Below are 68,965 nucleotides of genomic sequence, written 5' to 3'. Positions count from 1 at the left end.
GACAGAGCGTGGTGCTTTTCTGTGCTAAGCCACTGAACCACAGCCCCAGCCCTCTGCGTGCGTTCAAAATTACTCTGGAATTTTAAAATTTATTCTTTGGTAATTTAATACATGTAGCTGGGCCGTGGTGGTGCATGCCTTTAATCTCAGCACTCGGGAGGCAGAGGCAGTCAAATCTCTGTGAGTTCAAGACTGGTTGGTCTACATAGCGAGTTCGAGGACAGCCAGGAGAGAGAGAGAAAGAGAGAGAGAAAGAGAGAGAGAGAGAGAGAGAGAGGGAGAGAGAGAGAGGACACACAGAGAGAAGACAGAGAGAGAAGACAGAGAGAGAAGACAGAGAGAGAGAGAAGACAGAAAGACAGAGAAGACAGAAAGACAGAGAAGACAGAGAGAGAGAGAAGACAGAAAGACAGAGAAGACAGAGAGACAGAGACAGACAGACAGAGAGAGAGAGAGAGAGAGAGAGAGAGAGAGAGAGAGAGAGAGAGAGAGAATTTCCACCTCCTCACACCCATCTCCAACTTGTCCCAGGACTTCCCTACAAATGTCCTCCTCTCCACTTCACGTCTCTTCCTCCTGCTTCTTCTCAACCCACTGAGTACAGTTAGCTCTTATCTGTGCACGGATGTGGGGTTGTCGGTACCCTACCAGGGGCCACATCCCTGAAGAAAACAGACTCCTCTCAGCAGAGCTGCGGGACCCAGCTTCTCCCCAAAGGAAAGGTTTGCCCATACCCCAGGGCCTGTGGATAAGGGATGGGGTTTATAGCTTGCCAAAACCTCTTCAGCTAGGACTGGGGCCTCGGAAGCCCCTTCTCTAACCATTCCCAGCTATTCAACAAGATATCGCACATCCTTTCTTAGTTCTCGGTTACCACCAGCTGCCTCCACTATCCCTGCGGGATCATCATGGTCACGTCCTCAGTGTTTTCTCCGGGGCCACGAGAGGGCGCAAGGGAGCACCTGCCTCTTTCTTGTACCCCACACAGGTCCTCCCGAGCTCGCACCCACCCAGAGCCTGTCTCCGCCCACCACCTTCCACTCCCGTCCGTCCCCGACGTGATCGCGATCTTACCGAGGTCAGGGTACCCAGTTCTACCGCTGCCCTTGCGGCAGCTGCCAGCCTGGCAGGTAGCTGTGAGTCCCGTCCATTCTCCAGGGCTAACCTGGCAGTAGCTGCCTCTGTGCCCCTTATGTCCAGAAGCCCTGTCGTTCACGACAGGGGCCATTCCTGCACCCTGAGGACCCGGTCTCTCTGCCTGAATGCCTAGGCCTTTTCTAAGAAAGGGCTGAGGGGCCAGGTTCCTCACAAAGTAAAGGTATGCCCACACCCCAGGGCCTGTGGATAAGGGTCTTGTCAGATAAGTTCATCATCCATCCAATCGTTGTGTTGTGAGTTGGAGGTGTGCGTGTGTGCACATGTGCGTCAAGTCAGAGGACAACCTCAGTGTTAGTCCCCACGCACCGTTTATATTGGGTTTTGGTACAGGGTCTCTCCTGCTGGAATTAGCCTCCTGTTTCCCAGAAGGTGTTGCCTGTCTTTGTGTGTGTTCGTATGCTCATGTGGCATGTGAGTGTAGGCCACGGTTGTACTTGGCTCTGGGGATTCAACTCAGCCCTTACTTTTATATTTTTGGAGATAGCGTCTCAACATTCACTCCGAGCTCACCTTAAGCTCCTGTTTCTTCTGCCTCAGCCTTTGCAGTGCTTGAATCACATTTGTGCACTACTGAACCAGGTCCAAACCTGTTTTAAAAATGATTTATTTTTATTTTTTATTATTTTTTATTTTTTTTATTTTATTTAATTTATTTATTTATTTATTTATTTTTGGTTTTTCGAGACAGGGTTTCCCTGTAGTTTCTAGAGCCTGTCCTGGAACTAGCTCTTGTAGACCAGGCTGGCCTCGAACTCAGAGATCCGCCTGCCTCTGCCTCCCGAGTGCTGGGATTAAAGGCGTGCGCCACCACCGCCCAGCCTTATTTTTATTTTTTATTTTAAAAAGATTTGTGTTTTTTTTTTCCATGTGCATGTTTAAGTGAGTTTGCAGGTCCTCTCGGAGACCAGGGCTGGTGGCTGAGAGCCATCTATCATGCATGCTGGAAGCTGAACTCAGGTCCTCTGCAAAATCAATGCATGCTTTTAATCAAGCCACCCCTCCAGCCCCTGAATTTTTGCTTTTTATACCTGTTTTGTGAGAATTCATTAGGACTCTGGAGACTGATGCTGTAAGATGGGTCAGCAGGCAGAGCACCTGGGGCTCGCACTAAGAACCCGAGTTTGAGCCCTGGAGCCCCATAAAAGTGGAAGGAGAAGCCCTATTCCTCTGACCTCCACACTGTGGTGGGTACTCCGGTACACATATCACACTAAAAATAAGAAATAACTAAACAATTTTTAATCCTCCAAGTCTGCATTCATGAGGCACCGCACAACCATCACCATACTAGATGTGCCTTCCCAGACCTGGCACTGAGCTGCCCTCAGGAGCTGTTCCCTGACCAAACTCACAAACCCCGTAGGGTGAAGGGCTCTCCTGGAGCCAGAGCAATTGTCCACTTCATCCTGAGGACAGGGAGACTCCTCCCAGAGGTGACCACCAGCAGACCCTGGGCTGCTGTCCCCCCTCTGCACTCTCCATGGTGTGGACGATCGTGGGACAGATGTACATGCTCTGGTCTGAACCATTAGGTTATTTGGTCACTCAGCAAATACTCGGGATGCCTCTTAGCCAAGCACCACTGAGCCTGTGGGCATGGCTGGTGACATCAGAGACAGCATGGTCGGTGACATCATTATAGACAGCATGATTGGTAACATCAGAGACAGCATGGTTGGTGACATCATTACAGACAGCATTGTTGGTGACATCAGAGACAGTGTGGTTGGTGACATTAATGGAAACTCAGTTTGCTCCAGGAAGGGGCTCTCTGAATTTCTTTCCTGAGTTCCTCTCTCTGCCCCTTATGTCAAAGAAGCAGGTATTTGCTGGGCAATGGTGGCACACACCTTCAACCCCAGTTCTTGGGAGGCAGAAGCAGGAGGATCTCTGTGAGTTGGAAGCCAACTCAGTCTACAGAGTGAGTTCCAGCACAGCCAGGGTGACACAGAGAAACCCTGTCTCAGAAACAAAACAAAACAAAAACAAAAACAAAATAAGCAAAACCAAGAAAACAATAAACCAAAAATCCTCAAACCAGCCAACCCCCGTCCAGAAGAAAGAGGCAGGTATTTGCTGAACAACTCCAGAGTGTGAGAGCCCATAGAAACTGGACGCCAGTGCCCTGGGGCAAGCATGACTTGGCAGGCTGTGAGCGGGTCCAGGCCTGTCTGAGGTGAGGCCACGAGCTTGAAAGGCTACATTTCCCCACTGGGTGTGTGTCAGTGTGTGCCTGCGGCGGCCAGAGCTGGATCTCGGTGGCTTTCCCCAGCAACTGTTCACTTCAGTCCCCCAGTCCTGGTCCTTCGCTGGGACCAGGCACTTACCAATTTGGCTAACCTGGCTGGCCAGCGAGCCTTGGGACCCTCTCGTCTCTGCCCTCCTGGTGCTGGGATTCTAAGTGTGTGCAACAATGCACAAAAGTCTACATTAAACATTTTTAGATGTAATTTTAATGTAAATTTATACTTTACATACTTTAAAAAAATAAATTTTAACATTTATTCTGTGTTTGTTTTATTTTATTTTTGAGACAGGGTCTCACTGTGTAGTACAGAGTGGCTGGCCAGGAGCTCACTCTGTGGACCGGGTTGGCTTTGAACTCAGAGATCTGCCTGCTTCTGCCTTGAGAGCCAGGCGATTAAGGGTGTTCAACATCATGCCTGGCTTCCTTTTTCTAACTTTTCTTTTTTTATTTGTTTTTTGTGTCTTTAACATCATGTATCCCAATCCCACTCATCACCCATCCCCTCCCATCTGCCCTCTGCCCCTGTAACCACCCCCAAATAAAACAAATAAAATTTAAGATCACAAAAGGAAGAAAGGGAAAACCTCGTCCTGGAAGCTGCAGTGTGGCACGGTGAGTCACACAGTAACCCCTTTATCCATGCATCTTTACATGCAGGCGTTCATCACAAGGAATCATTCATCTGGTGTGAGGCCCTGGTCTCAGCTACACTGTGGACACCGGGCCCTCGCTGGGACTCTTCCTGGACATCCTGTTGTCGCCCTGTGTTGTGGAGCTCCTGTCGTCCTTGGTCTGCAGAATCCCCCACCCCCACCCTCTCCCACCACACGGGTGATCCAGCAGATCATCGATGGAGTGGATGTTGCTGGGTCAACACTTAACCTTGGTTCTGGACTTGGGTAGTTGTGGGGTTGGTCAGCCGCCAGCTCTCCCTTGTCCTCACCACCAGGGTGCGCTCTCCAACACTGCCCTGGCTAGTTCACCCCTTGCAGTGATGAGCAAGGGGTGGGTCACTTCTCCCGCTCCTACACCTTGAGGGCTGGCTCTGCTGTGTTGCCCAGGCGAGGCATAGGGGCCACTCTCCCGAGTGCTGCAGTTGATGAGGGGCAGGGACAGCTCTTCCCCCTGAGGCGGGGGTGAGGGTTGGCGAGGAATCTCTTCCCTGCCCATATGGCCATATGACAGATGAGTACTTGGGAACAGCTCTCCCTCCTGCCTAAGACATTGTGTGTGAGGGTGTGGGGGTGTCTTTCACTTGCCCATGCCACCAGGTGAAAGATTAGTACTGGGGCATGTCTGGCTCTTTAGTAAATTTTTTAAATTACATTTTTTGGGGGGTCACACAAGTCTTAAGGGTCCAGTTTTTCCTACTACCATTTGGGTTCTGGGGTTGAACTCAGGTTGTCAGGCTTGTAAACAAGTTCATCTTTATAAACCGAGCCACTGAGATGGTTTGAGTAAGAGCGGTTCCCAAAGCCGGGGAGTGGTGGTGCGCACCTCTAATCCCAGCACTCAGGAGGCAGGGCAGGCGGATCTCCAGAGTGAGTTCCAGGACAGCCTGGTCTCCAGAGTGAGTTCCAGGACAGTCAAGGCTACCCAGAGAAAACCCCATCTCCAACAAACTAACCCAATGGTTCCCCTAGGCTCATACATTTGATTACTTGGTCCCTGAATTGGTGGAACTGTTTGGGAAGGTTTAGGAGGCACACCTTGTTGGAGGACGTGTGTCACTTGGGGTGGGCTTTGAGGCCTCGAAATCCCACACCAGGCCCAGTTGTTTCTCTCTCTGCCTCCTGCTTCTGTCTCAACATATGAGCTCTCAGCTACTGCTTCAACCTCCTGTTCCCGCCTGCTACCATCCTCCCTGCCATGTTGAACTTTGGCCCTTTGGAACCATAAAGCCCCAAATAAACTTGTTCTTCTGTAACATGACTTGATCAAGGCGTCTCATCACAGCAGGAGAACAGTGACTACGAGCTCTCTAGCCTAGTCGTTGTTGTCTCTATTATTTCATGTGTATGAACATCTTGCCTGCATGTATGCATGTGTATGCATGTATGTATGTATGCATGCATGCATGTATGTATACTGCATGCACGCCTGATGCCTGTGGAAGTCAGATGAGGGCTTTGGATCTCCTGAAACTGGAGTTACAGTTTTGAGTCACCATATAGGTGCCGGGACTCAAAGTCAGGTCCCTCCAGAAGCAACTGCTCTTAACTACTGACCCATCTCTCCACGAAGCATGGAATTGTCATGTAGCCCAGGTGGGTCCAGAACTGCCAATGCTCCTGCTTCAGCCTCAGAAGTGTGGGCCTCAGGCCTGCTTGCTACACCTGGAAGCCTGCCAATTAGGAAAGCAGATGGTACTCACTGTTCCACACTCTGTTTCTGATGACTTCTTCCCAGGACCTGAAGTTAACGCTGCAGTAAAAACGACACCCATTCAGACAGGCAGGATGGCTCAGTGGGTAAGGGCACTTTGGGCCAAGCCTGAAGCCCTGAGACCTACATGGTGGGAGAGTGAGTACTCGTTCCCAGGAGTTGCCCTCTGACCCTCGCATGTGTACGGTGCCATGTGCCCCCGTAGCCCCTGCCACAAGCAGAGGAAACCTAAAACAATCCCTAACCCTAAACCCTGGCGAGCTACCTCCTCACAGGACAAATGTGAAGTTGTGCTGCAGCCCACGAGGACTGTGACAGTGACCTGCAGCCTGCAAGCGTCCCTCTGCTGTGCCTTGCCTGCCACCCGTCTCGGGGCCTTTGCACAACTGCTCCCCCTGCCTGGGTACTCTTTTCTGTATCCCGTTCCTCTGCACATCCTTGGTCTTTGCTTGGTCTTTTGCTTAAATGCCACCTTCTTGGCAAGGGACATGCTGTTATTTAAAAATGTCCCAACACCTCCCACCCACTGCTCCGCCAGCACCGGCTCTGTTGAGAGCTGGCACATTGGATGCTCTATTTGTATGTTCTTCTGCTCATCTACTCCCACCTGACCATCGGCCCCACAAGGGTAGAAAACATACATTTATTTATTGCAGTGCTGGGAGTGGAGCCTAGGGTCCCATGGCTGCTAGGATGAGGTTGTTTCCCTTCCCTCCTCCCTTCCTTCCTCCCTTTATTTGATGGGTCCGGAGCCCAGAGCTTCCTAGGTGTTAGGCAGATACTATTGAATCAGGGCCCAGCCCAGATAGACACTTAAAATTTTTTCTCTTTAAATAGTTATCTTTTTATTTTCTTATTGTGCATGTATGTGCATGCATGGCATTCTAGTGGAGGCCAGGGGACAACTTGAGGGATTGGTTTCCCTCTACCAGTTGGTTCTGGGTGTCAAACTCATGTCGACTTTTACAGGGCTAAACCATCTCACTAGCCCAAAGGCAGGCGTTCCTGACAGTTTTATTCACGCCTGTTCCCAGCAGCAAGCTCAGGACTGGACCACGGTGGGCGCTCCATAATCACTAAGTGGATGAACGCTCGGTATATGACTGTCACACAGCGAGTCTTTAGCAGTAGTGGGAACAGAAAACAGCCTTCTGTTTAACCTTAGGAAATATCTCCTTTTTCCTCTCTCTGTCATGCTGGGGATCATAGCACAACCTCTCGTGTGCTAAGCACGGGGCTCTCATTGACCTTCAACTTGACCTAGGAGTTGCGGTGAGTTTTGTTTGACCTTGGAACAGGCCCTCACCCCCCCCTCCCCGACCTAATATAACTGACTCAAAGATGGAAGTACCTTTCAGGTGTGGAGCCCAGCATGTGGGCAGCGCTTCCTGCCAAAACGAGAACAGAGACCCAATCCATCAGAGTCCATAGTTCTGGGAAAACCCCTGAGTGCACGAACCTTGCTTTCTGGCTTCTCTAGTTCTGCTTCTGGCCAACTGCTCTTGTTCATTGAAATGTGTCAACTTAAAAGCCCACCTTGAGAAAGGCTCGGGGTTGCATCAGGAACCCAAACACTCAGTAGCAGCCAGCTGGCTAATGAAGACTTTCTATGGCCTTGAACCTGTGTCTAAGTAGTTTTCTCTGGTGGATACCTCACAAGATGGTCTCATTACATATTTAAGGGTGCCTTTGAATTCACGTCCTTTGTGCCTCTCAACACTGGGGATTGGAATTCTGGGAGTTTTCCCTGTGGTATGTATGTGGTATAAGTGTTTGGACATGTGGGTGCAGGTAAAGGCCATGACGTCATTTCCTCCACCACTCTCCACCAGGGGCTCTGACTGAACCCACAGCTCCCAGTTTTAGCTAGCATAGCAGCCAGTTTACTCTAGGTATCCGCTGGGATTAGAGGAGACCTGCCATGGCCCCCAACTTGTGAGAGCTGGGGATTAGAACTCTAGTCCTCATGCCTGGTGCCAAGCCCCTTACTGACCAAGCCAACCACCCAGCCCCAGAGTTCAGCTTATTACTTAAAATTGTTTTATTATTTTCTTTCATGTGTAAGGGTGTAAGATGAGTCTTCTCTAACAAAGGCCTAGGAATTACCATCTTTTTTTTTATCTCTTCCTCCTTACAAACCTTTCATGCAAATGTCTGATCCCCCTCAGCTGATAAAACCTTTTATACTTAGGCTGTCTGCTGCATGCGGGGAATTTGATGGCTTGAAGCAATGACTTCTGCCCCTCTTCCTCCTTCATTTTCAGTCAGCTAAGTCTTTTCAGACTAGCTAACAGGATAAAAGTGTGAGGTTGGACCCCAACCAATGGGGAAAGACGCAGTCATGTGAGGTTGGACCCCAACCAATGGGGAAAGACGCAGTTATGTGAGGTTGGAATAAAACCAAAGGCACATTTCCTGTCTCTTCGGAGCTGACCCTCTTGGTCAACAGCAGTCTGTCTTGGCCAGCTGTTGGAGTGGTGGTTTCTGAAGCCCTGAACTTTTGCACATTGGCTGTGTTACTTGCCTGTATGTGTATGGACCATGGGCATGCCTGGTGCCCACTGAGGCTAGGTCATCGGATCCACCAGACCTGTAACTAAGAGTTACACCAGTTGTGAGCTACCACATGGGTGCTGAGAATCAAACCTAAGTCCCCCGGAAGAGCAGCCTGTTGCTTTTAACCACTGAGCCACCTTTCCAGCATTTCCTTGCCTTTTTGAAAGAGCATTTCCCTCTGTAGCCCTGGCTGGCCTGGATATGCAGACCAGGCTGGCCCCTGCCTCCAGAATGCTGGGACTCAGGGATTTGTCATTATACCTAGCTGTTTCTTCCATTTTTCAAAGATTACTGAGAGACTCAGAGAGGTGGAGTCACTTACCCAACAACACACAGTAACAGAGTGCTGCAGCTGGGTTGCCCAGCCTTGGTACCTACTTTCTGCTGCTTGTCTGATGGTGGCCAGAGGTGGCAAGGGAGTAGGCCTACTTTAGCTGTGGCATCTGCTTCGGCAGACCTCCACTGAGGTCAGCAATACACCTGGGTTTGGTTCCTAGGACTTGGCAACAGCGTTTATCCAGGACAGACTTGTCTGCCTTTGGAAAGGAGTATGGGTGGACATGCAATACTGTTCTATGTCGGTGCCTGCCTGGTGTGTGTGCCATTTACGTACCTGGGAACCCTTACAAACCTAAGAGAGTTGTGTGTTATCCGGGAACCCTTACAAACCTAAGAGAGTTACGTGTTTTTAGACTTCTGCAGCACAGGGAATGGCACTCAGGTCCTTGTGCATGCTGGGCAAGCTACACACAGTGTTTTTTCTTGTGGAGGCCGGGCATCTGACTAGCAGCTCTGGCTGTCCTGGAACTCTCTATGTAGGCTGTTGGCCTCAAGCCCAGAGCCCCTCCTGGCTCTGTCGAGTACTGGGATCAAAGGTGTGTGTCACTATGCCCAGGCCCTTTTACTTGTAAAGATTTTAAGTTATGAGCATGTCTGTGTGGATTTGCATGTGAGCACAGGTACCCCCGAGGTCAGAGAGAGCCTTGGATCCCCTGCAAGGCACCTGACCTGGGTGCCAAAGACCAAACTTGGGTTTTCTAGATGTATGACTCTTGACCACCAAGACACCTTTCCAGCCTTTTTTTTTTTTTTTTGAGAAAGGGTTTCCACACCCAGTTCTTATTTTATTTTACTTTTTTGAGACAGGGTCTAGGTTTCCTAGGATGGTTTTGAGCAGTAGTTTACTGGTTAGGTGTAAGACATCATACTCAGGAAGAGGTTCTATTATTATACCCATTTCACAGCCAAAACACTGGTATAATGAGGTTAGTTTCCTTGTCCAACATCATATAACTTGGAATTTAGACCTGGAAGCAAGAATTCAGCAACAGCCACCCATTAACTGGATCTTTACACACACACACACACACACACACACACACACACACACACACCCCAGTTAGAGCTAATGGGGATGCGGAGTGAAGCAGCTTTATTGCCTCGCTGTGCCACACGAAAGAGGAAAGCAATGGCTAAGGAGCTAGAAGCGTTCTGTGCAGCACCTCAGGCCTGAGAATACATCGGGTGGTGGATGAGCTTCACTCCCGGAGCCCTTTCCAGTTCCAGTGTGCTAATGGCAGCCAAGAAGTGAAACCGAAAACTTAGAAATTGCACTGACATAAACATAGGCATGGTCTCATGAGTTTTTAAGACTTATTTCCGTGTAAGAGAGCTTTGCCTGCATGTATTATGTGTATCCTGTGCATGTTTAATGCCTGAAGCCAGAAGAGGGTGTCGGATACCCTGGAACTGCAGTTCTAAGTGGAGGCAACTACCAGTGGCCGCTGGAACTGACCCAGCGGCCTACACAAGAGCAAGTCTGTTAACTACTGAGCCCTCACAGGCGCGCTCTTGAAGGCTTAAAAACAGGTTTCTATTTCTTTGGTGCCCTGCGGTAAGAGGAAGGGAACCCCAGGCTCAGGGTCATGTCAAGGGGTCTGGGGTACAAGGTTATATATAACCTAGGGCCTCACTTACACTTACCAGTACTTTGTGCTGCTGACCCATGTGTTCTGGCCCCTAATAACAATATGCTCCCCTACCACGTTCACAGGTACGTGCTGCAGAAGCTGACCACACGAAGGTCTCCAGGTGTTATTCTTGGACAGTCTGCAGCCATGGGTGTGTAGTAATTGAGCACCTGGTGAGTACAAGGCAATTGGTACTCACAATAAAGATATTCTGGGATTCTCTCTGGTTGTTCTAAGTTGGGCTAACCTGTCTTGGTGGTGAGGGAAAGCCACTCCTATGTGAATTTGCATAGGCTGGACCAATACTCTATCATGGTCTAGCCACATTCCCAACTCTTTGTAACCCAGGCTGGCTCAGTCCTCTCAGAGCTCTTACAGATTGTGTGCCACTACACCTGGCTCTTGGATGAACTTTTTACACAATGTCAATTTTTTAAACGAGTCTTACTTCTGAGTAGTTTGCAGTCTGGTCTATGGCTGTATTCAGCTTAGAGAACAAAAGCCTGGATTCCATTACCAGCACCACCAGAACACAGACCCAGGACATCCCTTAAACCTAGGTTCTGCCAGGCAGTGGTGGCGCATGCCTTTAATCCCAGCACTCAGGAGGTAGAGGCAGGTGGATCTTTGTGAGTTCGAGGCCAGCCTGGTCTACAAGAGCTAGTTCCAGGACAGGCTCCAAAGCTACAGAGAAACCCCGTCTCAAAAAAAAAAAAAAAAAAAAAAAAAAAAAAAAAAAAAAAAAAAAAACACCTAAGTCCTATTTGCCTTATAATCAACAACTCTCTAAAGCAATTTAAATTCCTAGCATATCCACAGAACGTTAGGGTAGGAAGTGTGTTTTTTTCTCACTTTTCCACAGGGCAGAACAGACCCTGGGCCAGCTCTAAGCAGCTAGCCTAGCCTCCTAGCTCTGGTCTAGCCAGGTCTTCCTAGTTGGCAGAGGGGATTCAGGCAGATGGTACTTTAATCCTTAGCCTTGGTGATTGGTTACTAGGTCCCCAGATGTGGCCAGGAGCCTTGCAAGGCAGAAAAGGTGCTCAGGGCAGGCCTGCTCTACCCCAGCCTTCACCACAGTGATGCTGGGGTTCAGAATGGGGAAGCCCATGTGTCCCAGGAAGGGAAACAGCTTTCTTTAGATGAGGAAGCACTCTCACCATGCCGCCCTCCCCCCAGCAAAGCCCTCAAACAGAGTCGAAGGACTGCTCCCCTGAGGTTTAGCATCAAACAGAGTCGAAGGACTGCTCCCCTGAGGTTTAGCATCAGTCTTTAATGCTGTCACACTGCATAATGACAAGTCACACACTTTGGTCTCGTGTTCGTAGTGGCAACTTACAATGAGTCAAACGTCAGAGCACCGGGCTAGCTTCAAAGAACAGACACCTTCACTCCCAGGTCTGCTTCCATCACAGCCCTGGACAGCAGTAGTTGACAGGGACTGCTTTCATCTGAGTGCACACCAGCTTCGAATGGAATTATAAAAACATATTTACAGACGTTCCACAGTGCTCCTTTCATCAGAAGCAAAGACCCTTTTATATAAAGGGATATTTCGGGCTGTGCAAAATTCAAAAGGAATGTATCCTTTTGAGAGTTCAGAGTCCATTACACACACACACAAAAAAATCACCTGGGTCTCTGAAGTCCCAGGTATGGCCAAGGACTACCTTTGGGCCGACAAACACCGTGACCATAAGCCAACCAGCTGACTTCAACAGAGCCAGAAGTCCAGGGAATTTTCTGGTTGTTCAAGTCTCAAACCTGGAGGAGGTGGCAGTGAGACTTGCCCACCTGAGGCTGGTCCTGTAACCAGGTATTGCCTGTGATGCTGGCCTGGCAGTCCTACTGAATTGGTCTCAATTTGAGATGGCCAAGACAAGACAGGATTCTTCTGGGGGAGAAACAAGGCTTGGGACAAATACAGAAGAAAACAAGAACCTCTCACACAGTGGAGACTGACTAGTGCACAGGGTCTGGCACCCGAGATGGCGGGCCACTGCCACATGGCAGCCAGAAACTAAAGGACAGCAGAGGGGTAAGTCCAGTCGCAGGCCTGCCTCACACCCTCGGGCAGGAGCTAGGGTGCAGAGGGTGGCTCCATTCCAGGAGGGCTGCTGTTCCCACCGCCTGCCTATCGCTCAAAAAATCACTGTAGTCTAGTGCGCGACTTTGAAAGATTGTAATATATTCTGTGGAAAACATTCGGCAGAGCAGAAGCCCTCCCTGGGCCCTCCCGCAGTATGCAACCAGTGAACGGTCTGGAAAAGTCCCTGCTCAGTCCTTGGGGAGTGCAGGTGGCTAGATGGGAAGAACCTGCTCCAGGACGGTTCTGGATGTCAGGGGAATCCTTTCGGGGAAGATGACTTCAAATTCGATAACAAGGTCCCCACGTTTTTCAGGTGTTTTGGGGAGAGGCAGGCCTTCTCCAGGAACTTTCCGCCGCATGCCAGGCCTGATGACGTCTTTGAATACAACAGGGATGGTCCTGCCGTCCAGAGTGGGAACGTTCACAGTGCAACCACAGAGAGCCTAGGGATGCAAAAGGACTGTGTCAAATGGGAGCTGGCTTAGGACGCTTGACTCCTCCAGGCCACCCAGAGGGTCAGGACCACCAGACCCATGCAGCTGAGCCCCCACTCCACATCTACCCACGCTGTTGGCACAGAAGAGCCTCAGCCAGCCTCCCCACTGCTCCCCACAGCAGTCACCTCTCATGATTCCTCCCACCTGGTACCTTACCTCCCGAAGGCTAATCCTGGCTGGATAGATGACATCGGAACCATCTCTCTTGAAGATATTATGTGGCTTGTCCTTTAAAACAAAGACAATGTCAGCTGGAATGTTGTTGGAGGTCTGGTCCCCTTCCTTAGGAAATGTGATTTTGGTCCCTTCTTTCCAGCCCCTCTTCACTTCGATGGTCAGGATCTTATCTTCATTTCGAATGCTCTTTCCATCAGGGTTCAGTCGCTTGTGGGAGATTTTCATTTTCTTGGTACAGCCGCTGTAGATCTCTTCAAGGGAGACCCGGAGGTCGTGGGTGACTGGGGGATCTTGCTTCTTTCGGGAGGGCTCTTGGGCAGGGCGGGTGCGTCCAAAGTTCACATTGGTGAAGCCACCCATACCCATGGGAAAGGCAGAGAACGGGTCATCGATGTCCATGCCTTCTTCCCCGTTGCGCTGCCCAAAAAAGGTATCAAAGGGGTTTCTGCCACCGAAGAACTCAGCAAACATGGCATGAGGGTCTCCATGGAATGTGTAGCTGAAAGAGGTACCATTAGCACCACCACTGTTACCAACACTGGGGCCACCACCCTTTAGGCCTGGAAAACAAAATCACAAGTCAGAGTTACTGTAGAAGAGTCAAGGCCTTTGGTTTCCATTCCAGCACTGCAATAAATCAACACATTTATAAAACATAAAACCCTTAAAATAGTCGGGTAGTGGTGGCACACGCCTTTAATGCCAGCTCTTGGGAGGCAGAGGCAGGTTGGTCTCTCAATGCCAGCTTGGGCTACAGAGCAAGTTCCATAGCTCCTGGGAAACCCTGTCTCAAAAAGCAAGCAAGCAAACAAACAAACAAAAAAACCCCAGCAAAACAAACCCTTAAAATAAAAAGCTTGGCATGGTGCTGAATGCCTGGAACCCCACCGGGCACTCTGAAGACAGAAGCAGGTTGGTCTCTGCAAGTTCCAGACCAGCCAGAGCTCCAACATGAGACGCTGGTGATGGCTCAGAAATTGCTCCCATGGCAGAGGAACCATGTTCGGTTACTAACTCCCACATGGCAGTAACTCCAGTTCCAGGGGATTCAACACCCTCTTCTCTCGAAGCATGTGCATACATATATGCAGACAAACACTCATATACACAGAAGTAAAAATAAATTAAAAATAAATAAAAGCCTGAACAATGAGATCTTGTGACTGTCATGCTATAGCACTTGAACTTGCTGAGTAGTCCAGGTTAGCCTTAGGCAATCCTTCTGACTCAGCCGTCCCAGAGCTGGGAATCTCACTGTTCTTTTGGAAACAGTAGTTCATTCTGTGGCTCAGATCTGCGGCAAATTCACAAAATGCTTCAGTCTCCAAAGTAGGGGTGTGAGCTCCCGCACCAGGCTCAACAAGTTTTGCTTTTAGTATTTAAAAAAAAGCCCCGGTAACCATAGTGGAAGGGGAAATATATATTTTAAAGCTTGTTCCAGTTAGGTAAAAACCAATGTCAAGTCTAACTGCTAATGGCAGCAGGAGCAGGAAACACACCACTCCCTTTTACTCCGTGACAATTCGGCAGCAAGGCCTCCAGTTGTCGGTGCCACCACATCTACCTGACTGCCCCATCCTCCCAGTCACGCTGTAACACCTACAGACAAGTTCCTACGCACTGCAACCGGAAAAGGCTCAACTCTGGGTTGTTAACCACTGAGCTTGCCGGCTAGCGGGGCGAGGGAAACAAAACACCCGGGCAATTTTCAGATTCTCATACCCTGGCGATCGCGACCGCCGCCCTTCGTCTGCAGCGTTCCGGCCCTGTGCGGGCGGCCGGCCGGGAGGGGCTGCGGCAGACGTGCTAGAAGCTTCTGTGCGAGCGGCGCGCCCAAAGCTCCTCCTCCCGGCTGAGGCCGCCGATCAGAGGGCGGAGGCGGTACGGCCGCCGGATCCCCGGGCCGAGGCCTCAGCGAGGACCCGGGTGCCTCGGTTTCCCTGCCTGTCAAACGGCGGGTCACCCCCGGCCGCGCGCACGCGTACCTTCCTCTCCGTAGCGGTCGAAAATCTCGCGCTTGCGCGGGTCGCTGAGCACATCGTAGGCCTCGGCGATCTCCTTGAACTTCTCCTCGGCGCCGGGCTCCTTGTTCTTGTCTGGGTGGTAGCGCAGCGCCTGGCGGCGGTAGGCTCGCTTGATCTCGTCGTCGGACGCGCCGCGGGCCAAGCCCAGCGTCTGGTAATAGTCCTTGCCCATGGCCACCGCCGCCCAGCTGTCGCCGCCTCCGGCTCCGCAGCTGCCCCGTCCCGGACTCTATATACCCGTCCGGCGGAAGCTTCCAGATCCCGCCAGCCCTCCAGAACCTTCCGCCCCTCCCGGCGCGCCGCGCCACTCCGGCCAATCGCTGCTGCCCGCTCCGTGACGTCGCACATCCGGGGTGGGACCCGGCTGCCAACGGCCTTCCGCGCGGGGCCACGCCCCTCCCCGCTCTACCCTGGTCAACGCCTCCCCCGGGCGCGCGCGCCCTCGCCTGGGGGTCCCGCCTCCGCGGTGGAGACAGCCAATCGCGGCCCGCTCTCACTGCGCACCCGTGACGACACGAGGGAAGGGGCGGGGCTACAGAGGCCGGTGGCTCCGGGCGGCCGCACCCTTGCTCTAGGTGCCGAGCAGGGCGGTCCTGCCCGGTGACTTGTAGCTGCCTGACCCGAGCCTCCAAGCACGCACCCCGCCCTCTTCTGCCGCTGGCTCCGTCCAGGCCGTTACTGTAAAGCGAGGTGAGGCTGGTCTGGCGAGGGATCGCCCCAGTCCGGCTGCTACTCAGGTTTTTCTTCCTTCCTGCTGATTCCTCCTGGGATTATCTGGGTTCTTGGCGTCCGTGGTAAATGGCACTTCCTTTGCTGTCTGAGTTTACCACCAGGCAGAGATTGGATCTTGCTGTGTGGGTTTGCATCTCTTTCAAGATCCACTAGGTGCTTCGTAACTATTTCCAGGTGTTTGACGTGGGTGCTGTGGGGGAACAGAGTACCTCTGTTACTTGAATCTGTAGGTTTCCTAAGCCTGGGATGATGGACGTCAAGGATACAGCCGAGTGCGGAAGGGGAAAGAGTTTCTGAAACTGCCAGGCTTAGAGAAGCTGGAGCAGTCGGTGGTAGTTCCTGCAGGCAGAGGAGCTTGGAAGTCAGAGCATGAAAGCCTGACTTTATTTGTAGCCAGAGAGTAGGCCTCGTTTCAGATCCTAGCACTTCCTGACTGTGTGACCTTGGGCTGGTAAAGTAACCATTCTGGCCTCAGTTGTGCTCATCTGTAAAATGGGAAGGGCCGCTGTATATGGGAAGCTGACTTTATTTGGCATCTGTGAAAGTCCTTAAGACAGACCAAAGACAAAGGAATGGCAAATGTTGTTTAGTGGACGACGCTGACGCCTCCTCTCTGGCACCCGGCAGCATAAGAGGCTCTGCTGATCCTTGCCCTGCGCAGCCTGAGACCCCTGAGAAAGGACCCTAGCCTTCCCTTGATGGTTGATCAGGGTGTGTGTGTTGCGGTTTTCCTTGCCACACTGACCCCAAGAGAACTGAAAAGGACTCTATCTAAAACACAGTTAAGCCGCCGACGCCAAGCGACTGGGAACTAGGGAACCCACTAGCTCAGCAGAGGATGTCCTGAACCAATCACTTGGAGAGAACTAACAAGAGGGTCTGGTTCAGTGGCACCTTGTTTTAATTCCAGCTGCAGGAAGCTGCCACAGGAAGGAGCCCTGTGTGAGGTCTGCCTGGCCTACAAAGTGAGATCTCGCCTCAGAACGGATGAGTGGAAATAAAACATGCGTGAAGAACAAGAGGAGCAGTCCTAGCAGGAAATCACTGAGCATGAGCAGAAGAGCGGTCCTAGCGGGAAAGCACCCAGCATGAGGGACTCTTCACATTTCGAGTATGGCTTTAATGGAGACGTGCAGGTGTACCTCCGGTGGGCTTAACTGGGTTTCACTAAGGTTTTTTGCCGTCTGGGAGGGTTCTATCTTGTCCACCTATTGTGCAAAGGAAATGTTTGTGTTTGGGGACAACCTCAAGGCTGGAAGTGTCCCGCTCTTTAAGTAGTGATGGGCAGAGTCACGAAGGGGTATTTTAGTTACTACCGTGACTGCTAATGTTTTTAAAGCAAGGTCTGACCCTCTAGCTCAGACTTGTCTTGGACTCCTGTATCCCAGACTGGCCTTGAACTTGTAATTGTCCCACCTCAATCTCCTTAATACAGAGCTGGCAAGGACCTGCCACCACGCTATCAGGAAGTTTTAGTGGTTTAAAAACAGGTGTGGAAAACAAACACTGCCTAGTGGTGGCACACACTCTTAACCCCAGTGCACAGAGGCAGGAGGATCTCGGAGCAAGTTCTAGGACAGCCAAGGCTATACAGAGAAATGTTGTCAGACAAATAAACAAACAAAACCAAGGCAGACTGCTCCCGAGGAATTGCTCCCTCAGTCCTCTGGCCTTCATGTACATGTTCACATAAACCTGTGCACCCCCATAACCTGCCCTCCTCCTCTGTGGACAGTGAATGTGCACACACACGCACGAAGTTGTGTTTGCATTTACTGTGTGTGAACCTGGTTTGGTGCCCATGTGGAGATCAGAGAACAGCTTCTGGGAGTCAGTTCCTTCCAGCATGTATGTCCCAGAGATTGGATTTAGACTTTAAGGCTTGGCAGCATGGGCCTTTATCTGCTGAACCGTCTTGCTGACCCCTAGACACAAAATATTTTTATTTATTTGTTTCTGTTTTTTTGATACCTCTTGCCATGTAGCCTTAGCTGGCCTGGAACTCAAGATCTGCCTGCCCCTGTCTTCTGAGTACTGGGGTTAAAGGTGTGCACAGCCTCACCAGCCTCAGACCCTTAGCCAGGAGCTAGGTAGTACATTTGGACTTAGCTGTCTAAAGTCAAGGCCTGCATCCTGGGAGTAGGTCTATACTGTATAAAATGGACATAATAGATTTTACTTCCTAGTGTTGCCATGTGGGTGTTGCTCAGGGGGCTGGGAATGGATGTAGAGGACTAGCCCAGCTGGCTCAGGGAAGGCGGAGTCAAGTGTGCCGTGGAATACTCCTTATGCACACTGTGAAGTTGTGTTGCTCTCGCTAGTAATAATAAGCTGATTGGCTGATGGTTAGGCAGGATTTTGGGTACAGAGAGAACGCTGAGAAGAGGAGGGACGGAGTCTCGGGAGTCACAAGGAGATTCCATGAGACGCAGGGCGAGCAGGAAGGGAAGTGTGCAGATGAGGAAAATGAGCCTGGGGGCAGGCGGCACATAGATGAACAGAAACGGGTTAAGTTATCGGAGCTAGCCCAGGCTACATAGAGAGTAAAGCATGGAAGAGCTTGCTGGACTGAGCCCTTACGTGGAGCACTGGTGTGTGATGTGGCTAAAATGTTGGTAAAGCATTAAAGAATTTTGCTGTTGCCAGGTGGTGGTGGTGGCACACACCTATAATCCCAGCACTCAGGAGGCAGAGGCAGGCAGATCTCTGTGAGTTTGAGGCCTCTCTGGTCTAGGATAGCCAGAACTACACAAAGAAACCCTGTCTCTAAAAACAAAACAAACGAAAACAAATACAAAACAAAACAAAATTTACTGTTGCTCTTTTCAACTCCTTACCTGTCAGTCAGAGATGTTGAAAAACATGGCAGCTCCATTAACCACCACTGCCATTCCTAGGTGGAAGTCTATGTGCGATAAAAAGTTATGTTCAAATTGGGCATGGTGGCACATAGCTTTGATTCTAGCACCAAAGAGGCTGAAACAGGAGGATGTCTAATTCCAGGGCAGCCTGGGATGCATCGCAAGATACTGCGTCAGAAAAAAGAAGCCAAGGGAAACACAAAACAGATGCTCGATGTTCAAAGACGGCAGAACAGACAGCACGGAGGGACTCTTGCCAGCAAGGCAGAGGATCTGCGTCTGATCGTTGGAACCCACGTGGCTGAAGAGAAGAACTGGCTCCCTGAAGTTGTTCTCTCATCCCCATGCAAACTGTGACATGTGTACCTCTCCCACGTGCACACAGAGTAAGTGTTGTGTAAGTGTTGTGAGCCTCGCCTTTAAAGTCTGAGCCATCTTTCCATCCCAGTAAGTATAATTTTAAAAAGCTGAATAAACTTAAGTCTGTGTAACAAACGGTATTTGATTTTTACTGAGGCTTTCTGGATGGTTAGCAACAGCTACTGGAACTTGAATGTCCTGCAATGGTTTAGTGGCTGTACAAGTAGTGATCCATGCATACAATGGAATATGATCCAGCCATAAAAAGAAAAGAGCCGTGAAAACAGGAAACAATGCCAGCGCACTTCACACATGCATATGTCAGTGAAAGAAGCCGGGCTCAAAAGGCTGTGTGCTGCTTTTTTCTATGACCTTCCAGAAAACACCAAAGTATGTGAGTAGATCAGCAGTTGCTAGGGACTGGGGAACTGCCACAGATAGGAGACATGGGAATTCTTTGAGGATGAAATTTTCTCATTATTTTTAAAGATTTAAATTTTGTTTTGTTTTGTTTTGTTTCCAGACAGGGTTTCTCTGTGTAGCCATAGCTGTCCTGGAACTCACTCTATAGATCACACTGGCTTCAAACTCACTCAGATCCGCCTGCCACTGCCTCCCAAGTGCTGGGATCAAAGGCGTGCGCCACTACCACCCGTCTTGTGTTGTTCTTTTCTCGCTTTTTTTTCTTTTCCTTTTTCTTTTCTGTTTCTTTCCTTCTTTCGCTAAGGTATAGCTACAAAGCCTAGGCTGTCTTTGAACTTAGGATCTTAAAGGAATTACAGGTGAGTGGGATGGGTGGGGCTAGGGAGTCTGTCAGAGCTCTTGCCACAGCAGAAAGCATCTGAACAGCTCTAGCATGTCAAAACCTGGCTCCACAGCCTCCCTCAGACAGCTCTGTGCCAGGGTCACACTCTGAAACAATGTGGGGCAGTCCCAGGAAGCTCACCAGGGCACTGTGAGAGCTGTCTATTGAAGCCAGATCCTCGCCATCCAAATGACCTCACGGTCTCCAAAACTCAGGGTAGAGGAGTCCCTGGTCCTCTGCCTCAGCAGATCCTGATGCTGCCCTGCTACTTGCAGTCAGCGGGTGATGATGGGTGTACCGCGGTCCGTCACTAGGGATGAATCAGCTCTGTGCTAGGTATGCCAGGGCGCAGCTGGAAGCTCTGTCTCCAGACAGGCCCTGACAAAGCTGCTGCACAGTGACAGGCTTGAACAGAGTGGCCATTCTTCATTCAGGGCTGGACCTATTGTCTTCTAATGGCCTGGTTACGAGAAGTCAGGTGAGGCTGCCCAGGGATCCCCAGCACCAGCAACACCCATCCAAAGCAGGAACTAGGCACGGGCCTTCACCCTTGCCAGTCTAGCCACTTAGGAGGTGGAGGCGGAGGTGGAGGATCAAAGTTCAGGGATTACCTAGACCTTGCTTCAAGATTCTTCAGAGAGCCCAACCTGGAGCTGGAGAGATGGCTCAGTGCTTAAAAGCGTATACTGTTCTCAAAGAGCGCTCAGTTCAACTCAGCACTCCCACTGGATGGGTCACAGGCACTGACTCACCTTGGTCCTGCCCTGCTACCTGTCATCAGGGAACTAACTGCCTTTAAGGACTTCTTAGCCTTCTAGATCTGTTAACTGAAACAGGAAGAGACTGTCTAGTTTCTGATGTTCCCCCTCCTCTACTGAGCTAGTCCCTTCTGCCTCAAGATTGTGGTGCCAGAAATCAAACCCAAAGCCTTTCACTGGAAGGCCACTGTCACAGATTTTCTTTGTGTCTTTTCTTTTATTGTGTGTGTGGGGGGGGGCTATGATCTGGCTACATAGCCCAGGATGGCCTTGAACTTACAACCTTCCTGTTTCAATCTCATGACTACTTGGAATTATGGGCTGGTGTTTTGTTTGTGTGTGTGTGTGTGTGTGTGTGTGTACGCTCAAGTGCACACACTTGTTAACAGAACACCCCCCAAATTAAAGTACAGGGTCCTGGAAAGATGGTTCAACTGTTAAGAGCACTTGCCGGTCTTAACAGAGGACTCAGATTCAATTCCCAGGACCAAATGGTGGCTCACAATCATTGGTAAGCCCAGTTTCATGGAATCCAACAGGCATGTATGTGGAGTACCTACATGCATACAGCCTAAACACTCATACATGTAAAGTAAGATTAATCTAGAAACTGTTGTAGAAAGTATCATTATATCATCTTCCTCCTTCCTCTCTCCCTTCCAATACCTTGCATATCCATCTATCTCTTCTCAATTTCATGGTCTCTTTTCCTTTAATTACTGTTACAACCCACTGAGTTCGTTTTTCTTCCTCCCTCTCTCTCTCTCTCTCTCTCTCTCTCTCTCTCTCTCTCTCTCTCTCTCTCTCGGGATTTTGAGAAAGGGTTTATCTGTAGCTTTGGAGCCTGTCCTGGGATTTGCTCTGTAGTCCATGATGGCCTCAAACTCACAGAGATTCACCTGCTTCTGTCTCCCAAGTGCTGGGATTAAAGGAATGTGTTATCACTGCCCAGCTCTTTTTGTTTTTCTTTTTTCTGAGACAGGGTTTCTTGTAGCCTTGGCTGTCCTAGAACTCGCTCTGTAGACTGGGCTGGCCTTGAACTCACAGAGATCAACCTGCTTCTGCTTCCCGAATGTTTGGAGTGTTTTTTTTGTTTGTTTTGTTTTTTTGAGACAGGGTTTCTCTGTAGCTTTGGAGCCTGTCCTGGAACTAGCTCTTGTAGCCCAGGCTGCCTCTGCCTCCCGAGTGCTGGGATTAAAGGCGTGGACCACCATCGCCCGACATGGTGGTTTTTTTAACAGGCTTAATTCACTTCATTTTTCTTGTATGAAAACCCTTATGTGGTGGCCACAGCTGTAGCCTGGGTCCTCTGAGCAGAAACCCTGGTGTGGGTTTTCACAAGATAGTCAGTAAATTCCTGATAAGGAGACTTGGTGAACACAGTCTCTGTCCAGAGGTCAGGGGTCAAGTAGCTGTACGTCTTGGAGATGGTATCAAAGGTGACCCTGGCAAAGTTGCGCAGGGTGGCAGTGCCATCCCTGGCTGATGTGCAGTAGTCATCAATATCAGACATCATTAGCAACTTCTGGAGCACCAAACTATGCCAGTGCCTCTGGGGACGGGGTGAGATGCACCAACACAAATCCACTGTGGCCTGTCACTTTGTGTGGCTTGCCAGTCTTGTTCCCCCAAGTAGTCTCTCCACACAGGGACAATGGAAAGCTTGGCTAGGATGATCGCCTCTAGTGGCCGTGCTATCTCCTTGGAGCACAAAACTAGCATGACCATTGTAGTCCTCTATAGCAACAGAAGCCTTGAACCTGGTCCTCTGGCCAGCCTGAGTCTGCTTCTGCACTGGCATGAGCTTTAAACCCTCATCCTTTAGGGATGTGCCCAGGAAAACTCAATAATCTCAGATTCCTTGATGAGCAGGGAGAACAGGTAGATCTTCACGTCGTTAGCCAGATGCCAAGCTTAGTGACAGGAATCCCTCGTTGTCTTCGCCTTTCCCTCCGTGGGCCCATGGCCGTAACCACAACTGCTGCTGAGTTCTCTGAGGAAGCAACTGTGGCCTCCTAATTCTTGGTCCTGAGTCCTCTGGTCCCTCCCGCTGCACCCGTGTGCCTTTTGGTGATTTCCCAAAGAAGACACCAGAGTCTGTTTACTGCTGTTCATATGTACATGGTTTCCGGGCTGACCACTTAGTAGTGGATAATCAATTAGGGGGCTCGTCCCTGGAGAAGACTAATTCTCTCTCAGGAGTCTTTAGTTACCTGTAGTTCTTTGTCTAAAGGTGGGGGCCCTGTGAGATTTCCCTCTAACACAGCGTGTCTTTCTCCTGATGTCATTATTCAAGCCTTGCTTAGGCCGCCATATTACTGAGGGATCGTGTGTGTACCCTGTCATTTCCCAGGATACACAACAACACAACAGACTCCTGATCCTCTGACTCGTAGAATCTTTTCATCCTCTTTTTCTCGATATGGGGGTTGTGCTTTAGCTCTATCGACTGGGTCTAGGAACCCCAGGATCAGTTATGCTTTCTGCATTTTGACCTGTTGTGGCCTCTGTTTACCACACAGAGGGAATCTGCTTCTTTGGTGAGGAGGGAGAGCTACCCTTGTGAGTGGGTATAAATATAAATACCTAGAATGCAGTTAGGAGCTGTGTAGGTTAGTAAAGAGGCAATAGCAGGTTCTCTGCGATCCATGATGTCACAAGCTACCTGAAGTCAGCTAGGTGTATGGTACCAGATGTGATTTCTCTCTTGCTGAGCAGGCTTTCACACCAATTAGACAGCTGTGATTTTTTTGTTTTGTTTTTTATTTTTCAAGACAAGTTTCTCTGTGTAACATTCCTGGATGTCCTGGAACTTGCTTTGTAAACCAGGCTGGCCTTGAACCGACTGAGATCCACCTGCCTCTGCCCCCCAAGTTCTGGGATTAAAGTGTGTGCCATCATCGCCTGGCTAGACAGCTGTTGTTACTGCTAAGATGTAAGTGCGCCTTTAGGGGTATGCCAGTCATTGTACTTCAGAGCTTCACAGCTGAGAAATGGTTGCAGTGCCTATGTAACCTATCAGAGCTGACACTGCCTGCCAGGTTCTCCCAGCATCCCTCAGTCCCTACCTGTTACAGGGTTTATCGTGCACACCCTGCCCTCTATCTTGAACTCTCCAGCCCATTGGGCTGGGCTGCACTTTACCCAGAGGCTCTTTCCTGTATAATCCAGACATTTTGGTTACCCACACCTTCTTGTACCTTTGGCCTCCTGGCTACTGCACCTGGTACCCTCCCAACCTCTCTCCCCACATGTGAGTCCACTCTGGACTCTCTCAGATGTCCCTGGCTCTGCCCACACTCTCCCTTTTACCTACAGTAAACCTCCACTGTACCTAGGAGCAGTCATGTCCTTCCTTTCTTTTTTGTTTCTTTTTTCACTCAGGTTGCAGCATTGGTTTCTTCCTTCCCTTGGCAGCAGAGCACCTCCTGTTACTATGGAAGCTGGTCCCCATAGCCCCTCCTGTTACTATGGAAGCTGGTCCCCATAGCCCCTCCTGTTACTATGGAAGCTGGTCCCCATAGCCCCTCCTGTTACTATGGAAGCTGGTCCCCATAGCCCCTCCTGTTACTATGGAAGCTGGTCCCCATAGCACCTCCTGTTACTATGGAAGCTGGTCCCCATAGCCCCTCCTGTTACTATGGAAGCTGGTCCCCATAGCCCCTCCTGTTACTATGGAAGCTGGTCCCCATAGCCCCTCCTGTTACTATGGAAGCTGGTCCCCATAGCCCCTCCTGTTACTATGGAAGCTGGTCCCCATAGCACCTCCTGTTACTATGGAAGCTGGTCCCCATAGCCCCTCCTGTTACTATGAAAGCTGGTCCCCATAGCCCCTCCTGTTACTATGGAAGCTGGTCCCCATAGCCCCTCCTGTTACTATGGAAGCTGGTCCCCATAGCACCTCCTGTTATTATGGAAGCTGGTCCCCATAGCACCTCCTGTTACTATGGAAGCTGGTCCCCATAGCACCTCCTGTTACTATGGAAGCTGGTCCCCATAGCACCTCCTGTTACTATGGAAGCTGGTCCCCATAGCACCTCCTGTTACTATGGAAGCTGGTCCTCAGGATGGAGGTTCCCAGGTCCAGTCCAGCTTATGTCCTCTAATCCTGTGTCTGAACTGCTCCATAACTTCAGCATATCTAACAGCCGGGACAGCAAAGAGTGACAGCAATCGCCTATATTGTTTTGGGAGTCGTGAAAAAGGGTTTCTGTCCACAGAGACAGCTGACCCGAGCTAGTGGGAGATCACGGACTCTGAGCTGACAACTGGGGAGCCTGCATGGAACTGAACCTAGGCCCTCTGAATGTGGGTTATGTGTCTTGGTCTGTTTGTAGGGTCCCTGGAAATAGGACCAGAATCTATCCCTGGTACGTGAATGGGCTTCTTGGAGTCCATTCCCTGTGGTGGGGCTGATGGGCTTGATCCTGCCTCAACTTGATATGTCAGTCCTTGTTGACTCCCATGGGAGGCCTTGTTCTCTTTGAGAAGTGGATGGTGGGGTGGGGGGTGTAGGGGGAAGAGGGAGATAGGGGAGTAAAGGAAGGGAGGGAGGGAGAACTGTGGTTGGTATTTAAAATGAATAAAATTTTAAAATAAAGAAAAGAGGTTTTCTTGTGCCTGGCACTGAGGTCTCTGTCAGATAGTATAGCTGCTGGGCTCTGGGAGGGTGCGTTAGTTCCGCAGCTGGCACAGCTTCATCGAGACTGATGTACACTCACCTGGGTTACATGTAATTTTAGGTAGACATAAAGTAATATGATCCGCTATGACTTCTCCAAACTTCCTTAGTTTTATTCATTCCTTTCCCTCCCTCTCTGTAGCGACAGTCCCCCATTCTGTGATTAAAGCCGTCCCCATGTCTCCTGTAAGCTGCTATTCCCCTCTCCAGCACACTCCTGACATGATCCTTTCTAACTTTCCTGCTTTCTGCAGTTCAGGTTATGGACTCCAATCTGAAGATTTGGAGCTAGGGACCTCAGTTTAGGAGAATGTGTGACATTTGCTTTTCTGGGTCTGGGTTATTTCAATAGGATCTTTTCAAGTTCTGTCCACTTACCTCCCAAGTTCATGATTTCATTTTTCTCTACAGCAGAATAGTTCCACAGTACACGTGCACCACATTGTCATTAGCCAGTCATCAGCTGAAGAAGGCTCAGGTGGTTCCGTTGCTTAGCTATTGGGGATTGGGTGGCGACCAATGCAGGTGAGCTGGTGTCTGTGGGATAGGATGGTGAGTCCTTCGGTCACGTCATATACCAGGGAGCAGCACAGCTGGATTCTATGGTAGATTTAGTTATTTTGGGCTTTTTGAGAGCTCTCGTACTGATTTCATAGTGGCTGCAGCTGTTTACAGTTCCACCAGGAAAGGGTTCACCTTCCCACGTCCTCTCTAGAGTTTGCTGATGGTTGCTTTCTTGAGTTTACCCATTCTGACAGGTGAGATGAATTTCTGTTCTAGCTCTAAAGGACAATGAATACTTTGAGATGTACCTTAGCCATTTTATTTCTTCTACTGAAAACTCTTCCATTCTGAGCATAGTCCACGTTTTAATTGGGTGATTTGTCTTCTTGACTTTTTGTTTTCTGCGTTCTTTGTATTTTCTGGATAGCTAACAGATACTCTCTGTTAGCTGTGTAGCTAACGGAGATCTCCCCCACTCCTCTGTGGACTTCCTCTTCACTTGTTTACGTAGTTGTACTGAGCTTTAGTTTTACGAGGTCCCACATGTCATGTTGGCCTTGCAGAAAACAACTTAGCCGAGGAAAACAGTACGACCTCAAAACAGTGGGAGAAGAATTGTGCTGCTTCGAGTGGTTGGTGCCTCCAACCCCCCTGCGGTTTAGTATCCAAGGCTATGGGAGAATAGGCTGCTCAGGGGCTGAGAACAGTTTTTAAGGTGTGTGTGTGTGTGTACCTGGTGAAGTTAGGCCCGACACTGCTTCTCTGGATAAACTGTTTTGAAGCTGCAGGGTGGAGATGGATAAGACAGTTGCTACTCCAGAGCTCCAGGATGTGTGTGGGGGGGTGGGGGAGTGGGGGAAATGGGTTGGGGTTGGATGTTCCCAGAATTCCATAGGTAGAAGTTTCTTGAAGTCTTGGGGCTGTTTTATGGCCTTGCTTTTGGGGAGGGGGGGTTCTTCTTCTTCTTTTTTTTCTTTTTTTCTTTTTTTGGTTTTTCGAGACAGGGTTTCTCTGCAGCTTTTTTAGAGCCTGTCCGGGAACTAGCTCTTGTAGACTAGGCTGGCCTCGAACTCACAGAGATCCGCCTGCCTCTGCCTCCCGAGTGCTGGGATTAAAGGCGTGCACCACCACCGCCCGGCTTTCTTCTTCTCTTTTAAAGATTTATTTATTTATTATGTATACAGTGTTCTGTCTGTCTGTATGCTTGAAGGCCAGAAGAGGGCACCAGATGGTTGTGAGTCACCTTGTGGTTGCTGGGAATTGAACTCAGGACCTCTGGAAGAGCAAACAGTACTCTTAACCTCCGAGTCATCTCCCCAGCCCCTAAAGGAAAACATTTAACTGGGTCTTGCTTACAGTTTCAGAGATTTAGTCCATTATCCTCGTGCATTGGAACATGTCCAAATGCAGGCAGATGGTAGCTGAGAGTTCTATCTGGATCTGCAGGCAACAGGAAGAGAGAGCCACTGAGTCTGGCTTGAACTCTTGAAACCTCAGAGCCCACTTTCAGTGACTCACCTGCCCCAACAAGGCCACACCTCCTAGTTCTTTTAAACAGTGCCACTCCCAGGTGACCAAGCATTCAAATTTTTGAACCTATGGGAGCCAATATTATTTCAACCACCCAGGAGCAAATGGTTTATTTAGCTTACACCACCACACTGTAGTCCATCGCTGAAGGAAGTCAGGACAGGAACTCAAGCAGGGCAGGAGCTGGAACCTGGAGGCAGGAGCTGATGCAGAGACTATGGAGGGGTGCTGCTTGCTGATTTGTCTTTCATGGCTTGCATAGCCAGCTTTCCTTTGTTTCTTTCAGTCCTCCTCTCTCTCCTTCTCCTCCCTTTTCCCCCACTCAAAATAGGGTTTCTTTGTGTAGCCTTGGCTGTCCTGGAACTAGCTCTGTATCCCAGGCTAGCTCTGTATCCCAGGCTGGGCTTGAATTTAGAGATCCTTCTGCCTCTGCCTCCTGAGTGTTGGCATTAAAGGTGTGTACTACCATCGCGTGGCCATCCCGCTTGCCTATGAACCCAGGACCTCCAGCCCAGAGTGGTACCACTCGTAATGGGCTGGGCCTTCCTGCATCAGCCACCGTTTAAGGAGATGTCCCATAGGCTTGCCTACAGCCACTTTTACAGGGCACTGTCTCTGGAGTCAGCTTAGCTGCTCTGCCCTTTTCTGGCAGCCCCAATGGTCGGGATATCTCTCAGCAGTCTTCATTGCTCATGTGTGCTTGGGGAGGGAGATGTCTGTGAGTCTGGTCAGTTTCAGGGACTTCCTGAAGCTACTGTCTTACTCCCCGAGTTTAAGGAACTTCTCTGAAGGGTGGAATGTTGTACCTCCCTTTAAGCATCCTGTACCTCTGGGACTGGGGAGAGGGATCTGATGCTCCCTTCTGGCCTCCATGGCACCAGGCACATACATACATGTGGGCAAAACACTCATACATATAAAAATTAGAAATCTAATTTCTTTAAACATCTTGTCTTTTTTATTTTTCCTTTTGAGATAGGATTTCTCTGCGTAGCCCTTGCCATCCTGGAATTCTGTAGACTAGGCCTCGAACTCACAGAGATCTGCCTGTCTCTGCCTCTGGGTGCAGGAATTAAAGGCGTGCGCCACCATGGCCAGCTATATTCTTCTTCTTAACACACACCTTGTACCAAGTGGGGAAATCCTCAGCCCTGAACTATATACCTTTTATCTATTGATATTTTTCCTTTGGCTTTTTATGAACATACTTTTTAAATTGATTTTTTTTTGGGAATTTCACATCCCAATCCCACTCATTTCCTAGTTCCTCTGTATCTGCCCTTCATTCTTGTTTGTCCCTTGCCAAAGGAAAACTAAAAGCTAAAAAGTAAGATAAAATAAAAATGTGAATAATGTTAATTAAAGACAAAACAAACAAAACAAAAACTTAATAAAGCAAATAAGAAAAAAACTACTTTGCTCCTTCGTCTTTCCAGCCTCTCTGTCACCTCTTCATTCGACTTGGTGGCCTTGGGAGCTGTGTGTCCCGCAGTAGACCTTTTTGTCCAGCTTTTCACTTCACTGTGTGATGTGTTGGGTCGGGTTCAAGGCCTCTGGCCTCTGGTACACCGTCGATGCTGGGCCCTCACCGAATCTCCCGGATATCCCGTGGTTCTCCAGAGCCATGGAGATCCTGTGTTTACATGCTCCAGCGGTCATAGATGGGGTGGATGTTAGAGCGTGCCTGGGTGGTGACTGGGTTCTTCTGACCCTGACCAGGCTCCTGGGAACTGGGAACACCCCCATCAGGTAGCTTTCCCAAGTGTGTGGTGGGGACGGGGTGGGAAGTGTGAGTGGGGGCACAGCTCTCCTATTGGGGGCGGGGCCAGCTTTCCCCTGCCAGGGTCGTGGGGGTCCATTATTCCAAGGCCCTGGAGGGATGGGGTCAGCATTCCCCCATGCCAGTGAGGGGCGCGGTCAGCTCAGCACGGCCTTTGTCCTTCAACACATGGCTCACATGGGCCACTGTGGTCCCAGGGGCAGTGAACATCAACATAGACCCCAGCTGCAGCAGGACCACGGACCCAGACACGGCCCTCGGCAGCAGCGTGGGCCCAGTGGCAGTGTAGGCCACGCAGACCAGTGTCACGCTGGCTGCTGGGTGGCCCCAGGTGGGAGCCCAGACCCAGGCAGCCGCAAGACCTTCAGTGCTAACAGGAGGCAGCCGCACGACCTTCAGTGCTAACAGGCATCACGACATCAGCACAGACTGATGCCGCAACAGGGCCAGGGACCCAGACTTGAGCCCCGGCAGCAGCCCAGGACCGCATGTCACCATGGCCCAGAGTGGCAAGCAGGCCTCCCACACGAGCCTATTCTTCACTGCCTCACTGCCTTCCCTTCTTCAGATCTGCTCCTCTCCACAGGTCAGGAACTATTCTGTCTGTCTGTCTGTCTGTCTGTCTGTCTCTCCCATACCCCACCATATATTTGCACCACAACAACACCTGATGCCAGGTGCCTCAAGGCAAATGACTCTGTGTGTGTGTGTGTGTGTGTGTGTGTGTGTGTATGTGTCTCCCTGTCCACCTCCACCCACTCAGTCCTCATAGTGCTGAACATGCATGTAAGATTCTTCTCTTTTTTTTTTTTTTTTTTTGAGACAGGGCCTTGGAACCATTATCGCTGGTTGGAACCTGGAGAGATTTGCGTGCCACTACCTCCTGAGTACTGGGACTAAAGGTGTGTGTCATCACATTTGGCTTCACTGTGCTCTTTAAAAATTTATATTTATAACTGGTCGTAGCGGCGCACACTTTAATCCCAGCACTCAAAAGGCAGACACAGGTGGCTCTCTGTGAGTTCGAGGCCAGCCTGGTCTGTAAAGCAAGCTCCAGGACAGCCAGGGCTGTTACACAGAGAAACCCTGTCTCGAAAAACAAAACAGAATGAAGAATTATTTTATTTATGAATGTGTCTCTGTGTGTTTGCACATGTACCATGATGCCTGTTGGAGATCAGACGATAAGTTGCCAGAATCTGTTCCAGCCTTACATTTTGCAGGTCCCTGAGACTGAATGTAGTCCATTAGGCTTGGCAGCAAGGGCCTTTATCAGATGAAGACATGTCATCGTCCTCTGATGCACTATTCTCTGATGTCATGAATTTTAGATTGGCAGCACTTGTCATTTTGTTAGTATATTTTTTTCCTTTTTTTCCAGTTTATTTTTTATTAAAAATTGCCATCTCCTCCCCTCCTCCTCCCCCTTGTTAGTATATTTCAAGGGCTCAGAAGCTACACGTGACCAGTAGTAACCATACTGTACACCACCACACAGGCAGAGACAAACGTGGTTTTTGCTCATAGGGTCAGCTCGACTGACCGGGGGTATCTTAGGAAGGAGCAGCGAAGACACTGCAGAAGGCGGTGCAGGCTTTCTTTTCCTTCCCCCACTCATGGTATGCGGAGTCCTTTCAAGAGTCCTGGTGATAATATCAGAGGTTTCACGTCTTAGGCGTCTCAGCCTCATTGCACGTTAGAATCCGCCCCGAAGCGCTGCCCGCCCCGTAATCTCAGCTCTCTGAGTCACTCAGTGCTTTGCTCCGGTTCTGGTGCACTGATTTAAACCTGGCTTCGCTGGATTTCCACAGCGGCCCTGCGAGGGGCGGGGCCAGACGGGGCGCTGCGCCGAGGCTCTCTTTTGATTGGTTGGTGACCCTTGCTTTAATCTTGCCTGCTTAGATGGGGGGGAGTTAAGTATCCCCCCCCCCCCGCCCCGCGTTGAGTCTCGGACGCTGATTGGTTGGTCGTGTGGCGCGAGCGGCGGGTGCACCCCACGCTGATTGGCCGGCGCGACGCGCGCGTAGGGAAGGGCGGAGCCGGAGTTAGTGGAGCGCGGCTCCCGGCGTGTGTGCCTGGGCAGTGTTTCGAGCGGCAGGGCGGCACCTGAGCTGCAGCGGAGCGGCGCCATCCTGTGGAGGAGCCATGAAGCACTACGAGGTAAGCGGCGCGGGGCCCGGGCCGTGGCTGCCGCAGACCGCACAGTCCCCTTTAGGGCCTCGGGACCCTCTATTATGGCCCGGCTCCTCGCCGATGGCGCAGGCGCAGTGTGCCCGGGGCCTGCTGGTAAATCTCATTGCGCATGTGCAGGAAGGTATTTTGCTATCCCGGCGTTTTGGGGTGATACCTTTTCTTAGGGTTTTGCAGGGCCAGGGAGAAGCTTGCAGCTTCCTTGCAGCATCCTCGGTGGCCCGCGTGGTAGGTGTTCAGAAGTGCAGTGCGGAGGACTTGTTCTTGGTGCCAGCGATTCTCTTGCACAATCCTTGCACGGCGTCAGCGCCCGGGGCTCAGGAAGGGGCTCTGCAGCTGGCCTGCCTCTTCCGACCTTCGCACCCACTCTTCGCTGTAGATGCCGGGGCGGCGAGGGAGTTGGTTACGGCAGCCGGTGACCTCTAGGGAAGAAGTCTGAACGCACAAGATCATTGTGGAAACTTAAGTCTTCTGACTCTTAAGTCTTCGGTCCCTTTTCCTCTTAAAACAAAGTCTTGGAATTCTCTTTTCGATCAAACTGATGATATTAGTTTTGTTATTGCTGACTTTTAAGTAACTATAATAAAACAGTAACCGATTGCTCACATTCATAGAAAAGATGCGTTAGTGAGGGCTAACTACCATTTTTACTACGATTCTGTTATCTTTGTCCTACTGAGATTGGATGCTTACTTAATCTCTTACTGGTAATGTAGGTGAAAGAGCTGTCAAGTGAGTTGTGGAAAGGTCCCAACTAGTATCTGCAGAACAGAGAGAGGGAACGAAGATTTCAAAGGCATAGTTTCCTAACCACTAGCCATGCAGTTCCGTAAATGGGAGCTAGCAAATTGAGAGATTGCTTGTCTTTCTCCCCACATTTTAAATTTGTGATGAAACTTGCTCATTTTTCTCGGTAGCCATTTTACTGTACAACTCAGCATTATTAAGTCTACATATTGCTCAAATTTCACCACTATCCAATAGGTTGTGTGATGTTCCCCTGCCCCATCTCTGCAGCTCTCCTTGTATTGCTAGGGATGGAACTAAGGCCCTGCACCTGCTAGGCAAGCCTCTTAAACTTTTTAGAATCTTGTAAAATTGAAACTCTACACTCACTATAGAGTATCTTCCCATTTCCCACTTTCCCAGACCTTGGCAACCACCTCTTGTCTCTGGAAATTGGAATACTTTAGGAATCTCCAATATATGGGAGATAATTTTATTTTTATAACAAATTGGATACTACTACTTCTAGTCATCTCTATTTTAATTATTTTTATATGGAATAAGTGTAGTGATATTATAAAACTATTATAATTATTTTAAATTTCCCCAGGGACACCTTTAGTCCAGAAGACCTCTATCTTTTTTTAACAGGAGCCAGGAGGTGGGGGGTCTGTAATCCTTATGCCCCTCCCAACTCTGTGCTTTCAAAAGAAAGTTTCTTGTTTTTGTTTCCCCTTAATGTGCTTTCCCTTTCACTCCTCCTCCCTTGCCCTGGGGCCGAAGCTGTGTTCAGTTTGAAGAGCACAGGCAGAAGATGGAATTTGCAGTCAGTCATTTTAATTTGCTCCTTGAAAATCAGGCCAGGTTGGTTTTGAGGACCACGGAGGTGGCTGCTTTGGCTCTCGGAACCCGAGCACAACCTGGGGCTCCTGGTTTGGCCTGGAAATATGCTCCAGTGTTCTTCAGGCTTTCCTTTGCCGTGTTTCCCAGTGTGCCCTAGATGGGCTGCTGGTAGCCCAGCGTTGGAGCCCTTGTTTCCCATGCATGCACAAGGTTCTGGGTTCCACCTCAGCATTGCACAACAAAGGCAGATAAGGACCAAACTGGGGAATAGGGTTGCAGTTCATTTGGTAGAGACTTTTCCTTACGTGATTGAATCCCTGGCACGGAATAAAGCCAGGTAAGCTGGCACATGCCCTTAGTTCTAGCTTTGTGGGAGATGGAGGCAGAGGATCAGGTGTTCAAGGTTATCTTCAACTACATAGTGACTTTGATGCCAACCCGGGCTAGAAATCCTGTCTCAAAAATCTAAACAGACTAGACAAACAACAGCAACAAAACAAATCTCCCCCAAGCAAACAGAAAGCCAAGGTGACCTTGGAGGGAAAAGTTATTTCTTGGCAGTGTTTTGTTATTCCCTATTGACATTTGTCCAGTAGCCACCGAGACCATCGTTTTGGGGTGGGGGCATCTACTGTCTTCTAGCCCAGCTTTCAGAATTCTTGGTGCAGATCAATAAAAATGGAAGCTATCCTTTCACAGTTAAGATCTTAGGCAAAAGTGTCAGATAGCCACATTGAAGAACAGATTTCTGGAGTGTTTGACTAACATGCAGGAGGCCCTGGGCTCCATCTCTATCACTGCAGAAACTAGGCATGGTGGCTCATGCTTGGAGGGGAAGGCATTGGGATTAGAAGTTCAGAGTCATCTTTGGCTACACAGTGAGTTTCAGGCCTCCCTGGTAAGATGGCTCAGTGAACCAACACCTACCAGTTCTTCTCTGACTTCTCACACATGGTTGTAACAGAAATTTTTTTTTTGGGGGGGGGGCAGGTTTTCTCTGTAAGCCTAGTCCTGTAGACCAGACTTAAAGATCCATCTGTCTCTCCAGGAACTGGGCTTAAAAGCATATGCTACCATGCTTAGCTAAAAATGTAATTTAAAAAAGCAGACTAATAGATCTTTTGCAGGACTGAGTGCGCCCTTTACCCGCATGCGGCCTCCCTCTCAGAGGACTTGCTGGGCATAGTGAGACGGCTCGTCCGGTAGAGGCCATGTTTTCTGAAGGCCTTCTTGAGTTTGATCTCTGTACCCCACAAGGTGGCAGGAGAGAACCGACTTCCTAGAATACCTTGAATTAAAACAGAGAAAGACTTTTTGTCCACAGACAGAGACCTGGGATACTGTGATGCACACTGACTGTTTTGGACTTGGTGATGCTGAGATGGAACCCAGGATCTTGAGTCAGCTGCACCGCCAGCCTGAGGGCGGCTGATAGGATAGACTTGCTGCTCAGGGGCTGGAAGGACCGGTCAGAGGTTAAGAGCTCTTCCAGAAGGTCCAGGTTCAGTTCCCAACACCACATCTGTACCCCCAGTTCAAGGGCTCCAGCACCCTCCTCTCTCCTCTGGACATTGCATAAACCAGGTGCATGTAATGTGCATGCAGGTCAGCAACCCTAAACAATGGTCATGCTCAGAAAGGTTCACGGTCAGTTAGTGACCACAGGGAAGAGCCAAGGCACAGTGGATAGGATTCTACCTGGAGGAGATACTGTGGCTTTTTGATAAGTTTCCTATCAGCTTGGTTCATAGTCTATCTAGCAAGAAAGAATCCCTTCCATAGCCTAGGCCTAGCTGAGGTGAAACTTCGAGAACAGGTTGGATGTGGGCTTGGTATAAATCAGCAGGGTTGGTATGAGAGCTGCTTGTCCTAGGCTCAGGTCTTCTTTTTTTTTTTAAATTAGTGTTTTTCCACTGGAGATGACATTGGAGATGATCCCTGTGGTAGCTAAAGCCGGCTACTGTGCCTTGTAAATCTGCCTGTGAATCTCACGAGAGTCTGACCTAAGAGTCTGTCCTTGTAGGTGGAGTCTCTGTAGCCCAGACTGACCTCAGGCTCATGGAATGGTGAGAATCACCGTGCGGGCTATAAAGGCACCCATCTTACAGATTGTTCTGGACCAGGTTATTACCTTGCCTCAGGCAGGTTTCTGCGTGGCTGGCTCCCTCCAGGGGGTTAGTATGAAAATTCTCAAAGTCAAGAGGCATTCAAAAAAAATTATTGTTTTTAATGTTAGACATTGGAACCCAGGGCCTTCTGTGTATGTGCTGAACAAATGCTCTACCACTGAGCTGGATCCTAGCCCTTGATTTCAAAATTAAAACAATTATTATTATTATCATTGTTTGTGTGTCTGTATATGCCACACCTTCACCTGTGCAGAGGCCAGAGGGAAGGTGTTGGTGCATTTTATTATTATTGACCTGCGTTTTGAAGCAGGGTCATTTCCTGAACCTGGAGCTAGGCAGGAGGCCAGCAATACCCAGGACTGCATCTCTGTCCACCGTAGCTTGGGGCACAGGCTTGTGGTGGTTTGTGGGTTCTGCGATCCATACTCAGCAAGTGCCTATAAACCACTGTCTGTTGCTCTAGCTCTCCTGTTTCTTGTCTCTTTTTTTTCCTTTCCCTTCCTCCCTTTCTTCCTTTTTTGATGTAGAGTCTCAGTGTGTAGCCCTGGCTGACCTGCAACTTGCTGCTTAGATCAGGCTAGCTTCAAACTCAGCTCCACCTGCCTCTTGGGTTCTTAACCAGGGTCTCACTGTATAACCTAGGCCAACTTGAATTCGTGTTCTTCCTGACCCAGCCTTGATTGTTGGCATTACAGGCATGTGTCACCATACTTGGTGCTCTGAGGCAATTGTTCAGAGGCAGAAAGCTGGTGGGTGATAGGTGAAGGGAAAGTAGACCTGTGTGCACACACGGAGGCAGGCCTGCGGCTGGGTGCTGCCGTGGTAGGTGAAGGGAAAGTAGACCTGTGTGCACACATGGAGGCAGGCCTGCGGCTGGGTGCTGCCGTGGCCCTTTGATGCAACAGTGGCTTGACTCCCTGGATTGGCTAACCTCTCAGCTTGTCTGTGCTTGCTCCTTGGAACCAAACCTGCTTGGCTGTGAAAAGACCGCGAGTGTTAGCGAGCAGCGTGACGAGGCTAGGAACACCGTCCAGGCTGTGCGTGCAGGAGACGGTGTAGCGTGACGAGGCTAGGAACACCGTCCAGGCTGTGCGTGCAGGAGACGGTGTAGCGTGACGAGGCTAGGAACACCGTCCAGGCTGTGCGTGCAGGAGACGGTGCAGCGTGACGAGGCTAGGAACACCGTCCAGGCTGTGCGTGCAGGAGACGGTGTAGCGTGACGAGGCTAGGAACACCGTCCAGGCTGTGCGTGCAGGAGACGGTGTAGCGTGACGAGGCTAGGAACACCGTCCAGGCTGTGCGTGCAGGAGACGGTGTGTGTGGTGCGTCTAGGTTCTTGTTTTTGTTTTTGTTTTTTTGAGATACTGTTTTTAGGCAGGCCTGCCCTGCCTTTCAAGTGCTAGGATTAACATCACGAACCTCTACGCCTGGCACGCTTCTTTTTAGGTTTCTTTTCTGTGCTGGTGCAGGTGTGTGCTGTTAGGTCCGGCTGCTATGAGCCTTTCACACCTTTCCTGGTTTAGCACCTCGGACTGTAATCACAGGTGTGGCTCATGCCCTGGGCAGGGAGTGGTTCAGTTTACATATCTTCCCTGCAGAATCCTTTAGATGGTCCTTTGCTCAACATAGTAGGGCAGGTGATGGCGGTATGAACACTTGGACTGTACAGGTGGGAATTGACCCTGGGCAGGGGCTTTTCCTGGGCCAGTCCCTGACTTGGGTTAGCTGTATCTGTGCTGATTCTCTGTCCTGGGAAGACAGCAAGACTTAGCAGGCCTGCAGCAGAGCTGGACTGAGATCCTTCTCTGCCTCTGGCAGGGGTGAACCCATGGGCACATAATTTTATTTTTATTTTATGTGTATGGGTACGGGTGTTATGCCTGCCTGTATCTATCTTTGTACCACATGAGTGTCTGATGTCTTTGGAGGCCAGAAGTTGGTTGGCATCAGATTCCCTGAAGTTGGAGTTACAAACAGTTGTGAGCTGACATGTGGGTGCTGGGAATTGAACATAGGTCCTCTGGAAGAGCAACCGGTGCTCTTAACCTAGCTAACTAGCTAGTCCTCAAGGGCAAATTTTTTAACCTCTAGCCTTCTTATCCTGAAATGACACAATGGGTTGGAAGAGTGTGTATTGACCCTTACTGCATTTTCAGGGACATCAGGTTGGCAGCTTAACTGGCCACTGAGGGGATGTTCATGCCTTGAAAAGGGGCTGGTACTGCAGTCAGCTCCCTACCCCCTTGCCTGCTCTGAGTGCATCTTGATGAGTCCCAGGGATAACCATCTCTACTATGGTCGTCCCTTCCAAGTGTTTGTGCTCTGGCGAGCGTTAGGTGCACAGTGTCTACTTAGCTCAGTACCTGGCATTGCCCAGCACCTGTACCTCAAGGCTTTGGGTCAGGCAGAGCAGAAGAGACTTGAAGAGAAGGTGGATGGATGTATATGGAGGAGGTTGAGTCACAGTGGAGAAGGTGGGGAGACTGAGCTCTGGGAGGAGCTGAGCTGATGGCCGTGATATGCAATTGTTAGCTCAGTTTTGTATGGGCAACTTAGAGGCCCCCAGAGCCCAGCAGAACCTTGCTTCACTGACTCCTGAGTAGAGAGAGAGGAGCTAGTGGCCTGGACACACTGGCCACTGCGCAGAGCTGCTCCAGAACGGACTTCAAGTTCTGATAACATTGTTGGCTTTGGTTGGGACTCCTGCCCTTTGACAGGCAGGTCTGGCTGGGTGGGAAAGCTGGTTGGTCAAGTTCAGGTCTTAACACCTCTTGGTGCTATTGATAGTGACAGATGAGAATGTTTTAACAGTTGGGGATGCTCACTCCAGCTATGAGAGTGGAGCTGGCCATCATAGTCATTGTAAAGCCGTCTAACATGGCGCATGTGCTCAGTGCCTTCATTTTCTCTTTTGTGCCCTCCACCCTTTTTGACAAGGTCTCCTCTGCAGCCCTACCTAACTGAACTCCTTGTATAGACCAGCCTGGCCTTGGACTCCTGGAGCTCTGTCTGCCTCTCGAGTTCTAGGATTAAAGGCTGGCACCACTACATCCTGGGACTGGGAAGGAGCCCGGGGGGCTATAGCATGCTAAGCCTGCCCTTCCACTGTTCTTCTGCCCATACTGCTGTGGGCTAGCCCTGTCACTCGTGTGAAGCAGGTATGGTTCTTATCTCCACTTGACATATGGGGAAACTAGAGCACAGAATAGTGAAACTTCATGCTCATAACTGTCACGTGGCAGAGTTCAGGTCACCCTTGGTGATGATATACTGAGGAAGGAGTGGGCATGTAAAGGCCTTTTGGGGCCACCTGGTTATTTTACCTTGACTTTTCTCAGGTAGGAGGCTAAGATAAGGATACCAGTGCCTGGGGCTGAGGGAGGGGGTACTGGACATTCTTCCTGCTGCAGCCAAGTCCCTGGTTATAAATCATTAGGTAAAGGGAAGTCTGTGTCCCTGTGTGCTGCCTGAAGTGCCACGCTCCTGTGCTCCCTGCCCGTCATGACATTGGGAAGTACACTTGGCCTGGAGCAGCCATGAGGCTAGGAAGGGTCTGCCATTCATCTGTCTGTCTGCCTGTCTGTCTGTCTTTGTATTTTGAGACAGGGTTTCTCTGTGTAACTGCCCTGGTTGACCTGGAGCTCATTTTGTAGACCATGTTGGCCTTGAACTCACAGAAATCCCTGCCTCTGCCTTCAGAGTGCTGGGATTAAAGTTATGCTGACCACATCTGGTTTTCTTTTTGAGCCAGGTTTTCACTGTGAAGCCCTTACTGGCCTGGAATTCGCTGTGTAGCCCAGCTGCCCTGGCCTCAAACTCAGAGCTCCTCTTGCCCCTGGCTGTTGAACGCTGGGGTTAAAGGTGTGACCACCAAGTCTGACCTATATTTTGTTTTTCTTGGCCATTTGTACTTCTTTTGAGAAATTGTCCTTTTATTTCCTTTTGTTGATTGGATGACTACTAATATCTTGAGTATTAATGCCCTGCCAGGTGGATGACTGCTGGCCAGCATCCTGCAGTACTCGGACCACCGGTTTGGGATTGTCTTCATCCCTGGCCTATCCCCTTGTCCCAGTCCTTACTCTGAGCCCTGTTGAGAGAGCAGACACTGCATAGAGCCCAGCCTCCTTGTGGGAGCCGATGTTGACAGGCTGGCAGGACATGGCATGAGTTTGTAGCTTCCCTAGGGATGTGTGGACTTTATACCAGGGATGATGACACTCTTACCTATTGATTTGCCTAATGTGTAACTATCTAAGGCAAGTTATTTTTAAGTCCTTGGGGGTCCTGGCATAGCCATTGTACTGGAAAGGCGCAGGGCCACTGTTCCTTATTTTCAGCCTCTCCCAGCCTTGCTTGCAAGAGAGAAAAGTACTGGAATTAGGTTGGAAGCTGTGCATAGCTTTCGCTGCAGGCGGAGCTTCTGTCCTTTGAGTGTGTTCAGGGTACCCTCCTGTTGCCTTCTGAATCCTCTTGCCCCTGGACTGGGGTGTGGGAGTCCCAGTCCGTCAAGTCAGGTAGGGAAGGAAGTACACATGGCACAGGCCGCCTCTGGAGCTGGAGGACCCTGCCAGAGTCTGACCCATGTGTGCATGTGTAGATGGTGGGTGGAGCTCTGGTTATGAGGGCCTTGGGGAAAGTCATTTTGGGGGTGCTGTCAAAACACAGTACCAGAATCTTTAGGTCTAGCAGAAGCATCACTTTGTATCCTGGAGACTGGTTCTAGCACCCCTGAGGATGAAGAAAAACAAGCATTCTCAAGTCTCTTCTAAAGCTGTTGTGATCTTCACTTAAGGAGTGTGCAGGTCTTCTGTAATGTCAGGGCATAGGGCAAGGAAAATGTGCCCATGCTCACTGTAGGTGTTTTTATTTTTATTATTTTTTAAAGTCAGGATATTGCCTGTTTATGGTCTTGAACTTGTGATCCTGTCTTGGCTCCTGTGTGCTGAGATTATGTCTGCTACATACACATACCTTTTGACACAGGCTTTCTTGTAGCCCAGGCTAGCTTTGAATACATTTTGTAGCTAAGAGTGACTTTGAACTTGTGATCCTTCTGCTAGTACCTTTTGTGCCATCATGCAGTGTTTATTTGGTGCTGAAGATGGAGCCCTTGGTTTGTGCTAGGTAAGCACTTTACGGAGTCACATTCCGTAATGTAATGTTGGAGTTTTCTCTTTTTTTCTTGATCTCCTTTTCTCTCCCTGGGGTGGGGGGTGTGTGTGTGTCTCTGTGTGTCTGTGTGTCTGTGTGTCCTGCTCTGACTCCCTCCTAGTTTCCATCTGACCTCAGAGCTTATGGATCTCTTGGTGATGAGAGTCTGTTTCTGGCCGCTGACCCACAGAGCACAGCAAGGGCAAGTTCTCTGGGCGGCCACATGATCCATCTCCCTAGAAGCCCACTAGAGGGTGTGGCCCAGGGTCAGGGTGCATGGCAGCTCTCGCTGTGAGTGTGCTCAGACGTGGGATCCTGTCCCTGTGAAGACAGTCAAGCCTTACTTTAGTGCTCTGGAGTTTGCCATTCCTCCCCTTTCTTTACTTTCTTGGTTTTTCTTTTTCAGTATTAGAGCTGGAGGCCTGAAGGGGGCCTTGGTTCCCCTGGGGTTGGAGTTACAGGACATTGTGAGCTGCCATTCTGACTTGGACCCTGAGAATGGAACTCTACAGGAGCAGCAAGCACTTTTTTGTTTTTTGAGACAGGGTTTCTCTGTGCAGCCTTGGCTGTCCTGGAACTCACTCTGTAGATCAGGCTAGCCTTGAACTCAGATCTGCCTACCTCTGCCTCCTGAGAGCCGGAATTAAAGGCAATGATATTTTGGTATTAACTTACTGTTCAGATGTTATAGACTAACAGAATCCCATCAGTGTTTACATAACATCTCCAGAACAATGGTCTAGAGATGACGTCATTTACAAGTACTTCATTCCACGTCACCTTTAAATGGTGGTGGTGGGAGGGCCTGGGGAGATGGCTCTGCATTTAAGAGCACTTGTTGCTCTTACAGAGGACCTGAGTTTGGTGTTTACAACCATATGTAATTCTAGTTCCAGGGGATATGACACCCTCTTCTGACCTGCATGGGCACCAGGAACATACATTGTGCATGAATGTTTACATGCAGGAAAACACTCATACATATAAAATAAATAAATATAAGAAAAGGTGGTGGGAGGGCTGCTGAGATGGCTCAGCAGTAAAGGTACTTGTCATGCAAACCTGAGGATCAGAGTTCGAGCCCCTAGAACCCAGGTAAAGATGGAGGAGAAAACCAGCTCCATAGAGTTGTCCTCTGACTTACACACATGCTATGTGTATAATAAATACATGCATGAAAAAATAAATAAACAATAATTGGGGGCTAGGAAGATGGCTCAGTTGGTAAAGTGTGTGCCGTGCAAACATGAGGGCTTGAGTTGCATCCTTAATACCCATGTGAAAATGCCATATGCATGCCTGTGGTCCCCATGCTGGGACTCCGTGGCCAGCCAGACTGTTGGAATCAGTGAGCTGTTGGCCTATGAGAGGCCTGTCAGAATAAGGTTGAATAACAACTGAGTTTGTCTTCTGGCCTGTATAAACTTTTGCAACAGCCACACACAAATATCCATGTGTAGCCTCCCCATGATAAGGTGGGAAAAAAATCACTGTCATTGCTCAAGCAGGAGATAGCGGTTTTTTTTTTTTTTTTTTTTTTTTTTTTTTGGTGCTGTGGATGGAATCTGGGGCTTTGTGTGTTCTAGGCAGTTCTAGGCAAGAACCCTACCACCTCAAGCCATACCCAGAGCCCCATCCAGATTCAGGGTATTCTTTTTAGTTTTTGGTTTTTTGAGACAGGGTTTCTCTGTAGCTTTGGAGTCTGTCCTCGATCTAGCTCTTGTAGACCAGGCTGGCCTCGATCTCACAGGGATCTGCCTGCCTCTGCCTCCCGAGTGCTGGGATTAAAGGCGTGCGTCACCACTGCCTGGCTCTTTATTTTTGAGATAAAGTTTCTGCCATGTAGCCCAGGCTGGCCTGAACTTGAGATCCTCTTGCTTTAGCCTCCCAGTGTCGGAATGCGTAGCTCACACATGTGTACACAAACACACACACACACACACACACACACACACACGAAACAGCAGCAACAAAACTAATCTACACAACTGAAAATGAAAAACCCCAGACTAGCAAAACAAATAGTATGTCCAAACCCTAGTCTCGGCTTCAGCTTCCCTCCCAATCTCAGTGTCCTCTCCTGTTTAATGACAGGCCGCGCCTCCCTCTCCTCAGCCACTTAACTGTCTCTATCTTTTCCCTCTGCCCCTGTCCATCTGACTGCAGCCCCCCCCCCCCAGGCTAAAGCCAGGCTGTCATGCTTGATCCGGAGGAGGTCCTTTCCCAGCAGCCCTTCCTCAGCTGGGTTCCTGAGGCCCAGGAGCCGCCAGGGTGTCAACCGGCAGGCCTGGAGGGGTGTTCCAGAAGTCTGGAGACCCAGATGTTGGAATTCCATTTGCATACAAATGTGTCTTGAAATAGGCTTTTTTGATTTTGTTACCCAAATCGGTTAAAAATGTTAGCAAGTATGTAAGCTAGCTTGTTAGCCCAGCACTCTAGGCTGAGGCAGAGGGAATGAAAATTTAAGGCTAGCCTGGGCTATATAGTTAATTTTGGGGAGGGGGGGCACAAAAACAAAAGTGAAACAGAACAGTGAAACTCCAGCAGTGTTAGCCAGAGCTAGCCACTTCCTTCATTAAAGCTGTCATCTCTCCATGCCTAGCACTGTTGTTGGACTCTGCCCCAGACTACTAATTCTTTCTAAAGGATCCTTCAAGAACTCAGGCCAGAGCTGGGACCACCATGGTGGTGCACGCCTTTAGTCCCAGTACCCAGGAGGCAACAGATCTCTACAAGCATGATGAAGCATGATGTACAGAGCGACTTCCAGGTCAGATAGGGCTACACAGTGAGATCCTATGTCAAAAATCAAAACAAAGTCAGCAAAATTGAACTCAAGCCAGGACTTACTCTCCTCTGCCCAGAGCTCTCCATAGCTCCCACTCACACTAGAAGACCAAATCCTCAGCCCCCTTGGGACCATCTGCCCGTCCCCTCCTGTTTACACCTCTCCATTCCGTCACTCACATGGCTCCAGGTCACGCTTCACTTCAGGGCCTCTGCACGCTTGTCTTCCCTTGAGGATGGCCTCCTGTAAGCTCTTAGTCCTTCAGGTCTGGGAGTGCCATCCTCCCCTCCTACCCCCGCAGAATCTCACTCACCATGTACTCTGTAGCCTGGCTGGCCTGCTACTCATGTGTAGGCCAGGCTAGCCTCACACTCTCAGAGCTCACTACACCTGCCTCACGCACGCACTACACCCCTTTCTCCTTTTCGTGCTTCGTTTTCTGATGTCACACTACCTTCTCATGTGTTATATAGAACTGTTTACTGTATTCATTTTCTTGCTGTCTCTCTTTTATACTGGGGCTTGAAGCTAGACCTCATATATACTCAGCAAGCTCTCCTTCCCTGGCTGAATCTCCAGAGACCTGAATGGGACTTGATGTTTCACATGCAAAAAGGGATCACTAGTAAAGGCGAAATCTTTCTTTAAGAATGAGTTGTGATGCCAGGCAGTGGTGGCAAAGGCAGGCGGTCTCTGTGAGTTTGAGGCCAGCCTGGTCTGGTCTCCAGAGCGAGTTCCAGGACAGGCTCCAAACCTACACAGAGAAACCCTGTCTCGAAAAACCAAAAAAAAAAAAAAAAAAAAAAAAAAAGGGTTGTGAATTAGGATCCTAGAGGACTGTTCGGCAAACTGAGCTCATGGGCAGACTCACCTGCCTGCTGGCATGGGTGGAGACAGTGGAAGGTTGTGAATCCTCCCAGATCAGTATCTTTGGCTTCCTTTAGGTTCCTGGCTTGCCAGAGTCTTCCTGTCCAGTAACGGAGAGGGGTCTGTATTAGAGCACCAATTGCAAGAGTGTGATAAGTGTGAAGGCCTGGGTGCGACTTGGGAGGAGGGCAACTGCAGCTCCCACAGTGAGGCCACGTCCAGACCAGACCAAGGAACAAAAGCCCTCTGAGCTCTTAGCCTTGTCCTGGGCTGGACACTGTGCTCCCCACTGCAGGTTCTTATCAGTAGGTGACGTCTCAGTCTAGCAGCCTTGTGAGAGCAGGAGGGCAGATGTGCCCTGCCTGGCCGCGCCCTTGAGGGAAGGGAAGGAGAACAGGGGAGGACTTCTGGGTGGGCCATATCAGCATGATAGGGGTGTTTGGAGATGGCTGCCCCATCTGGCCCGGGGCGGGGAAGTGTTTTATTTTTTGCTGAGGATAAAATTCCTGGCCTTGCATACAGTTAAAGCACTGCTGTCTACGGAAATATAGCCCAGCCACTTGGAAGATTCCCCCCCCCCCCCTTTTTTTTTTTTTTTGGTAGTGCTAGAAATTGAGTTCAGGGTGTTCTGCCTGTGAGGTGTAGGTCTCAGCCCTTTCCATGGGAGTTCTTCTGAAGCTGTAAATGCTGGGCAACTGTTAGATTTTCTGATGTTGGCAACTAGGGCAGGGTTCTTCTGTCAGTCCACTGGGTGGTGCTATAGCAATTTATTTTTTTGTGACAGTATTTTGTTGCATAGCCCAGGTTAGCTTTGAATGCAGCTTGCTCTGCCCCAGCGCTGGGATTCTAGGCATGCACCACCGTGCTTAGCCCACAGCAGTCTTTGTGAATTTCCATGCAACCCCACCCGAGAGTTAGAGCCTCCCATATACATTCCCCTTTGCTTGTCTGACCTTACCTAGTGTTGGAGACACCCCTGCTTTCCCAGACTGGAGGGTGGCCTTTGCCTCCCGTAGGAAAACATGGGGTTGTTGCTCCATCCTGCCTTTGGCTTCTCTGGTTTTAAGTGGCCTGGGTATAGCCTCACTGTGCCAGGCTGGGTTAGCAAAGGTAGGTACATAGGGTTCTGGAGTCAAGAAATATGGGTCAGCCCTTGACTCCTCTGTAGCATCCACATGCTCTGTGTAGGTGATGCATTCTGCATGCATTTGAAAATGGAGACTGCCCCTTTAAGGTAAGGTGTGCTGTATCCACCCCCCCCCCATGTGTGGCTGTGTCTGTATGTGTGGCTGTGGCTGTATGTGTGGCTGTGTGAGTTGCCTTCTGGATAATTGGATCTTGGATGCCCTTTCTTTCTTCCTGCCTCTCTGCCATGTTGAGGATGTAACCTAGGAACCTTGCATATACTAGCCAAATGCTCTACCCTTCATCTACATCTCATTTTGTTTATTTTTATTTATTTAACCCTTTGTGGTGCTAGAGGTCAGTGCAGCTTTTTGTTGCTTTTTGAGATAGAATCTCACTAGCCCTGGCTGATCTGGAACTCACTCTGTAGATCAGGCTGGCCTCAGATTCACAGATATTTATCTCACTACACATAGCACAAAATAACTTAAAAAATGTTGGCAGAAGTAGAGGCAGGTAGATCTCTGAGTTCAAGGTCAGCCTGGTCTACCTGGCCACTTATAGTGAGATCCTTCCTCAAAAACAAAACAAACAGAAAAGAAATCTCCAACAGAAAAAAAAAAAATTGTGTGTGGCTTGGTGGCAAGTATCCCCCTGCTGAGCTCTCTCTGCAGTTCAGTCTTCCTCTCTTCCTTCTCTTCCTCCCCCGCCCTTTCTGTCTTCTCCCCTCCCCCACTTCACTGCTGCGGCCTCTGCACTTGGTGCCAGTCCTGAATTGAGAGTCTGTGGACATGGTGTTCAGACCCTGGCTCCTGTCACATTGCCACAGGGGCTGGAGACCAAGGCCTGGTTACAGGCCAAGTATGGGTGGCCAGTGTCTCTGCCGTTCCTGTCCTGGGCAACCTGTTCCCAGTACTGCCCCTAGAGAGGCTGGTAGTGAAGAACCTGCTCCCTTACCCCTGGTGTAGCCTGGAGAAATGAAGCCAAATGCCAAGACCCTGGGAGGACGAGTTTGCTAGAGCAGGTGCAGTCTGGATGGCTTTCTGGCAGCCACATCCCAGTCACCAGCTATCGTAACATTAGGGTTACTGGGTATTTCTGGAAAGTAAAAGGGAACGGAAGCCAAAAACATTGAGCTAGAGTCTCAGGTGAACATGGGGAAGCTGTCTATCTAACTGGTAAGCTGTCTGCCCCGTGTTTACTTAGGCCAATGTTGGATCAGGTCTCTGTCCTCTGGGCTTGCAGTATCCCTAAGAAGAGTGCACATACCCTTATGCCTCAGGAGTGCTCACAACAGCTGGCTAAAGGACCAGAGGCTCTGTGAATCTTTCCCGGGGGTTCCTGGTAGCCACATGGAGGCTTTGTGGCTGGGTTGTCTTGCTCTCTGCATCACTGAAATCGTACATGGCTCAGGCATTTAGTCCCAGGTGACCTGGTTGTGCTTCTCAGCTTGTGGACCCTGCTTCCTCATCTGAGGTGTCAACCTGAAGCCTGCTGTGGTTGTTTAAGTGACAGTGGCCCCCACGGGCTTACATATTGTAATATTTGGTCCCTAGTTGGTGGAACTATTTGGAAAGGGTTAGGAGGTGTGTCACAGGGCAGGGCACCTTGAGGATTCAGAAGCCCTCACCATGCACAGTTAGCTTTATCTGCCTTGTGTTTATGTTTCAAGATGTAAATTCTCAGCCACCCTCCAGCACCATGCCTGCCTACAGCCATGCTCTTTTATAAGAAAGCCTTGGGCATGGTCTTGATTCTATCACAGTAGGAAAAGAGTAACCCAGACACTCAGTTCCTGTGTCCTCAGGCTCCTGGGCCACAAAAGGAGAGGCACTCGCTGAGCTGTTGTGTCTGGGCAGGGTTGTAACTGTTTGCCAGTGTCCCCATCTAGAGCCATCGAGCAGGCCCCATAGTTGCATGCCCAGAGTTCTAGGTGTGTACGTTAGTGGCTGACCTGGAAGGCTGCGTGGTGACACCGAGCTGGCCTGTAACGTGAGCCTCCTCTGCCATGGCTTTGCTTACAGGCAGGAGGGCCCACATTTGTGAAGAGGGCATGTGCCTTGAGTCCTTGTGGCATGTAAACATTGTATACCCCACTCTTCCAGCCTGGCCTTCATGGGACTGCTCCTTCCTACTGGGCTCAGCGGTCACACTCTTGCTGCTTGTCCCCACTTTGAGGTTCTCTTGGGATCTGTTGCTTCCACTGTCCATCTGTCTAGAATTCAGCCATTATTCTCCCTCTCCCATCTTCACTATCTTGGTCTCCTAGCTTCTGCCTCATCCCCTCAGACTGTTTGACCAGCACTGGCATGATACTCTGTGTGAGTCCCTTTGGAGTCCAGGTAGGAGCCAAGGTCCTCCCCCATGGCTGCTAGGCCTTGGACAGCTGGGTCTCTCCCTGCTCTGGCCTCCCATTCTTTCTCATGTTGGCCTCCTCCCTGCTCCTCAGGCATACTGGGCACAGTGCTGCCTTAGGGCCTTTGTCTTTGCTGTTGCCTCTGCCTGGAACTTCTTTCCCTAGATGGGAAATGGCTGTGTCCTTCCCCCAGGGCCCTTTGCTTACACAACTCTTTCTCAGAGAGGTCTTGGCCAACCTTTTCATTCCTTCACATTATTTTCATCTTTATTTATTATTATTATTTTTGAGATAGGGTCTTTCTGACCTGGACCTCTGTAGACCTGACGGGTGGTCTTCCCGCCCCTGCTTCCTGCTAGGGTTATTGGTGTGTGCTGTCTTGGCACTGCAGCTCAGTCCCTGTTCTCTACTTCCCCATCTTGCTTTCCCACAACCTTGGTGACAATACAAGTTGCTGCAGTTTGTCCTTCCCCTTGACCCTGCTCGCTAGAAGTGAGCTAGAAGTGAGGGAAAGACTTGGAAGTGTTTGTTCCCGCGTCTGTCCTGAGGCCCGGGGAGGGAGAGAGTAGGGAGTCTGCAATGGCTTCCCAAGGTCTCTCTGGTGCAGCTGGTAGTAGAGTAAGCTCGGGGCTGTCTCGGTCCCAGCCTGCTTAACCATAATGGTTAGGACTGTGTGCTGGCTTATCCTTCCACCTGTTGGCACAAGGGGGCAGTGGAAAGTATTGCTGCCTCTACTGGCTGTCACCGCCCCCTTTCCTCTCCTACCCCCACATGGCACCTTGTTGCTTGTGTTTAGGCTCACTGCCACCAGCTGGGTGGGGCATAATTCTTTTCAGCCCTCTGACCTTGGTTCCCTGTGCTACGGCAGTCCAATTATATGATATTCTTAGCCGTTTTCTCTTTTTCTGAGACAGAGTCTTGGTATGGCCTCCCATTTTCTGATCCTTCTGCCCTCACCTCCCAGTGCTGGGAGTGTAGGCATGTACTACCATGCCTGGCTCAGCGTTTTGGTAGCATTTATTCTAGATGGAAGATGTTAAATGTTTCTGTGCTTTTCTTTTTCCTTTCTTTTTTTTTCTTTCTTTTTTGTTATCTCCAATTCCTACGCTAACTATGGGAGGTAGCAGTTGGAGAGAGTGCTCCCCCCTCCCCCTGCAGCTGAAAAAGTGGATAGCTTGTCGAGGGCCATATAGCTGGGAAGTGGTCTTTTTTTAAGCTCAGTGCCCAGGGAGTGTGTGTCACCACCTCTAGGCTATGCAGAGCCTAATCAGCTCTTGGGTCACTATTGAGGGATATATATGGGGTATATTTCTCTGAGGGCTGGAGCCTGGTGAGCTGATCCATTCTGTCAGTGCAGGTACTTCAGAGCCAGGCGTGTAAGGCCTGGTAGCCCAGAGTGCTGTGTAGGTTCAGAAACATCCAGGGGGCAGGGGCTCATCCCACATGGCTGCCTTTGATGTGGTCTGGGACAGAACAAGCCTCCTGGAGAGGTAAAGGAGCAGCCAGACAAGGGTGGCGGGATCTGTGAGGGGTTATTGCTGAGCTCTGCTCCACCGGCGGCCACTGTGGGTGCTAGAAAATGACAGCCAGGCCCAGGACAGTTTATCGAGTACACTGCAAGGGGGCGGTGGGTCACACAGGAACTAGAGTACCACTTGCAGCCATACAATTTTTTTTTGAAGACAGGGTCTCATGTAGCTCAGGCTGACCTCAGACTTGGTACGTTGCTAGGGTTGTCTCTGAACTGCTGATCCTGAGTCCATCTGCTGAGTGCTGGGGTCATATGTGTGTGCCACTGTGCCTGGTGGGGTTGCTGTTTTAAAACTGGTGGTGGGATGAGATGTGTCCACTAGCCCGAGGAGGGCAGTGGGAGCCCTGCGGTGGTGATGCAGAGCAGGCTTCTCTGCCTTTGCGGTGCCCTGCCAGGCTGGGACCACCACCTCAAGAATGCTGCTTCCCAGTCTCAGAACCAGGAACCTCCCATTTGCCACACAGTGGAGTGCCAAGGCCTGCTACACCACACTCTGCCCCTGCCCCCATCCTTTAGGGTGGGCTGCTCCCTGCCTCTCAGTCTGCTTTGCTGTCCTTGACCTTGGGCTAGCAGGAGTTGCTCTTGGCTGGGCCTGGCCTTGTTATCTCAGTCTCTGGGTGAGAATTCTTCACAGACTAGTGGAACTGTCATCGCAGAACCATCAGGGTGCCCTGTGCCAGGGCTCCTGCCCTTGTCTTTGACCCTGTCCATTGTGTTTTCAGCAGCGGGGGTCCCTCCAGCCTGGGGACTCAGGTTATCCTCTGGGCTATACTTAGCTACATATCTAATAGGGTTCCCTTCCTTCCTCCCCAGGAGGGGCCAGAGCCTACTGGCTGCCTGCCTTCAGGGTTCAGGACCCCTGGCTGGGGCACCTCTCAGTACCCTGCTGTGCTCTCTGACCCCAGACCTGGATGCCCTTCAGGGTTGTACTTTAGGTTGGCGTGTGTGTGTGTGTGTGTGTGTGTGTGTGTGTGTCCGTGCAAGAGGGAGGGAGGGAAGAAAGGGAGGGAGAGGGGTGCAGGACGGGTGGGAGAGAGAGAAGTGCGGGACAGGGACAGGGGTGGGGGGGAGAGAGAAGTGCAGGACAGGGGTGGGAGTGGCAGTGGCTGAGGAGTGGTGGGGAGACCAAGGTCTAAGAGGTACACATAGATTTTCCCCAGTCTCCCTCTGGAGAGGAGAGACCCCCACCTGGAGACCACAACCCTGGAGCTGTGTTGTCTTTTTCTTTTTGTTGAACACTGCCTGTCTGTTGCTTGTGGGGGCTGGGGTGTAACTCAGGCGGTACGGTATCTGCTCACACTGTGAGAGCCCCTACATACAGTCCCAGAGCTTTCGGAGGGGGTTCCCGTGACTATAAATAAAAGTGCACAGTTCAAGGGGGTGTGGTAGGCAACCAGTTTCTGGGCACTTGGGAAGCTGAGGTAAGACCATCCTGGGTTAGCGTCAGACCCTTTCTCACCTGAGTGCCACCCCACCCCAAAAGCACACAACCGAGCATTCAGCACTTTTCATTGTGCAGCCCCACCTCTGTGACTGGACACCTTTGCATCACCCACAAAGAGCAGGTGTCCTTTAGCATCTCCTCCTGCTGCCCCCTCCCCCGTGTGGGACACCAACAGGCTGCTGTCTGCCCTGGTTTGGTCCTGGCCACTCTGAACCTGAAAGTCTGGCTTTTTTCACCCAGCCAACCTCCTTGCTGCCCTTAACATAGCTTTTATCTTACTTTTGATTTTGAAATCCTTCTAGAAACTCTGGGAGTTGAAAAAGTAAGCAAGAATGACCTCTGGCCTGTCGGGAGAAGGTGGCTGTGGGATCTAAGCAGGACGGGGAGGCCCCTGACTCACCTGCTTCAGGCAGCTCCTCTCCTTGTGGCTTGGGATGGCTGCTCAGTGTGGCCCCTCTCCATACGGCTGTCCTGCCACCCACTTGTAGCCAGTTGGTGCACCAGGCTTCCTGGCCTTGTTGCAGAGCCCCAGCTAGGGGAGAGTAGGGTTTCAGCCCTCCCCGGCAGCTGGCCCAGTAGGGAGAGGGGCTGGTTGTATTTTAAGCTGTTGAGTGGTTCAGCAAGAACTCTGTGGCCTTCTCTCCCAGTGGACATTGTGCCGCCTTCCTGTGATTCACATGGACTCCGAGCATGTGCATTGTGCTCATGGGGTCCAGCAACTATTAATACACCTGCAGCCCAGGGCCCTGCCACCTAGCCCCTTCCAGCACATTCCTCACGTTCTCATTCCCTCTTGTTTCTCTTTAGTGGGGTCCCAGTGTATGACAGCTCTTAATCTGGTATTGTCCTTGTGGGGTGCAGTCATCTGCCCCTCAGGCCACAGGGTGAGGCAGAGTTTGCAGCTGATAGCATGTGATCTCTGTGCTCTTGTCTGTGCTGTGTCTATGATGTAGCATGGCATGTATGGGCAAGCAGGCCTGGGCACCACTGGCTGGCATAGGAGCCTTGCTCTGAATTCAGACCCAGGCTCTATAGGGCTACTTCACTGTGTAGCGTCACCTCCATGGGGCCTCCCTACATATACATGCGTACATGCACATACTTCCCTTGTGCCAGCACCATATTGGTCCATGCACATCCTCTCAGGGACCCCTAGCAGGCCAGGCTGGGGACAGGCCCTAGGATTCTGCTTTGGCCTCTGCTGTTGGGAGCATGAAGGTGACAGTGGCCAGCTTCTCTGGCCTGTGATGCCCCCTCCTTCAGGAGGAGAAGTCGCAGATCCCCTCAGGGCCTTCAGGCCTCTCCCGGCCAGCTTGGGCAGTGCAGAACATCATGCCAGCAGCCTTCTCTGACCTTCTGGGGCAGATGGCTCAGATCCCCTGGGGGCTGTCTCCTTACTCTCTTCCTAGTACCACTGTCTAGCTCTAGCCTAGGGCTTCTCCTTTGGGGGCTGCAGACCCCAGGGGTACAGGCAGGCCTGGGTTGGAGCAGGGCTCATCCATGGGTGAGCACATTGGTGTTGGCCTGATGTGGCAGACTGCTGTGCAGCTGGTTTTGAACCACGTGTGTGAGGAGGTGGGTGGAGGGGGTGGAGGGCTTTGCTCACTCTTTCCTCTCCATACTTAGGAATGGGACTGCACCAGTGACTCTGGAATTTGTCACCTCCCTGGCAACACAAATGCACAAGGGACATAATCCAGTGTCCCTTACAGCTTAGAAGTGGAAATGGGTGATCTGTCTCACAGATTCTCCGGATAGCTGGCATTTCCCCAGGCCTAGTAACCTGTCAGCCAGAGCTGGGCACTGGGGCTGGGCTGAGCTAGCTACCCCTGCACAGGCTGTGGACTCTTTTCCTTCTCTGGGAGATCTTGCCCCTGGCACTTTTGAGGGTCTGTGGCCACTCAACTTCTTCTGAGTGTAGCCCCCAGGGGAGGACTGTGGTGTGGCTCCTCTGGGGGACTCGGCTGGGATGGTTTTATATTTAGCCGGGCTGGGCCCTGGTGCCACTCGGGTTACATCTGGCATTGAAGCTTGGCTGGGCATGGTCAGACACAGGCTTCCTTCCAGCACCGCGGCAGAATTTGATCATGCTGCCCAGCCCAGCTCAGAGCAGCTTTGTGAGGGGAGGTCGGAGGTGGGGGCTGGCGGCTGGCAGTGGGCATCACAGCCTGGTAGGCAGAGCAGTAGGGCCGGCAGTGGCATGGATATCAGCTTGAGCATGGTGTCCAAAGAGGCCCACCAGGGCCTCGATGGTCTTCCCATGCCCATGCCCCACAAGGTAGCCAAGAAGCATAAAAAGGCGGTTCTCTTCTTCGAGGTGGAGATTCTGGACGCGAAGACGAGGGAGAAGCTGTGCTTCCTGGACAAGGTAGGACTGTGACCTTGGTGGTGAAGTGCCAAGAGCCTGGGTTCCGGTTCCTCAAAGCTGTAGGGCTGTGGTCCCCTTGTCCTTCAGAGGGCACGAAGGGGTATTGCCTTCATCTAGAGCAGCAGTTCTCAACCTGTGGGTCTTGACCCCTTTGGGGTTGCCTATCAGATAGTCTGCATATCAAATACTTACATTATGATTCATCACAGCAAATTACACTTGTGAAGAAACAAATAATTTTATGGTTGGGGTCACCACAACATGTATTAAAGGGTCACAGCACTAGGGAGGTTGAGAAGCATGAGCAGTCGTGGCCCCTGCATGGGCTGGAAGCTGGCTGCCTGGTAGGGGAAGGGACAAGGCAGCGTGGAAGGGCCCTGTGTCTGTAAAGGAGGTGGAAGTCAGATCTACCCCACTGAAGCCAGCCGGCTTGGGACATGCCTGTGCCTGGCACCCCTGCCCCAGATCCTGGGTCTAGGCTCTCTTAGGGCTCTACCCTGTTTCCTGTCAGGTGGAGCCTCAGGCCACCATTGCTGAAATTAAGAACCTCTTCACCAGAACACGTGAGTCTGAACCCCTACATCTCTATACCCACTCCTGTCAGCCCTCTGGACGGGACCTGGGCTTCTGCAGGGTTTGTAGAGGCCTGTCAGCACAATGGAGTAGTGAGTGGGGCCCGTCCTACTGGGCAGGCTGCCCCCGTGTGGCTGCTAGCAGGAATGCTCTTATGTTATCCAAAGGACAAAATCCTGTTGCTGTTTGGCCCTGCATGTCCACCATGCACAGGGTGGGAGGAGCCCAGGGTCCCAGAGTTCTGGGAACCTTGATAGGCAGGCTGAACCCAGTCACACTGGGTGCTGCAACTGTTCACCTTCTCCTAGCAGATCCGCAGTGGTACCCTGCCCGCCAGTCCCTCCGCCTGGACCCCAGTGAGTACAGCTGTCCCGTAGCCTTTCCCTTGGGCGCGTGGGGTCAGGAAACCAGGGCAGCACCTGAATACTGACTGATCTCTGTAGAGGGAAAGTCCCTGAAAGATGAAGATGTCTTGCAGAAGCTTCCTGTGGGCACCACAGCCACACTCTTCTTCCGGGACCTGGGGGCCCAGATCAGCTGGGTGACGGTGAGCCCTGACCCCTTCCCTGGTCTCTGCCTTCAGCCGCCCTAGGGCTACTCATCTTGTCTCTGGGTACCCCCAGGTCTTCCTGACGGAGTATGCTGGGCCCCTTTTCATCTACTTGCTCTTCTACTTCCGGGTACCGTTCATTTATGGCCACAAATACGACTTCACATCCAGTCGGCACACGGTGGTGCAGTGAGTAGAGCCCGGAAGGGGGTGGGTGGGAGAGTGGAGGGCTGGATCAACCCCAGCTGAGTCAGCTACTCCCCCCCCTCCCCCCCAGCCTCGCCTGCATCTGCCACTCATTCCACTACATCAAGCGACTGCTGGAGACACTCTTCGTGCACCGCTTCTCTCACGGAACCATGCCTTTGCGGAACATCTTCAAAGTGAGCACCCTTACTCTTTTGGCCCCGCCCACCATCAGCCCTGTCCACCCCAGGCTAACTCAGCTGCTCTTTCAGAACTGTACCTACTACTGGGGCTTTGCTGCATGGATGGCCTATTACATCAACCACCCTCTCTACACACCTCCTAGTAAGTGGAGCCAGACAGTGCCTTCACCCTGTGACCTCATTATGAACCTTCTTCTTATGGGGCTCTTCTTCCTGCCTTTTCTGCAGCCTACGGAGCCCAGCAGGTTAAGCTGGCGCTGACCATCTTTGTGGTAAAGAGGCTGGGGCGGCAACCAAGTGTGGTGAAGTGAGGTGGCTGGGTGGGGTGAGCCTAGGGGCTCTGGACTGACCCTGTTCTTCTTGATAGATCTGCCAGCTCGGCAACTTCTCCATTCACATGGCTCTTCGGGACCTGCGGCCAGCTGGTGAGTGGCCGGCTGGGGCTGGGGCTAGGGCTGGGGCAGCTGGGTGAGGCATCTGACTTACCCTTGTTCTGCATGCTAGGTTCCAAAACCAGGAAGATCCCCTACCCCACCAAGAACCCCTTCACCTGGCTGTTTCTGTTGGTGTCCTGTCCTAATTACACTTATGAGGTGAGGGACTGACTCCCTTCTTCCTCCCAGGGTCGGGTGGGTTGTGGGGAGTAGCAAAGCTTGAGTCTGGGGTGATTGCTCCCTTCCTTGCCCAGAGATACAAATGACGCTGGGCTTCCCTCTGTGCCCTCACCCTGCTTGTGCTGTCCACAGGTGGGGTCTTGGATTGGCTTTGCCATCATGACGCAGTGTGTTCCAGGTGAGTCCCTTGTACCAGTGCACTGCCCTACCTTTCCAGCTGGGCATTCCTATTCTGATACCCTGTTCTGTCCACAGTGGCCCTCTTCTCCTTGGTGGGCTTCACCCAGATGACTATCTGGGCCAAGGGCAAGCATCGCAGCTACCTGAAGGAGTTCCGTGACTACCCACCCCTTCGCATGCCCATTATCCCTTTCTTGCTCTGAGCAGTTCCTCATGGGTTCAGCCAAGTAGCACTCTGCCCACTGCCCCGGGATAACCGTGGCTCTCCAGCAGCAACAATAAACCTGTTTACCCAGCTGGACTTGGGCTTTGTGTTCTGTAGAGGTACGGGGACTACACTGTTCCTTCCCACCCTTGAGGTAGTGCAGACGAAAGCTGGGTGACCCAAAACTTTTTATTTCACTGACAGGTCCACAGGCCCGTGGGTGACCCCTAGAGGGCCACCTCGGGGCCCACCTCTCCTTCTCCCTGGCCTTGGGCTATCCGTTCTGCCTTCTCTTCCCTCCGCTTCTTCCTCTGCAGCAGTCGCCGCTCACGTTCAAACTCCTTCATCCGCTTCACATAGCTGCGGGCAGAACAGACAGGGTCTCAGTGCCATTGGTCCTGGCCTGACTCCATCCCCAGCCACCAGGAAACCCTTGCTAGGGTGAGGTTCCCCAGTTAATTCTGGCTTGGCCCCCTCCCAGATGACTCCAGCCTCTTCCCTGTGTCCATGTGTGGGTGCCTGTGGTGGGGGGTGCAGGGCAGGCTCACTCCAGGTGCTCGCAGTAGTCCCAGTCATGCTGCTCATGCTTGCACGCCAGGAAGTTAGGGAAGTTGTCCCGCTTGCACTTTAACAGCCGGATGAGGTAGTGGGCGCAGTAGTCACGCTGCTGCAGGGTCAGCTGGGCATCATTCATCTCCTGTTGCGTGGCCACCATCACTGTAGGAGGAGGGAGGCTCTCAGCACTAGAGCCAGCCCCCAGCTCCAGCAATCTCCGGGGTGTACACAGCACAAATGAGCCACACCAGGGTGTCTCTCACTGGTTTAGAACCCATCTGAATTATGGCCATGCCTCGACAGAAGGAAGGGGCACTGTTCCTTTGGGTTTTGTGAGAACTGGTGCGAGTTCTCAACACATCTTTTCCTCTAGCTACACACTGCTGTCTGCCAAAAAGTCCCAATGGAGGTGGAGCTCAGCGCTCACCTTCCAGCCCCTGCTTCCCCACTACAGAGATGCCAGTTCCAGCATGGATGCTGCCAGGTTGGCAGCTAAGCCAACATGAAGTGTCTCAGGAACGCATCGTTAGTGGTGCCAATGCAACCAGCCTAGTAGTGTAGAGGTTCATCACTAACTTCTAGGACGTTGAAACTGTCGTGGATGGGTCTGATGTTGACACAAACGTCACCATGTACGTGGTGTACAATGAGTGCTCCGGTGGGAGTCTTGGCAAGGTGATTACTCTGTGCTGGGATGTTCCATCCCTGGGTTAGGAACAGTTGCCATACCCCAGCCTGTACCTACTGTGCCCCACAATCCCACTTCTTTGTCACCCAGCAGACTGCAGGCCGACCTCCTCTCCACCTGTGTCTTGGTCCCAGCCCCCTTTCGTTGCATTAAACCATGCTCCCACAGCATTACACCATGCTCCCACAGAAGGCCTGGTGGTTCAAGGCTCACCTCAGCTGTGCAGGAGATCACACGTTTAAGACCTGCCTAGGCCACAGAGTGGGTTCAAGGCCAATGCAGGCAACCGAGGAGGAAGACCCTCTTGTGAAACATAAAAGTTGGCTGGAAAAATGGCTCAGTGGCTCTTGTCGAGAACTGGGGTTTTGTTCCTAAAACCCATGTTAGGCAGCTCACAGCCACTGCCTTTAACTCCAGCTCTAGGGGATCTAATGCCCTCTCTGGCCTTGTTTGGCCCCTGAACTCTTATGGCCAAATCTCTACACAGACACATAATCAAAATAAAATAAAACGAAGTCAGTGGTCGTGTGCTTGCCTGTATGCATGAGGCCTTGGGGAATTCTCACCACTCACAGACCACTGCTGTCCTTCCTTGGTGCTGTCGTCTCCTGCTTTGCTTCCAGATCCCATCCCCTTTCTCACGTGGACTCAGGTCCTTGTGACAACCAGGTGCCCGGACGGGACCCAGGGCTGGCCTCAGGGAAGGCTTTCCCGCAGCCTCTGTTGCACTCTCCTCCCAATTTGGGTTTCCAAACCCTTCTCTACAGCCTCACGGGGTCTACCCACACCTCTACAGCTGCCATGGGGTCTACCCACACCTCTACAGCCTCACGGGGTTTACCCACACCTCTACAGCCGCCACGGGGTCTACCCACACCTCTACAGCCACCACGGGGTCTGACCCACACCTCTACAGCCTCACGGGGTCTGACCCACACCTCTACAGCCGTCACGGGGTCTGACCCACACCTCTACAGCCGTCATGGGGTCTGACCCACACCTCCATTGTTACTCTAGTTGGCTGATGAAGCCAGCTTGGTTGCTCCATGCTACACCTCTGTACTCGGGCCCGGGGCTAACTTCACGGGCAGGCAAGCTCTTGCTGGAGCCACCCAACCTGGAGGTCAGGTTAGCAACCCAAGCTCCTGTCTCATCTCCAATTCACACTAGGCCATAGGCCGGCAGCAAGGCTTCAGCACACTGCTCCTGCTCAGGAGCATAGCTGGGAGCCAGGCAGTTAGATGGTATCCGTCTTCAGAGGGAGACAAAGTAGGCAGAATACACTCATTACCGGCAGCCTTATTGACCAGGGATCAATATGGCCAAAAACCAGGGGTAGGGGATGCTTGAAAGGAGGGCCAGGAGGTGAGGGGCGAGCCAGGTTGAATGGTCCAAAGCCTTGAAGCAACAGGACTGGTATCAGGGCGTCCCCACATCCTGGGCCAGCCCCTGAGCCCAAGGAAGGTGGCACTGTCCTTTCCAGTGATTGGGAAAGTGAGGACTGGAGGTCCGAAGGGAGGGCAGAGCTCTGAGAATGCGTGCCAGTCATTAAAGGCAGAGAGAAGGGTGCAGCACCCAGGAGACTGAGGTAAGAGGGTTTTAAGTTTGAGGCTAGCCTGTGCTTTCTAGCAAGAACCTGTTTTTAAAGCAAATTCAGGCCGGGCCTGTTGGCTTTTCCCTGTGATCTCAACACTCAAGAGGCTGAGGGGGGATTTAGAGTTTGTGACTAGTCTGTGCTACACAGTGAAACCCTGTCTTAAAAATTAAGGCAGCACGGAGGGTGGTGGTGGTTCCAGGGAGAGAGAAGGTGGAGAGTGACTTGAGGAAGACCCTCGGGATGCTGACTCCCGGCCAACACACGTGTGCGTACACGTACACACGCCACAACTAACAAAGCACTAACACAAACATCAATTAAAGAAGCCAGCAGTGTCATTCCTGAGCTCAAGGTTCAGGCTTCCCTTGGAGAGAAACTTGGCAGGATGCTGCGCACAAGGCAGCTGCAGGCCGCTGCGAGCTGTCTCCAGGACACGACAAACAGGCCTTGGCTTCCAGGCACGCAATAGCGAACTGAGGAAGAATCAGAGTCCAGGGAGACAGACGGAGGTGGTCAATGTACAACTGAGGAATGGCGGTGGGGCTCAGTGATTGGGCTGGGGAGCTCTGAGAGAAGCCCTTCAGTAAGGGAGAAGCTGGTGAGGGTGAGGCCAGAATGGGATTTGACATCTGGTTTTGAGACAGCGCTGCTGTGTCCTGCTGCTGTCATCTACTACCATGTCTGGTCCGGGAGAATGCTGCAAAGCCACTGAGAGGCAGTGATTGACATGCTGACAGGAGACTGACTCCAAAGCAGGGTCCTTGCATTGCATAAGGGGTTCACCTGAAATGGGGGGGGGGGCTCTGCCAGGCCAGGGACAGATCATTTGGAATAACAGGTGAGAGGGAGTTTGAGGACAAATGGGAGTGGAGAGGGGAAGCTGTTCCTGCTTTCCAACAGGAGCATGCCTAAGATGGAGGAAGAGTCATGGAAGTAATCAGAAGGCTAGCATCACTGAGCACACTGGGCCAGTGAGGCTCCAGAAGCTGAAGGAAAAGGGCTGAGTTAGACCAGTCTGACTTGACAACAAGAAGGGAGTCCAGGGAGGAAGCAACCTGGATACTGGGGCCACAGGACTGCCTGAGTTTTACCAGGGTTTTCTGGTTTAGCTAAGCCAGAGAGGCAGGGAATGCTGGTTATTTTCAAAGCCGATTGTGGGTAAAGCAGGGTGTCAGGTGGGTAAGTGGGCTGCAGGCTCAGTTAGGGCTGAAGGACTCCCTAGAATCAGGACCCTGGAGTGACGATACCACCTCCCAGCACACGTCCTTAGGCTCCATCCCCTAGAGGGTTCCCTGAGCAGTCATGACCTGTGCACGTGGAGGCCAGAAGACAGGGTCAGGTGTCTTCCTCACAGAACTGAGAGCTCACTTACTGGCTAGACTGACTGGCCAGCGAGGCCCGGCTCTGCCTTTACCTCCCCTGCACTGGGAGAATTGGTGCAGCTCCACCAGCCTTTTACATGTGCGACAGCTTTCCCCTACATAAAACCTCTTTTGTTTGTATGTTTGGTTTTTGTTTCAAGTCAGGGATTCTCTGTGTAGCCCTGGCTGTCTGTCCTGGAATTTGCTTTGGAGACCAGACTGGCCTGGAACTCACAGAGATTCGCCTGCCTCTGCCTCCCAAGTGCTGGGATTAAAGGTATGCACCACCAAGCCAGGGAGGAGAGATTTATTGAACTGGACATAAACGACAGCTTCAGGAAGCCCTGAAACCAACCTGATTCATAGGCCACTCCTTCCTCAAGCTTCCCTAGGCTGTAAAGACAGCTCAGATCAACCAAGCTCCCTGGAGGAAGGAGATTAAACAAGCTGTCACTATTACTGGGGTAGGCTTTTAGTGATGGCGGCTGTCTTTGCCACATCTGCTCCGGTAACTGCACTGATTCACCAAGTTGGACTTCAGTGCTATCCTTACCTTGGTTCCCTACCTGGGTTGAGAAGACTTCTGTTCACGTTTCCACAGGGGATTTGAACTCATGTCCTCATACTTGCATGGCAAGCACTTTGCTGACTGAGTCATCTCCCAGCCTACACCACAAGCCTTTTGGCAAAGCTTAAAAGTGAGGGCTCCGTCCGTCCGTGGAACCAGCTTCATCAATTCCATACACATGCCTCTTTTAGCCTTTGCTTCCACTGCCTGTCAGGAAACCTGCTTCCACACCTCAGGTTTTGCTTCCCACATCTGCTTGCCCAATGGGCTCCCCGGAAACAGTGCCAGTGTTTCTCTGCTACCATGGAGCATCCCAAGTGCCAAAATGGGACTTTGTCCAGAACTGTCACTCTGTAAGTCTGCGATTTCCCCACACAGGAAGAACAAGAGCCGTGTACGTACACAAAGGCCCTGGGTTCCATTCCCAGCACCATCACACAGACAAGACAGATGCACCGCCCCACCTCCGACCATATACATATGAGTGACACCTGAATGGAGATGCATCTCTGTATGCATCACCTGTATGGAGAACACGTCCCTGGGCTCCGCGTCCCTAGGCTTCTTCCCAGGACGAAGAGCACCGGGGCAGCCTCGTTTTCTCGCTCTTGGCTATCCCGTTGCAGCCCTTTGCTCCAGCCATGCCCGTACAGCCTCCACATTCGAGGAGTTCAGGCGCCCTCCCGACCCGACCCTCTGCAGACTGGCAGCACCGAGTTCCGCGGGGTCTGCTGTCGCGCCTGCGCTCTGAGCTCACCGCGCTCCTTGCGGTCCGGGAAGCCGTAGTCCGGCGGGAAGCTGGGCATCTGCAGGGGATCAGGCTCCACCGAGGCGTCCCAAACATAGCGCCGGGCCAGGTGCGCCCCCATAGCTGCTCTGTCTCGCCCTCCTTTGGCAGCCGGGGTCACCTCGCTCGCACCTGGAAGCACTGCTCCTATCAGAGCCACAGCTTCCGGGTCATCTAGCCAGCTGTGGGGGTCATGGAGATGAGCGGGAGGGAAGCCTTTCTGGCCTGCTGGCACCCTCTGGCGGTCTGGAGGAGACAGGGCCGGTGTGGCGGCCGCTAGTTGACTAGACGGGCTGTCCAGGAAGCTCCAGGGGTGGCCTGTCTATGCTTTCTCTGCCTAGTGATAGGATTACCAAGCCTGCAGTTTACGTGGATACTGAGGACACTCTGGTCCGCATGCTTGCATGGCAGGCATTTTATAGACAGAACCATCTCTCAAGCTCATTCTTTTTATAAATTAATTTTTTTTTTTTTTTTTTTTGTGTTGGGATAGATCCCAAAACCTAGCGCATGGTAGACAAATGCTCTACCATTGAAGCACACCTCCGGTTCTAACCCCCAACCTCCAAACACTTTTTATAGGGGTGTCGGTGTGTATGTATGTGTGTAGGTGTGCATATGAGTGCATCTGGAGGTCAGAGGTCAACTCTGGGTACCATTACTCTGGTGCGTGCCATGTCTGAGATAGTGTCTCATGCCGGCTTTAAACTCTCCAAGTAGGCTAGGCTGGCTGGCCTATCTGCCTGTCTGTGGTTCTGGATGGCAAGCATGTGCCTCCACACCCAAATCTTTCTAAAGTGGGGTTTGGGGACTGAATTTAGGTCCTTGTGTTTGTAAAGCAATCATGGCAATGACTGAGCCCTCCTCCCAGTTTTTCTAAAAATAATACCTTTGTGAACACAGTAAGCAAGTGCTCTACCACTGAAGCTTCCCTTGCGTCCCCTCCCGTCCGTCCCCCTCCCCCCACCCAGCCAATCCTGACAATGGGCCAGGCAGACCTGTTGGTCTTGAAAGCCAGGATCTTCCCAGAGCTTCTGAAGGAGCCACTCTCTTCCTTGCTCCCAAACACAGATGAGCCATTCTTCTGCACCATCGCCAGGCCACCGTCAGGGGGAATCCTCCCATTCCTTGTCTTGCCCTCAGCACTCACCAGGAACAGCATATTTGACTCAGATTAAAGTGAGGTCCTGAGCCAGGCAAGCTTCGCCTTTCAGAGCTTCTTCCTGAGCCCAGACTCGGTCCTCAGGCTGGCTGGTCGGTAAGCCACCGGATCCTGCTGTCTTTGCCTCCTCAGCGCTGGGGTCAGAGCATGGGCTGCCTTGCCGGGCTTCTTTTTTACATGTCATTTTAGTTACGGTTTCTTTTTTTTTAAAATATTTATTTATTTATTTACTTATTTATTTATTATGTATACAATATTCTGTCTGTGTGTATGCCTGCAGGCCAGAAGAGGGCACCAGACCCCATTAGAGATGGTTGTGAGCCACCATGTGGTTGCTGGGAATCGAACTCAGGACCTTTGGAAGAGCAGGCAATGCTCTTAACCTCTGAGCCATCTCTCCAGCCCCTAGTTACGGTTTCTGTTGCTGTGATGAAACACCACGACCAAAAGAAATTTGGGGAGGAAAGTTTCATTTTACAGTGTGTAGTGCATCATCCAGGGAAGTTAAGACAGGAAGACAGACAGGTCAGGAACCTGGAGGCAGGAACTGATGCAAAGGCCACGGAGGAGTGCGGCTTACCAGCTTACCGGTTTTCTCACCCTGTTTTCTGACAACACTTGAGGCCACTGCCCTAGGGGCGCCCCTACCCACAAGGGGTTGGGACCTCCCACATCAATCAGAAATAATAAAATGTACTACAGACTTGCCCACAGGGCAATCTGGTGGGGACATTTTCTCAATTGAGAAAATGAGAAAATGGCCCTAACCTGTGTCAAGTTGACATAAAAACTACCCAGCACACCCTGGTTTCTTGAGGCCAAACATAGGTTCTTGTGGTTGCAAGACAGTACTTTAAAACTGACTGAGTCATTTCTCTCTGTCTCTTTCTGCCTCTGTCTCTATCTCTCTATGGTGTTACACACAAACACAGCCACACTCTTTTTCCCTCTGTGTGTTCTCTCTGTCTGTCTGTCCTTCTGAGTGCCACACACACAACACACCCACAATCTTTCTCTCTGTTTGTCTGTCTCTCTACATATATATACAGGTACATGCACACACATGCTATTTTTTTGTGTCTCTACGTCCTCTTTTAAAAAAGTTTGTTCTTTTTAAAGTGTTTTTTTTTTTTTTTTTTGAGACAGGGTTTCTCTGTGTAGCTCTTGTTGTCTTGGAACTCGCTCTGTAGTCCAGGCTGGCCTCCAACTCAGAGAGCCATCTGTTTCTGCCTCCTGAGGGCTGTGCTGGGATTAAAGGTGTGCACCACCACCGTCTGGCTTGTTTCTAATTTTTGAGCTTATAATTACATTACTCCCTTCCCTTTCTCCTTCCAAAGCCTTCCATATGCCCCTCCATGTCCTCTTTCAAGTTATGATCTTTTTCATGAATTGTTATTGCATGCATATGTATATAACCTGCTTGGTCTGTATAATGTCACTTTTATGTCCGTTTTCAGGACTGACTGACTGGCACTAGACAGCCAATTGGTGTCTTCCCTGGGGAAGACTGCCTGTCCTGCTCTCCGCATTTCTTAGTTGCCTATAGTTCTTCATGTAGGGTTGAGGGCCTGTGGGCTTTTCCCTGTCCACCTTGGCATGTTCTGATTTCTCCACTCTCAGCCATTAACTGCCTGTAGCTCTTCTTATACTGATGAGGCCTTGTGAGGTTTCACAACCAGTCGGCACCGACGAGTGCCACTGTGCAGGTTGTTGAGATCTCCTGTGAGCAGATTCCCCGTCACATACAGAAGACACCATCTCATGGTAGAGGTCCTGGGCCCCTGGCTCTCACAGTCTTTTTTTGCCGCCTCTTCCACAGCGTTCCCCAAGCGTTAGATGTACAGGTTATTGCCGATGCATTAATTTACAGTGGGCATCCCATGGTCAGTTGTTCTCTGCATTTTGACCAGTTATGGATTTCTGTAATGGGCTCCATTTGCTGCTGCTTCTGCTGCAAAAAAAGCATCGCTGAGGGGTGAGAGCAATACTTAGTGCAATGGAAAATCCCAGGAACCTATGAGGATGACCCTAGCTAAGACTCCCAGCAATGGAATATAGGGAACCTGAATCAGCCATCTCCTGTAACCAGAAAGACCTCCAGTGGAGGGAATGGGATCCCGGAACCCAGTCATATAATCTCAGACCTACAATATGCCTTACCTACAAGATGTGCTTGGGTAAAGGTGGTGCAGAAATTAAGGGAATGGCCAACCAATGACTGGTCCAGCTTGAGACCCATATTATGAGAGGGATCCCACCTCTGACATGCCTGGAGGGCCAATACCCAGAGACTGGATGATCCTGAGACCTAGGATAGAACCAAACATCACTGGTAAAAAAGAAAAAAAATAATGAAATAATTCCTTTATTCTGCTATACTCATAGAGTGTTGTCTAGCCCAGTTGTCATCAGAGAGGCTTCATCCAGCAGCTGGTGGAAACAGATGCAGAGACCCACAGCCAAACACTAGGTAGACCTCAGAGAATCCTGTAAAAGAGGGGGAGGAAGGATTATGGAAGTCAGAGGGACCAAGAACATCACAAGAAAACATACAGGGGGCTGGAGAGATGGCTCAGTGGTTAAGAGCATTGCCTGCTCTTCCAAAGGTCCTGAGTTCAATTCCCAGCAACCACATGGTGACCACTCACAACCATCTGTAATGAGGTCTGGTGCCCTCTTCTGGCCTGCAGGCATACACGCAAAACAGAATATGTGTACACAATAAATAATAAATAAATATTAAAAAAGAAAACATACAGAATCAATTAACCTGGGCTCATGGGGGCCTATGGAGACTGAACTGGCAACCAGAGATCTTGCATGGAATTGAGCTGGGTCCTCTGCATACGTGTTGCAGTTGTGTGGCTTGATCTTCTTGTGGGACTCCTGGCAGGGGAGCAGAAGCAATAGTTTCATATAATATTCATTCACCTTTTATGAAGCAGATGTTAAATTCATGGGCTACTTGGAACAGGATTATTCCATAAGACTGGAAAGATTTAGTTACAGCAGTATTGGAAGCTGCTTCTCAGGAGAACCTGGTGGAGAGAGGAAGGTAGGGCCATTGAACAGCAAGGTAGGATTAGAGGTTATGAGATTTCCCAAGATCAAATCCTCAATGAGGGCCGTTATGCTGATGTGGAAAGAGAGACTACATTTGATGATCATACCTTTTCCCTATGCTGTACAGCATCTTTGCATGATTAAGACAAGATTGAAGAATCAGGAAAGAGAACTGAGCCTACAATTATACAACATCCAAAAGAAGCCTTCACTGAAGTTTTACAAAGATTGACTTCAGTTGTAAATAGAATGTATCAGATCCAGAAGTTAGATAAATATTAATTGAATCTTTGGGTTTTGAAAATTCTAATTCTGAATGTAAAAGGGTGATCAGGCCTTTAAAGGCAAGATCAGAACCCATAGATGAATGGATTAGAAATATAGCTGATATTTTGGGTCTCACACTTATGATGATACTTGGATAGGAGAAATGACTTCTAAAAATTTTAAGAAAAATCAAAAGGCTAGCTGTTTTAATTGTGGTAAATCAGATTATCTGAAAAGAGATTATAGGCAAGGTATTTCTAAGAACAATGTTTTTTTTTTCTAGGCAGAATCCAAACAGAAGGCCCATGTCTTCCAAATACACAGAAGATGTGGCAAAGGCAACATGGGATAGGCAAGGTGACCTTTTGTCACTTGGAAATGCTAGAGGGTTCCTCTCTCAGGCCCCCATATCAAATATGATACCTGTCACCGTTGGGAAAACTCCTATACAGAACAATTAAAAGACTAATGCCTATTGTAGAAAACCATACTGCTTTTTGGATGACAGAACAGCTTTAGAAGATAAAGTTTTTTAGGAGAAACCCATAAAGCAAATTGATGGAGGAGGGTCATCTGTCTATGTGGTACTCTCATTTGTTAATTAATAAAGAAACTGCTTGGCCTGATAGGTCAGAACATAGGTGGGTGGAGTAGACAGAACAGAATGCTGGGAAGAAGGCTATGAGTCAGTTGCCATGACTCTCCTCTCTGAGACAGACGCAGGTTAGCTGTTCAGTTCCAACAAAACACACAGAGGTTTATATTAATTATAAATTGATTGTTCTATTATCTCAGGATTATTATTAACTAGCTTTTACAAGTTAAATTAACCCATAATTCTTATCTATGTTTAGCCAAATCGCTTGATGCCTTACTCAGTGAGGCATTCTCATCTTGCTTCCTCTGTATCTGGCTGGTGACTACAGACTGAGCCTTTCTTCTTAGAATTCTCCTAGTCTGGTTGCCCCACCTATACTTCCTGCCTGGCTACTGGCCAATCAGTGTTTTATTAGACCAATACAATTGACAAATCTTTACAGTGTACAAGAGCATTATCCCACAGCATATTTTATTCTGTTTTTATGAAGAATGAGGTGGCTATTTGGACTGGGATTGTACTGAGCCTGTAAGTTGCTTTTGGTAGGATAGTCATTTTTATAATATTAATTCTATCAATATATGAACATGAACATGAGATATCTTTACATTTTCTAGTGCCTTTCCCAATATTTTTCTCCAGAGGTTTAAAGTTTTCTTTTAGAGATCATTCACTTCTTAGGTTTATTTGTAGATATTTTATTTTCTTTCAGAATATTGTTAATGGAACATGTTCATGATTTCCTTCTTTGCATGTGTGTTGTTAGCATATAGAAAGGCCAGTGATTTGTAGAAGTCAATTCTGTATCCTGCCACAGTGATGAATTAAAAAATCATTTATAGGCATTTTCTGGTAGAATTTTTGGGATCTTTAATATGTAGTATCATGCTATCTGCAAATAATAGTAGTTATAATTTTTTTCTCTATTTGTATCCCTTTAATTTCTTTCTCTTGCCCCATTGCTCCAATTTGTAATTCAGGCACAATATTGAAAAGGAGCAGGGACAGTGGACAGCACCGTCTCATTTCTGACTCCAGTGGGATTGTTTAAGATTTTCTCCATTTAGGATGCTGTTGGCTGTTTGTTCTCATACTTGGCTTTTCTTCGTTGAAGTGTGGTCCTTCTGACACTTTTATCACCAAGGCATGTTGGGTTTTTTCAAAGGATTTTTTTCTGCTATCTATTAAGATGATCATGTGATTTTCTGTCTTTATGTTCATTTATATGCTCTATTACATTTATTGGCTTGTGTATGTTGAACCATCCCTGCATTTCAGGGATAAAGCCAACTTGGTCACAGCATGTAATCTTTTTGATATATGTCTGTATTCTGTACGCAGGTATTTTTTTGAGCAGTTTTGAGTCTATGCTCATCAACAATCCAGGAGTTTGGCCTGTAGTTTTCTTTTTGTGTTGTGTATTTACCTAATTTTGGTATTAGAGTAATGCTAGCTTTTCAGAAGGAGTTTGGGAGTGCTCCCTCTGGTTCTGTTTTTGACTAGTTTAAGAAGGATTTCCTGTACATCTTCTTTGACTGTCTAGTAGAATTCTGCTCTGAATTTATCTGGCCTTGGACCTTCTATAGCTGGAAGGCCTTTAATTACTGCTTCAGTCTCTTCATTTGTCTTCACTCTGTTTGGGTTGTTGGCTTCTTGTTGGGTTCATTTTGGTGATTTGAATGAATGTAGAATCTCATTTATTTCCTTTAGAATTTCCAGCATAGTGGAGCCCAGGCTTGTAAATCTTCCTCTATAATACACAGAGTGTCTTTGATGTCTGTTGTGATTAATTTCTGTTAATTTTTGAGTTTGTTAATTTGGGTCCTCTCTCTGTCTGTCTCTTTTTTCTTCCTCTCTCCCTCCCTCCCTCTCTCCCTCCTCCCTCTCTTCCCCCCTCTTTCTTTCTTTCTTTCTTTCTTTCTTTCTTTCTTTCCTTATTTTTTTCTTTTTTTTGGATTTCTTGGATCAAGGGTCTTTTCATTTCTTTAATCTTCTCCAAGAACAAGCTTTTAGGTTTGATGTTTCTTAGTATTTTTTCCTTTGTTTTTATTCTGTTGATTTCTATCTGATTTTCATGAATTCTTGCCATCAACTTGGTTTGAAGTTGGTTTGTTCTTATTTTTCCAAATTCTCATTTTGCACCATTTAAGCCATTTATTTGCTCTTTCTGAGTTTTGGATGTATGCACTCAGAGTTATAAACTTCCCTGGTGAGTTGCTTTCTATTGTCCCAGGGCTTTTATTGTGTTATGTTTTGATTTTAATTTAGTTCTAGGAAGTTTTTTAAAAATTTGTTTCTTGATTTCTTCTTTGACCCATTTATAATTCAGTAATGAGCTTTTTAATCTCCACAAGTTTGTATATTTACCTGAGATTTGTTTGCTGTCGATTTTAAGTTTTATTGCACTGTGATCAGATATGATACAATGAGTGATTTCATCTTTTTGAATTTGTAAAGATTTGTTTTGTATCCCAGGATGTTCTTTATGTCAGAGAAGCTCATTGCTGAGTGAAATGGGGTTAGGGTATAATACCCTGCAGGTATCTGTTAAGACATTTGGAGTATGATGCCAATTAATTCTGATGTTTTTCTGTTTATTTATTTATTTTTGTGCAGATGTCCTGCCCATTAGAAAGAGTGAGGTATTGAAATAATCTACAATTAATGGCTTAATGTTGATCTGTGTCTTTAAATCCAGAATTTTTTTTATGAGATTGAAGTCCAGTGGTGGTGGTGGTGCACACCTTTAATCCCAGCACTCAGGAGGCAGAAGCAGGTGGATCTCTGTGAGTCTGAGGCCAGCCTTGTCTACAAAGCAAATCCCAGGATAGCCAGGACTACACAGAGAAACCTTGTCTCAAAAAACTAAAAAGAAAAAAAAAGAAAAAAAAGAAATTGAGCTCACCAGAGTTTTGTGCATCTATGTTTAGAGAGTGATGTCTTCTTGTTTAATTGTTTCCCTGATTAGAACGATTTGTCCTTCTTGTCTCTCCTCATTAGTTCCAAGTCGAAGTCTGTTTTCCCAGATATTAGCTTAGTGATGCCTGCTTGCTTCCTGGTTTCATCTGATTGGAGTGCTCTTGTCCACCCCTTTAGTCTAAGGAGGGGTCTATCTGTAAAGCTAAGATGTGTTTCTTATAGATAACAGGTAGGTAGATTTTGTTTCTTAATCCCT

General features: G+C 50.0%; 3 protein-coding genes, 1 long non-coding RNA gene and 1 pseudogene across 6 annotated transcripts; 2 read left to right on the top strand and 3 right to left on the bottom strand.

Annotated features, from left to right (window-relative positions):
- Positions 1-11,567: 11,567 nt before the first annotated feature.
- Dnajb1 (DnaJ heat shock protein family (Hsp40) member B1) lies at positions 11,568-15,371 on the bottom strand. Of its 2 annotated transcripts, none has more exons than XM_038312721.1 (3): positions 15,063-15,371; positions 13,057-13,637; positions 11,568-12,846 (listed from the first exon to the last, which is right to left on the bottom strand). In XM_038312721.1, exons 1-3 carry the CDS (start codon positions 15,271-15,273, stop codon positions 12,616-12,618), a joined length of 1,023 nt encoding a protein of 340 aa, XP_038168649.1. In that variant the 5' UTR covers positions 15,274-15,371; the 3' UTR covers positions 11,568-12,615. The 2 variants fall into 2 exon arrangements, with proteins under 2 accessions (XP_038168649.1, XP_038168650.1); XM_038312722.1 differs by lacking the exon at positions 15,063-15,371 and adding an exon at positions 14,800-14,923.
- Positions 15,372-15,656: 285 nt separating this feature from the next.
- Positions 15,657-19,189, top strand: LOC119802096. 2 transcript variants are annotated; one of them, XR_005283354.1, is made up of 3 exons: positions 15,657-15,838; positions 16,744-16,980; positions 18,837-19,189. It is a non-coding gene; the product is annotated as an uncharacterized LOC119802096 (long non-coding RNA). The 2 variants fall into 2 exon arrangements; XR_005283353.1 differs by having other exon boundaries at positions 15,670-15,791.
- Positions 19,190-21,893: 2,704 nt separating this feature from the next.
- LOC121677000 lies at positions 21,894-22,581 on the bottom strand (annotated as a pseudogene).
- An 8,572-nt stretch (positions 22,582-31,153) lies between these two features.
- On the top strand, positions 31,154-55,240 carry Tecr (trans-2,3-enoyl-CoA reductase). The gene is made up of 13 exons (XM_038312405.1): positions 31,154-31,272; positions 52,583-52,633; positions 53,145-53,196; positions 53,518-53,562; positions 53,650-53,753; positions 53,830-53,945; positions 54,034-54,139; positions 54,215-54,287; positions 54,374-54,417; positions 54,513-54,570; positions 54,650-54,738; positions 54,892-54,937; positions 55,015-55,240. Exons 1-13 carry the CDS (start codon positions 31,258-31,260, stop codon positions 55,140-55,142), a joined length of 927 nt encoding a protein of 308 aa, XP_038168333.1. The 5' UTR covers positions 31,154-31,257; the 3' UTR covers positions 55,143-55,240.
- A 75-nt stretch (positions 55,241-55,315) lies between these two features.
- On the bottom strand, positions 55,316-60,863 carry Ndufb7 (NADH:ubiquinone oxidoreductase subunit B7). Its single transcript, XM_038312406.2, has 3 exons — positions 60,671-60,863; positions 55,693-55,861; positions 55,316-55,504 (listed from the first exon to the last, which is right to left on the bottom strand). Exons 1-3 carry the CDS (start codon positions 60,780-60,782, stop codon positions 55,372-55,374), a joined length of 414 nt encoding a protein of 137 aa, XP_038168334.1. The 5' UTR covers positions 60,783-60,863; the 3' UTR covers positions 55,316-55,371.
- Between the last annotated feature and the right edge of the window lie 8,102 nt (positions 60,864-68,965).

This window comes from Arvicola amphibius, chromosome 15 (genome assembly GCF_903992535.2).
Source record: "Arvicola amphibius chromosome 15, mArvAmp1.2, whole genome shotgun sequence".
NCBI lineage: Eukaryota > Metazoa > Chordata > Mammalia > Rodentia > Cricetidae > Arvicola > Arvicola amphibius.
Note: the sequence above shows the minus strand (reverse complement) of the source record. Positions and strands in the feature narration are given on the sequence as shown.

Bases quoted from the DNA above. Each gene is read 5' to 3' on its own strand.
- Tecr (XM_038312405.1), top strand. The intron at 52,634-53,144 runs GTAGGACTGTGA...GTTTCCTGTCAG, and splicing joins AGCTGTGCTTCCTGGACAAG to GTGGAGCCTCAGGCCACCAT. The intron at 53,946-54,033 runs GTGAGTAGAGCC...CCTCCCCCCCAG, and splicing joins AGTCGGCACACGGTGGTGCA to CCTCGCCTGCATCTGCCACT.
- Ndufb7 (XM_038312406.2), bottom strand. From the start codon at position 60,782: ATGGGGGCGCACCTGGCCCGGCGCTATGTTTGGGACGCCTCGGTGGAG. The intron at 55,862-60,670 runs GTGAGCTCAGAG...CTCCTCCTACAG, and splicing joins CCCGGACCGCAAGGAGCGCG to TGATGGTGGCCACGCAACAG. The intron at 55,505-55,692 runs GTGAGCCTGCCC...TTCTGCCCGCAG, and splicing joins GACTACTGCGAGCACCTGGA to CTATGTGAAGCGGATGAAGG.
- Dnajb1 (XM_038312721.1), bottom strand. From the start codon at position 15,273: ATGGGCAAGGACTATTACCAGACGCTGGGCTTGGCCCGCGGCGCGTCC. The intron at 13,638-15,062 runs GTACGCGTGCGC...TTTGTTTTCCAG, and splicing joins CGACCGCTACGGAGAGGAAG to GCCTAAAGGGTGGTGGCCCC. The intron at 12,847-13,056 runs GTAAGGTACCAG...TTGCATCCCTAG, and splicing joins CCAGGATTAGCCTTCGGGAG to GCTCTCTGTGGTTGCACTGT.